The sequence below is a fragment of the Gigantopelta aegis genome, chromosome 4 (assembly GCF_016097555.1).
Source record: "Gigantopelta aegis isolate Gae_Host chromosome 4, Gae_host_genome, whole genome shotgun sequence".
In the NCBI taxonomy this organism is placed as follows: Eukaryota; Metazoa; Mollusca; class Gastropoda; order Neomphalida; family Peltospiridae; genus Gigantopelta; species Gigantopelta aegis.
Genome location: NC_054702.1, coordinates 115,587,699 through 115,650,975, shown reverse-complemented (window position 1 = coordinate 115,650,975; position 63,277 = coordinate 115,587,699). Strand labels below are relative to the sequence as shown.

At 37.6% G+C, this 63,277-nt stretch overlaps 1 protein-coding gene across 1 annotated transcript; it reads right to left on the bottom strand.

Annotated features, from left to right (window-relative positions):
* Positions 1-21,385: 21,385 nt before the first annotated feature.
* Positions 21,386-27,471, bottom strand: LOC121372570 (achaete-scute homolog 1a-like). Its single transcript, XM_041498969.1, has 2 exons — positions 26,746-27,471; positions 21,386-21,793 (listed from the first exon to the last, which is right to left on the bottom strand). The coding sequence occupies exon 1, from the start codon at positions 27,368-27,370 to the stop codon at positions 26,759-26,761; it is 612 nt and encodes a 203-aa protein (XP_041354903.1). The 5' UTR covers positions 27,371-27,471; the 3' UTR covers positions 21,386-21,793; positions 26,746-26,758.
* Between the last annotated feature and the right edge of the window lie 35,806 nt (positions 27,472-63,277).

The following is a 63,277-nucleotide window of genomic DNA, read 5'->3' as shown; positions in this document are numbered from 1 at the left end:
TGTATATCTAATGTGCCACCAATGACACTGCAGGGTTACAGTTATGTCTGTCTCAGTGTTAGATGTAGTTAAAGGTACAGGGTTACAGTTATGTCTGTCTCAGTGTTAGATGTAGTTAAAGGTACAAGTGTATATCTAATGTGCGACCAATGACACTGCAGGGTTACAGTTATGTCTGTCTCAGTGTTAGATGTAGTTAAAGGTACAAGTGTATATCTAATGTGCGACCAATGACACTGCAGGGTTACAGTTATGTCTGTCTCAGTGTTAGATGTAGTTAAAGGTACAAGTGTATATCTAATGTGCGACCAATGACACTGCAGGGTTACAGTTATGTCTGTCTCAGTGTTAGATGTAGTTAAAGGTACAAGTGTATATCTAATGTGCGACCAATGACACTGCAGGGTTACAGTTATGTCTGTCTCAGTGTTAGATGTAGTTAAAGGTACAAGTGTATATCTAATGTGCGACCAATGACACTGCAGGGTTACAGTTATGTCTGTCTCAGTGTTAGATGTAGTTAAAGGTACAAGTGTATATCTAATGTGCGACCAATGACACTGCAGGGTTACAGTTATGTCTGTCTCAGTGTTAGATGTAGTTAAAGGTACAAGTGTATATCTAATGTGCGACCAATGACACTGCAGGGTTACAGTTATGTCTGTCTCAGTGTTAGATGTAGTTAAAGGTACAGGTGTATATCTAATGTGCGACCAATGACACTGCAGGGTTACAGTTATGTCTGTCTCAGTGTTAGATGTAGTTAAAGGTACAGGGTTACAGTTATGTCTGTCTCAGTGTTAGATGTAGTTAAAGGTACAAGTGTATATCTAATTGTGCGACCAATGACACTGCAGGGTTACAGTTATGTCTGTCTCAGTGTTAGATGTAGTTAAAGGTACAAGTTATGTCTGTCTAAGTGTTAGATGTAGTTAAAGGTACAGGGTTACAGTTATGTCTGTCTCAGTGTTAGATGTAGTTAAAGGTACAAGTGTATATCTAATGTGCGACCAATGACACTGCAGGGTTACAGTTATGTCTGTCTCAGTGTTAGATGTAGTTAAAGGTACAAGTGTATATCTAATGTGCGACCAATGACACTGCAGGGTTACAGTTATGTCTGTCTCAGTGTTAGATGTAGTTAAAGGTACAAGTGTATATCTAATGTGCGACCAATGACACTGCAGGGTTACAGTTATGTCTGTCTCAGTGTTAGATGTAGTTAAAGGTACAAGTGTATATCTAATGTGCGACCAATGACACTGCAGGGTTACAGTTATGTCTGTCTCAGTGTTAGATGTAGTTAAAGGTACAAGTGTATATCTAATGTGCGACCAATGACACTGCAGGGTTACAGTTATGTCTGTCTCAGTGTTAGATGTAGTTAAAGGTACAAGTGTATATCTAATGTGCGACCAATGACACTGCAGGGTTACAGTTATGTCTGTCTCAGTGTTAGATGTAGTTAAAGGTACAAGTGTATATCTAATGTGCGACCAATGACACTGCAGGGTTACAGTTATGTCTGTCTCAGTGTTAGATGTAGTTAAAGTCTGTACAGTGTTAGTGTATATACAAGTGTATAATGTGCGACCAATGACACTGCAGGGTTACAGTTATGTCTGTCTCAGTGTTAGATGTAGTTAAAGGTACAAGTGTATATCTAATGTGCGACCAATGACACTGCAGGGTTACAGTTATGTCTGTCTCAGTGTTAGATGTAGTTAAAGGTACAAGTGTATATCTAATGTGCGACCAATGACACTGCAGGGTTACAGTTATGTCTGTCTCAGTGTTAGATGTAGTTAAAGGTACAAGTGTATATCTAATGTGCGACCAATGACACTGCAGGGTTACAGTTATGTCTGTCTCAGTGTTAGATGTAGTTAAAGGTACAAGTGTATATCTAATGTGCGACCAATGACACTGCAGGGTTACAGTTATGTCTGTCTCAGTGTTAGATGTAGTTAAAGGTACAAGTGTATATCTAATGTGCCACCAATGACACTGCAGGGTTACAGTTATGTCTGTCTCAGTGTTAGATGTAGTTAAAGGTACAAGTGTATATCTAATGTGCGACCAATGACACTGCAGGGTTACAGTTATGTCTGTCTCAGTGTTAGATGTAGTTAAAGGTACAAGTGTATATCTAATGTGCGACCAATGACACTGCAGGGTTACAGTTATGTCTGTCTCAGTGTTAGATGTAGTTAAAGGTACAGGGTTATAGTTATGTCTGTCCAATGACACTGCACCAATTACACTGCAGTTACAGTTATGTCTGTCTCAGTGTTAGATGTAGTTAAAGGTACAAGTGTATATCTAATGTGCGACCAATGACACTGCAGGGTTACAGTTATGTCTGTCTCAGTGTTAGATGTAGTTAAAGGTACAAGTGTATATCTAATGTGCGACCAATGACACTGCAGGGTTACAGTTATGTCTGTCTCAGTGTTAGATGTAGTTAAAGGTACAAGTGTATATCTAATGTGCGACCAATGACACTGCAGGGTTACAGTTATGTCTGTCTCAGTGTTAGATGTAGTTAAAGGTACAAGTGTATATCTAATGTGCGACCAATGACACTGCAGGGTTACAGTTATGTCTGTCTCAGTGTTAGATGTAGTTAAAGGTACAAGTGTATATCTAATGTGCGACCAATGACACTGCAGGGTTACAGTTATGTCTGTCTCAGTGTTAGATGTAGTTAAAGGTACAAGTGTATATCTAATGTGCGACCAATGACACTGCAGGGTTACAGTTATGTCTGTCTCAGTGTTAGATGTAGTTAAAGGTACAAGTGTATATCTAATGTGCGACCAATGACACTGCAGGGTTACAGTTATGTCTGTCTCAGTGTTAGATGTAGTTAAAGGTACAAGTGTATATCTAATGTGCGACCAATGACACTGCAGGGTTACAGTTATGTCTGTCTCAGTGTTAGATGTAGTTAAAGGTACAAGTGTATATCTAATGTGCGACCAATGACACTGCAGGGTTACAGTTATGTCTGTCTCAGTGTTAGATGTAGTTAAAGGTACAAGTGTATATCTAATGTGCGACCAATGACACTGCAGGGTTACAGTTATGTCTGTCTCAGTGTTAGATGTAGTTAAAGGTACAAGTGTATATCTAATGTGCGACCAATGACACTGCAGGGTTACAGTTATGTCTGTCTCAGTGTTAGATGTAGTTAAAGGTACAGGTGTTATATCTAATGTGCAAGTGTTGGAGTGTTAGATGTAGTTAAAGTACAGGGTTACAGTTATGTCTGTCTCAGTGTTAGATGTAGTTAAAGGTACAAGTGTATATCTAATGTGCGACCAATGACACTGCAGGGTTACAGTTATGTCTGTCTCAGTGTTAGATGTAGTTAAAGGTACAAGTGTATATCTAATGTGCGACCAATGACATGCACACTGTGTTAGATGTAGTTAAAGGTACAAGTGTATATCTAGTGCGACCAATGACACTGCAGGGTTACAGTTATGTCTGTCTCAGTGTTAGATGTAGTTAAAGGTACAAGTGTATATCTAATGTGCGACCAATGACACTGCAGGGTTACAGTTATGTCTAGTGTATATGTTGAATGTAGTTAAAGGTACAGGGTTACAGTTATGTCTGTCTCAGTGTTAGATGTAGTTAAAGGTACAAGTGTATATCTAATGTGCGACCAATGACACTGCAGGGTTACAGTTATGTCTGTCTCAGTGTTAGATGTAGTTAAAGGTACAAGTGTATATCTAATGTGCGACCAATGACACTGCAGGGTTACAGTTATGTCTCAGTCTCAGTGTTAGATGTACCAATGACACTGCAGGGTTACAGTTAGTCTGTACAAGTGTATATCTAATGTGCGACCAATGACACTGCAGGGTTACAGTTATGTCTGTCTCAGTGTTAGATGTAGTTAAAGGTACAAGTGTATATCTAATGTGCGACCAATGACACTGCAGGGTTACAGTTATGTCTGTCTCAGTGTTAGATGTAGTTAAAGGTACAAGTGTATATCTAATGTGCGACCAATGACACTGCAGGGTTACAGTTATGTCTGTCTCAGTGTTAGATGTAGTTAAAGGTACAAGTGTATATCTAATGTGCGACCAATGACACTGCAGGGTTACAGTTATGTCTGTCTCAGTGTTAGATGTAGTTAAAGGTACAAGTGTATATCTAATGTGCGACCAATGACACTGCAGGGTTACAGTTATGTCTGTCTCAGTGTTAGATGTAGTTAAAGGTACAAGTGTATATCTAATGTGCGACCAATGACACTGCAGGGTTACAGTTATGTCTGTCTCAGTGTTAGATGTAGTTAAAGGTACAAGTGTATATCTAATGTGCGACCAATGACACTGCAGGTTAGATGTTACAGTTATGTCAGTTATGTCTCAGTGTTAGATGTAGTTAAAGGTACAAGTGTATATCTAATGTGCGACCAATGACACTGCAGGGTTACAGTTATGTCTGTCTCAGTGTACAAGTGTATATCTAATGTGATTTAACCTTTTGCTCAACAGTTGCCATGGCAACGGCCATTTTGGGGTAAAAAATACGGTTTTTGGTGACTAAATTTTAAAAATTCATACCTTAGAATTTGAATAAAATAGTTGGGTGCTTTCAACGGCAAACCCATTCTGAGATACCCAGGCAGTTTTTAGGTACATTTGTGTTCGATATACTTAGGCAGAATAGTCGATTTGGGGTAAAAAGATCAGTTTCGAAATTTCACTTTTATGAAAATGGCAGAAAAGAGTGATTTTGAGATTTCCTTATTATTATAAAACACCAAAAACTGTCCAAATGGAGTATATCGGTAAAAATCCATTGCAAAGTGATGTTAATTCATTGATATTCCTAAGGTGTTATTGATGAGTGGTTGCCATGGTAACTGATTTTTTTCTTGTTTCACTTGTTATCATAATTGATTTGAATAATGGCTGCCCAGGTTAAAGACATTTTTTGGCACAGCTTGTAATCTTTTTCGTTTCAACAGGATAAACAGGAAACAAAAGTGTTAAAGTTTGTTTTGTTCAACACCACCACTAGAGCACATTGATTAATTAATCATCGGCTATTGGATGTTAAAATCGCGTTTTAAGATATTTGCCTGGTAAAGAGGGTTTGAACAGCTGGTACAAAATTAAAAAAGTAAACATTATCACCAGTGCATGTTTTGATTTTTTTTAATACCATTTATTCAAACATCAACGATTGCCATGGAAGCGGACATTTTGGGGCACAAATACAATTTGTAGTGACAAAACTTTAAAAATGCATATCTCAGGATATATATGAAATATTTGAATGCTTTGAACGGCAGTCATTCTGAGATACCCAGGCAGTTACATTTGTGTTCAATATAATTAGGCAGAATTTCCGATTTTACTCAAATGGAAGAAAAGAGAGGTTTTGATATTCCCTTGCTATATAAGACACCTAGCTATGTCCTAAAGCTGTCAAGTTGAGTGTGTCGGTAAAAATCCATTGCAAAGTGATTTTCATTTGTTGATATTCCAAAGGTTGCCATGGTAACAGATTTCTTTATTTTTTACTTGTTATTATAGTTGATTTGAATAATGACTGCCGAAGTAATAGACATTTTTGATCATCTTTAATCTTTTACAGTGGAATATTCCATTTATGCCTATTACAAACTTTTCAACATGACAAACAAGAATATCATCATTACCCAGGATCTTTAGGTAAAATATAATTTAAACAATAGTCTGGTACATCACTATTGATCTCGTTTGAAGTTAAACCACCATTTGAAGGTTATCCTGATTTGTATATCAAAATATGATTGCAAATATATACATGTGGATCACTTTGATGGAATAAACGACCAGAAACGAATTTATCGGCGATGATAATTACTAGGTGGCATATTTTAAAACCATTAACACAGGAACAACACACTCAGGCTATGGACATTTTGCAACACAGTAATTTAATAATTGAAACACGCCATCGTCACTTTCTCCAGCAATAGGTGTCGGGTCCTCCCTCATATTCATCTTCGTTCGTTATCTGGTTGGAACAGTTTTGCTTGCAACACATTTAAGACCTTTCATTTGCGACGCACTGGCAGAGTCGTATGACTGGCTAGAGTTGCGTTCCATCAGCTCAAGAACAGTTGTTGCTTCTGGTAGAACGGTCATCCATTGGATATGAAGGTCACCTTCTTCATCGATGATCAATCCAGGACTTGTTGACTGTGGGACTTCTGGGTTTGCTTCAACTTACCAAATTGCAGCCTGATAGTTGATACGTCTAGTTATCTGTTGGAGGCAGTCTTTGCAGGGTGGGAGAGATGATGAGCTAATATGTCCACCACCGCCCCTTGGCTCTCTAATTTACGACAAGGCGCTTCGCTTTCATCAACCTGACTTGTAAAACAACATAAATGACTTGATAGTATAATAAACTGTTTAACTAAATATATTTCTATTTACATCAATAAAAAGAAATGGAGTTATAGTATTTTTCTTTTTAAACAAATCCAAAGAAAAAATGCATATTATTAGGTACGTATTTTCTTTGGTACGACGTAATTGGTCAGTTTTGTGATTTTAGATGGGACAGTCTACTTAATCTACGGTTTTACAGAATTACTTACAGTAATAAAGCAGGACGGCTGATAATGACCATTACGATTTGAGGGGTATCCGTGTGGTTATCATGCAATACCCTGTGATCTTAATAAAAGAGGCACGTCTTTTTAGTGTGTCTAGACACAGTGTCTAGGAACCGTCTAAATATACACCCGCCAATCAGGAACCACAGGTACAGGCCACGGAAAAAAAAGACCAATTAACCAAGGAAACACTCCGATTATTATTTCAGTACATGGGTTAATTTATGTACAAAACATAATACAGTTATTTCAACACTTTGACAATGGTGGTCTATTTTGTATTGAAAAATAATATATACTTGGTGCTGGCTTACTGGGACGGCTATTATTACAGAACATTGCGATGCATCCGCAAAAATCAGGTATCTTTTGTTTCTTCAATTCGAAGACTAATTCCTGACGTGACACATTAGGTATTACGTAACCACCAGCTCGCTAGAGGGCGTATTCACTGGGATGGTACAAAATGGCTGCGCCCGTTATATATAATAGCTGTCACATTTAACCGTTTTAATAATTAACTGTACGATTATACTTGATATTAAGTAATAATGTACATTATGTATCGTTGAATATGCCTACCGTCCCAAAAGCCTTGCTTAATCACCCCTTTAAACCAAATGGCCACATCGGGAATCAATCCAATAGTTTGCGAACGTTAGTGAAACGTTGGCTGGGTGAACTTAGGGCAGCTTTTCTGTTCGAAGCTCATCATCTTGATCACCGATGAAGAAGGTGACCTTCACGTGCAATGGATGACCGTTGTACCAGCACAAACAACTGTTCCCTACTTGGTGAAATGCAACTCTAGCTGACAGCAACGACTGCAGAAGAAGAATAATCGGAGTACCCGACACCTATTGCGTGGAAAGTGACGATGACGTGGTTGAAGTGTTAAATTACTGTGCTGCAAAATGACCATGACCTGAGTGTGTAGTTCCTGTGATATAATTGCTTCAAAATATGCCACCTAGTAATTACCATTGAGGGGTATTCGATTCTGGTCTTTTATGTGACCCATCTTGATATACAAATCAGGTTGACTTTCAAATGAAGCTTGGACTTCAAAGGAGATAAATAGTAATGTACCAAATTATTGTTTAAATGATATTTTACCTAAAGATCACCTTATTCATTATCCTCGAGGGGTCCTGGATAATGATGACATTCTTGTCTGTCTGTGTGTGTGTGTGTGGGGGGGGGGGGGGGGTAGTAAAGCGTTTTTCTAATGCGCAGTCAGTCTGGGATGGATCCCCGTCGGTGGACTATTTCTCGTTCCAGCCAGAGAACTACGACTGGCATATCAAAGGCTGTGGCATGTGCTGTTCTGTCTGTGTGATGGTGCATGTAAAGGATCCCATGCTACTAATGGGGAAATGGTGTGGATTTCCACTCTAAGATTTCTTGTAAAAATTACCAAATGTTTGACTTCCAATAGCCTAATAATAATTAATAAGAAGTTTGTTTTGTTTAACAACATCTCTAGAGCACATTGATTTATTAATCATCGGCTATTGGATGTCAAACATATGGTCATTTCGACACTGTCATAGAGATCGAAACCCGCTACATTTTTCCATTAGTAGCAAGGGATCTTTCATATGCACCATCACACAGACAGGGTAGCACATACTACGGATTTTGATGTACCAGTCGTGGTGCACTGGTTAGAGCGAGAAATAGCCCAATAGGCCCACCGACGGGGATCGATCCTAGACCGACCGCGCACCCACTGGGTTACGTCCCGCCCCGATGACTAATAAATAAATGTGCTCAAGTGGTGTTGTTTAACACTACAGACTTTAACACTTTTTTCCTGTTTATCATGTTAAAATGTTTGTAACTGAGGCATGAATTGAATATTTCACTGTACAAGATTACAAGCTGTGCAAAAAGTGTATGTCACCTCGGCATCCATTATTCAAATCAATTATGATGACAATTTAAAAAAGAAGAAGAAAGAAATCTATTACCACCCATCAATGGCACCTTAGGGACATCAGTGAATGAAAATCACTGTGCAATGGATTTTTATTGATATATTCAACTTTGACGGCTTTTGGTATCTTATATTTATATTTCACTCTTTTCTGCCATTTTCTTAAAAGCGGAATTTCGAAACTGATGTTTTTACCCCCAAATTGACTATTGTTCGTGAATATATTGTACACAGATGTAACTAAAAACTGTCTGGGTATCCCAGAATCGGTTTGCCGTTGAAAGCACGCAAATATCTCATTCGAGTTTTGAGATATGAATTTTTAAAGTTTAGTGACTGAAAACACGTGTTTTTGCCCAAAAATTGACGTTGCCATGGCAACCGTTAAGAAAAATGTTAAATAAATGGTATAAACAAATCAACAATTGAACAAACCACAATTTCCTTTTCTTTCTTTTTTTCAAGGTGTACATTCCCTTTCTTAAACGTAAATTAAAAAGAAAAACGTGATTTTACCCCAAAACACATATTTTACCCCAAAAGGGTATAAAGCTACCACATGGGAATGTCAGTGATAGTGAAAAATGTGCGCAAGACGATGTTCTTTCAAAAACAATTAGTGAGCCTTTGTCTCTCAAAATGGTACCGACATGTGAATTTGGGGGTATTGGCCCATGGGTTATATGCATTGCAGAATGTACGAGACTGTGAATTTATCGAAATTAGCTTAACTGGCACCTGATGTTATTGTCATGATAGCCTATATAAAAATTACCTGTGTTGAATTAGTAATAAATGTGAACAATGTTTTAATTCCAATTTAAATAATGTTTTAAGTACAATGTAAATAATAATTTTTAACTACAATGTAAATAATACGTTTTAACTGCAATGTAAATAATAAGTTTTAGCTGCAATGTAAATAATAAGGATTTTTTTATTGAAACATATTTTATTGCATATAAAGTACAAATGGATTGGGCACAAGTTATCCAACTTACGAGACCCTCTCCTAATAACATACAATAATGACAATATGACAATAACGGCGAGTACAATTATTACGAGAATATACAAAAAAATTAAATATTCAAAGCGAAGTATATACATGAAAGAAAAACAAAACACAGGGGGAAAAAACAAAATAATAAATAAATAACAAATGAATGAAAAAAATTAAGAAGGAAAGCAAACGAAGGTGATTCATTTTCCAATCAGACAACCCAATTTATAAAATATTCTTAGCAGACAGGTTCCTGCGTAACTGATTTAGATTTAATTAGACATTATTATTATTATTATTATTATTATTATTATTATTATTATTACTACTACTACTACTACTATTATTATTCAAAACGCTGTGTTTGATTAATATATGTATGTACAATATAGAATATTTGTTTGTTAATAGTACCATTTACAACAGTACTGCCATACAATACTAATTGCAGATTAACCGGTGCAAACGTTTTCAATGAATCTAAAAGAAATTGTCTCTGTATGGTAAAAAGATTACATTCAAAGAAATAATGGTAGCAGTTTTCAGAGTGGTATCCACAATTACAAGAGGGATCTGGTGTAAGTCCACAACCATATATGTCGGCATTGAAGTACTGCAACCATGTCTTAATCTAGTGTGTGAGATATTTTCCTTTCGATTTCAATATGAATATAATGAAATTATCTTGCAGCTCTGGAGTGCTACTGGATTTTTTTTTTTTAAAGTGGAAATTCCTTCACTGTTTCGAATTTCTAATGGCAAGGCATTCCACAGGTCTGTTGTTGAATGTAAAAATGAAATTTTAAGTAAATTAGTTCTTGCGAAAGGAATTGATATGTCATTTTGATTCCTTAATCTATAATGAACGCACTCTTCAACTCTGGGTGGTTCACAATTTGCTAAGAAGTCAGGAGTCATGCCATTAAATATTTTATACATAGTACATAATTGGTTTGCCTTTCGGTGTTCTAAAAGCGTGGCTAGTCCTGCTTCTGGGTATAGCGCGTATCTTGATGCGAACAGTGGTAGACCCGTTATTATTCTGAGTATATCGCGTATCTTGATGCGAACAGTGGTAGACCCGTTATTATTCTGAGTATAGCGCGTATCTTGATGCGAACAGTGGTAGACCCGTTATTATTCTGAGTATATCGCGTATCTTGATGCGAACAGTGGTAGACCCGTTATTATTCTGAGTATATCGCGTATCTTGATGCGAACAGTGGTAGACCCGTTATTATTCTGAGTATATCGCGTATCTTGATGCGAACAGTGGTAGACCTGTTATTATTCTGAGTATAGCGCGTATCTTGATGCGAACAGTGGTAGACCCGTTATTATTCTGAGTATATCGCGTATCTTGATGCGAACAGTGGTAGACCCGTTATTATTCTGAGTATATCGCGTATCTTGATGCGAACAGTGGTAGACCCGTTATTATTCTGAGTATATCGCGTATCTTGATGCGAACAGTGGTAGACCCGTTATTATTCTGAGTATAGCGCGTATCTTGATGCGAACAGTGGTAGACCCGTTATTATTCTGAGTATAGCGCGTATCTTGATGCGAACAGTGGTAGACCCGTTATTATTCTGAGTATAGCGCGTATCTTGATGCGAACAGTGGTAGACCCGTTATTATTCTGAGTATAGCGCGTATCTTGATGCGAACAGTGGTAGACCCGTTATTATTCTGAGTATATCGTGTATCTTGATGCGAACAGTGGTAGACCCGTTATTATTCTGAGTATAGCGCGTATCTTGATGCGAACAGTGGTAGACCCGTTATTATTCTGAGTATATCGCGTATCTTGATGCGAACAGTGGTAGACCCGTTATTATTCTGAGTATAGCGCGTATCTTGATGCGAACAGTGGTAGACCCGTTATTATTCTGAGTATATCGCGTATCTTGATGCGAACAGTGGTAGACCCGTTATTATTCTGAGTATAGCGCGTATCTTGATGCGAACAGTGGTAGACCCGTTATTATTCTGAGTATATCGCGTATCTTGATGCGAACAGTGGTAGACCCGTTATTATTCTGAGTATATCGCGTATCTTGATGCGAACAGTGGTAGACCCGTTATTATTCTGAGTATATCGCGTATCTTGATGCGAACAGTGGTAGACCCGTTATTATTCTGAGTATAGCGCGTATCTTGATGCGAACAGTGGTAGACCCGTTATTATTCTGAGTATATCGCGTATCTTGATGCGAACAGTGGTAGACCCGTTATTATTCTGAGTATATCGCGTATCTTGATGCGAACAGTGGTAGACCCGTTATTATTCTGAGTATAGCGCGTATCTTGATGCGAACAGTGGTAGACCCGTTATTATTCTGAGTATAGCGCGTATCTTGATGCGAACAGTGGTAGACCCGTTATTATTCTGAGTATAGCGCGTATCTTGATGCGAACAGTGGTAGACCCGTTATTATTCTGAGTATAGCGCGTATCTTGATGCGAACAGTGGTAGACCCGTTATTATTCTGAGTATATCGCGTATCTTGATGCGAACAGTGGTAGACCCGTTATTATTCTGAGTATATCGCGTATCTTGATGCGAACAGTGGTAGACCCGTTATTATTCTGAGTATATCGCGTATCTTGATGCGAACAGTGGTAGACCCGTTATTATTCTGAATATAGCGCGTATCTTGATGCGAACAGTGGTAGACCCGTTATTATTCTGAGTATATCGCGTATCTTGATGCGAACAGTGGTAGACCCGTTATTATTCTGAGTATATCGCGTATCTTGATGCGAACAGTGGTAGACCCGTTATTATTCTGAGTATATCGCGTATCTTGATGCGAACAGTGGTAGACCCGTTATTATTCTGAGTATAGCGCGTATCTTGATGCGAACAGTGGTAGACCCGTTATTATTCTGAGTATATCGCGTATCTTGATGCGAACAGTGGTAGACCCGTTATTATTCTGAGTATATCGCGTATCTTGATGCGAACAGTGGTAGACCCGTTATTATTCTGAGTATATCGCGTATCTTGATGCGAACAGTGGTAGACCCGTTATTATTCTGAGTATAGCGCGTATCTTGATGCGAACAGTGGTAGACCCGTTATTATTCTGAGTATAGCGCGTATCTTGATGCGAACAGTGGTAGACCCGTTATTATTCTGAGTATAGCGCGTATCTTGATGCGAACAGTGGTAGACCCGTTATTATTCTGAGTATATCGCGTATCTTGATGCGAACAGTGGTAGACCCGTTATTATTCTGAGTATATCGCGTATCTTGATGCGAACAGTGGTAGACCCGTTATTATTCTGAGTATAGCGCGTATCTTGATGCGAACAGTGGTAGACCCGTTATTATTCTGAGTATAGCGCGTATCTTGATGCGAACAGTGGTAGACCCGTTATTATTCTGAATATAGCGCGTATCTTGATGCGAACAGTGGTAGACCCGTTATTATTCTGAGTATAGCGCGTATCTTGATGCGAACAGTGGTAGACCCGTTATTATTCTGAGTATATCGCGTATCTTGATGCGAACAGTGGTAGACCCGTTATTATTCTGAGTATAGCGCGTATCTTGATGCGAACAGTGGTAGACACGTTATTATTCTTGCTGCTTCAAGTTTGACTTTTTCTAACTTTTCCTCATCCAGTGCAGAACATCTATCCCAAACTTCAGACGCACATTCTAGTACTGGACGTATACACGTTACATATATTTGCATTAGTATTTGTCGATTTAGAGTATACTTGTATTTAAATAATAAGTTTTAACTATAATGTAAATAATAAGTTTTAACTGCAATGTAAATAATAAGTTTTAACTGAAATGTAAATACATTTTAACCACATAGTAAAAAAATACGATTTAATTGCAATGTTAATAATGAGTTTTAATTGTAATATTAATAACAGTAAATAGGAATTAAAGAGTTATATTCTGTGGGATTTTCTGCCCATTTACTTTAACACAAATAAAACAAAATCAGTTTATACATATTAAAACAAACTGTTTTCGGTTTCCGTGTTGTCGTTGGTGATTTCACTTGTTGCTATAGTAACTCTTCTTGTCTAGGATATACTTTAGTGATCAAATTATCAGAAAGACATGCCATATAAAAATGTATTTCACAGATAGTGGCATTGCTGTGGCAGTTGTAAATTAATAGTATTGCAGAAAATAGTTATATGTTTCTTTGTTCTTTCTATCATTAGCACAGATAATAATTTTCCTTATCCGCAAAATATCTTGGGAAAATGTCAGACGTTTTGGAGAATTTAAAGCGAAATTCTGTACATTCAATTTTGTCGACCATAATTATAATTTCCAAAACATGACGATATATATATATATATATATATATATATATATATATATATATATATATATATATATATATATACGTATACTTTAGTGATATAAATATATATTAATTCTACTAAATTGTGAGTTGTTTTCATTTCTATGTAACTTTTACCTATGTACATATTTAGTTGTGTGAAAACTGCTATCCTCTTGTTTTAATTATACCTGTTCGTCATTTAATTAGACTAAAACCGGCCAAGGATAGTGTCTATGTTAAAGACACTAGTCGGAGCTCCACGAAACCGTTTAAGATGTCCAGGGAGTGTTATGACAAGTTCACCACTGCTGGCCACTTTATATAAACAATATTGAAGCCAGTTCCCTTCTGCAAAGAATATGCAATTTGATATCTGACACAGAACTTTTCTCTGCTTGTTTCATGGCTGTCTAAGTGAAATAATGTTCTTGTTAGATGGATAGAAATAAAAAGTTAAAGATTGTGTGGTTTAACGACACCACTAGATCACATTAATTTATTTAATCATCGGCTATTGGATGTCAAACATTTGTAAAAATTTGTTTACATATAGTCTTAGAGAGGAAACCCGCTACATTTTTCTATTACATGTAGTAGCAAGTGATAACATATACCACAGTCTTTGGTATACCAGTCGGGGTGCACTGGATAGAGTAAGAAATAGCCCAATGGGTCCACCAACGGAGATCGATCCTAAAGCGACCATGGGGTGGTAAAGCGTTCGCTCAATGTGCGGTCGGTCTGGGATCGATCCCAGTCGGTGGGCCCATTAGCCTATTTCTCGTTCCAGCCAGTGCACCACGATTGGCATATCATAGGCCGTGGTATGTACTATCCTGTCAGTGGGATGGTGCATATAAAAGATCCCTTGCTGCTAATCGAAAAGAATAGCCCATGAAGCGGGTTTCCTCTCTCAATATATGTGTGGACGTACGGCATTGGACATAATGCTGGTAGGTACAGGGTTCGCAGCCCGGTACCGGCTCTCACTCAGAGCGAGATTTAACGACTCAGTGGGTAGGTGTAACCGCTACACCCTCTTTTCTCTCACTAACCACTAACAACTAACCTACTGTTCTGGACAGACAGCCCAGATAGCTGAGGTGTGTGTCCCCAGGACAGCGTGCTTGAAAATTAATTGGATATAAACACGAAAATAAGTTGAAATGAATGTAAAAGTATTATAAATAAATAAGTAAATAAATAAATAAATAAATAAATAAATAAATAAGTAAATAAATAAATAAATAAGTAAAATAAATAAATAAATAAATAAATAAATAAATTTCGGAGTAACTTAAAATAGTGTTAACATAATGGTATAAAAAATATATAATTTGTCCTAAAAAATTATCTTAAACAGCATTTCGTTTAAAAACGTTACATTTCTTCTGGGGAATAAAATTTAAAGTAAATTTTAAGTCATTAAGGCTTCAATATTCAAATCGTAGACGGTCATCAATATGTTTAAGCTTACTTCTCCCACTATCTATCCATTTTTACCATCTGACATATATACAGGCACGGCGGAGTAAATCTTAAAGCAAAGATGCATTTTACTTGTAGAATGCAGTCAATTGCATTTCAGGACACTAAGTTTTATAAATTGAACGGGGGAGCATACTTCCGAACCCCCGAGAAACTTTGCCTTGTACCCTCGATATGTCAGACCCCCCCCCCCCCCCCCCCCCCCCACACACACCCCATGTCTACTTGCTTCCACCGTGCCTGATATAGAGTATACTACGTTTGAAAGAGACATGCCAGTGATTAGTTACGCCATAATACATCCCACCTCGTTGTGGGTAAACGAATAGACATTGACGTCCTCCGAGAACCAGTCTAAGTGTTAACGCTGTGTGCTCTAAAAAAACAAAAAACAGTCAGCGGAGAGACGTGTCTTCGACAGGTGCTGACGCAACAAATTAGATTAATTGTTGCAATTTTACGTAATATAATTAACACAAACCATACCCCAGTCCGGTGCTATTGATGAACTCGATCACTAAGTCCCACGCCAAATTTCCAAAATAGAGTTAACAGAAACGCTAAACTACGGTTTGTTGGAAAAGCTAAATTTCATTTCCACAGGTCAAGGGGAACAACTCTTGTAGAGTGTATTAATACCAAATCAAATGCAATAGATGACTATAGTGACATATGTTGCTAAAACTGCTACATGCAGCGTTTCAACCGATATATATATCGTGATTCCTCGTTAATCCCGACATAGACCGAATAGTTTTGTCTATGTAAAGCTTTATTTCATGTGTTATATATATATTTAATGAACGGTAAAAGCCATTTAACATAAATATAAAATAAACAATTCATTAAAAAAAAAAAAAAAAAAACATAGAATAAAGCTTTACATAGACAGAAATATTCGGTCTAATCCAGACAGTACGGTATTCCTAAAAAGTGTCCGGATTAACGAGGGTCTGTAGTACTGAATCATACATACCTCAAGACTTATTTCACCTATAAAAAAGCGACTAGTACATGTTTATATATATTTTTAAAAGAAAGAAATATATTTATATTTTCAAAATATTGATCAGATCTATTCATGAAAAATAATTCTACATGTATATATTTTAAAAAATAATAATAAAGAAATTCCGTCAGTGATTTTTACCATTTCATAATTAACTCAAATTAATGTATTAATGTATACCTACATTTCTCTTTTAATTCCAAAGCTGTTTTCATTTCTTGGGATTGGTGCCCAAATTATATATACTTTCGTTTTACCAGTAACTGATGATGTTACTTTCATTAATTACATTTCAGTGGCGGATCCAGAAAATCCATTGGGGGGGGGGGGGTGTGCAATGGCATGAGGAGGAATGTCAAGGTAACTTTGGGGGAGGTTTGGAGGGGGGGGGTAAAAATTTATATATAATAAAATTATAACTGTCGCAAAATTTAGGGGGGCGAGCCTCTGCATATAACGACAAATAACGAAGGCAAATAACAGTAAACGAGATGAGTGAATCCTGTCGTTCCCACGTTGAAGGAAATATATCTGTAGGTTTGTAATCTGAATACTAGTAGTAGAGAGACAGCATACTATAACTGTAACCTATAAATATATCTGTAGGTTTGTAATCTGAATACTAGTAGTAGAGAGACAGCATACTATAACTGTAACCTATAAATACTCTTCATTCATTCAAGTAATATCATGTGGCGTAAACAAACAACATTGGTAACTGTATAACTCTCCAGTTTGTACTACTTCTGGCAATACCTATACAACAAATGAGATCCTTTCAGCTAGTTTTCTCATTTTACCTGAATAAAATGACTGTTTATACGTTTCGTTAATATTGAACTAGTAAATGCTACTTACTGTTTAAAATTGTTTGTATTAAAGGGACACACCCTAGTTACGGCTATTTGTTAACCATTACGGCGTTGTTTTTCGCTATGAAACCCCATTTTTCACAAATAAAATTGCACTTTACTTACATTTTATTATTTAGAATACACATTTCCATTCACCTGAAGTGCTTTTTGGTAATCCTGATGTTTGTAAAACCACGAAATGCATTTTTTGCATTTTTTCACAAGACGTTCTGTCGAGAAAAAACCGTTAAGCAAGCGAGGTCCAATCTATTTTTAGAGGGGATATTTCCATTTCAATGTCACAGACGTTGGTATATCACGTGACCGTTATCATTTTGGTTCGGTTTGTTTTCTCGTGCACGGTTCGCGCAATCAACATCCGATTTGTTGTTGTTCATTTGTGAGAATTTTCTTTACAGTTCGTGAACATTTTCAGTAACAATAAAATTCAGACAAGTAAGTGTCTCAATACAAAACGTTACAAACCCTTAAAACCAATAATTTTGCTAAGTCTTACGATATCTGGAGAGGGGATACAACCAGGACAGAACAGTTGGAACATGTCCAGGAGAGGTGAAACGAACGCACCCCAAGTCTGTGAAATTTGTCGTGACGTAGGCATTGTTGTGCTTCGAGCGACATCTACCGGTGACATCAGAATACTAACTTTCAAAATTATTTCAAGCAATTGGGACGTTAATGTTGAACTAATAAATGCTACTTACTGTTTAAAATTGTTTGTATTAATGTATAAATGACTGTTTATACGTTTCGTTAATGTTGAACTAGTAAATGCTACTTACTGTTTAAAATTGTTTGTATTGATGTATAAATGACTGTGAGAATTTCCTCATTCGGCTACTGACGGAAAAAGCCGAACCACAGAATGGGGATACTCCTTATTTCGTGTATTAAGAGTTCGATTGTTATTTCATGGTATTTTATATTAATTAAATTTTTATTCACTTGGAATTATCAATATTGAACATGATAATGTTTGACGTTTATGCAGCAGCAAATATGAAGCGCGTTATATAAAGCAGTTGTGTGCTCCATACTTGCATGAACGTAAAACTTTATCACATTTAGTTTATAAGTATCTGTGTATTTAGTGAGGTTGAACAAGCCAAACGTATCATCGGGGCTCGGAGTTGGTTTTGGGTGTTTTGGGGGATTGTTTTTAAACATTTCCCGTCGCAGTATGCCCCTGGCAAACTTACGATATTTGTGATTGTAATTGTAACGAATTATTTGATTGGATTATACAGTTGTTCGTTGCAAGTAATTATTTCATTTGATTCAAAAATTTGGTATACAACTGTGGAGTTTATACATTATATTAGCTAATACACGTGTACAAAAATTATTTGTTTTAGATATACTGCATTTAAAAGGTGATGCGTGGTTAGGCTATCGGTCTACAGGCTGGTAGGTACTGGGTTCGGATCCCAGTCGAGGCATGGGATTTTTATCCAGATACCGATTCCAAACCCTGAGTGAGTGCTCAGCAAGGCTCAATGGGTAGGTGTAAACCACTTGTACCGACCAGTGATTCATAACTGGTTCAACAAAGGCCATGGTTTGTGCTATCCTGCCTGTGGGAAGCGCAAATAAAAGATCCCTTGCTGCCTGTCGTAAAAGAGTAGTCTATGTGGCGATAGCGGGTTTCACCATATGTTTGACGTCCAATAGCCGATGATAAGATAAAAAAATCAATGTGCTCTAGTGGCGTCGTTAAATAAAACAAACCTTTTTTTACTTCTACCAGCATTTGTTATGATGAATTTTACTCATCATTATTTCAGAATGCTGGAAGTTGCATTTGAGGACATCTAGTTTTCACAATTCCCCCAAAAGAGCCTGCCCCCGAACCTCGTAGAACCTGGAGCTGCTCGCGCCCGCCATCTGAGTTACCCCGACTGGGCAGTGTCCTGCACTCTCGCCTGAATACCGTACATAGGTATACGCACTGTGCTAGTCACGCTGAAACACGTCTCCATTTCTTGTAACACATATACGTGTGTGTGTATATATATATGCATAAAACCATGCATGTAACTACACATGTATGTAGGTATGTATTGTATGTAGGATATACATAGGTAAGTCCGTAGGTATGTACGTTGGTATGTCGGTCGGTCGGTAGGTAGGTAGGTAGGTAGGTAGGTAGATCAAGTAAGTAGAAAGGTAGGTAGGCAAGTTGGCAGACAGGTAGACATGTATAAAACTAAGCCAGTGAGTGACTCAATAGGTAGGTATGTACGTTGGTATGTCGGTCGGTCGGTAGGTAGGTAGGTGGGTAGGTAGGTAGGTAGGTAGGTAGGTAGGTGGGTAGGTAGGTAGGTAGATCAAGTAAGTAGAAAGGTAGGTAGGCAAGTTGGCAGACAGGTAGACATGTATAAAACTAAGCCAGTGAGTGACTCAATAGGTAGGTATGTACGTTGGTATGTCGGTCGGTCGGTAGGTAGGTAGGTGGGTAGGTAGGTAGGTAGGTAGGTAGGTGGGTAGGTAGGTAGGTAGATCAAGTAAGTAGAAAGGTAGGTAGGCAAGTTGGCAGACAGGTAGACATGTATAAAACTAAGCCATTGAGTGACTCAATAGGTAGGTATGTACGTTGGTATGTCGGTCGGTCGGTCGGTCGGTCGGTCGGTCGGTCGGTAGGTAGGTAGATAGATAGATCAAGTAAGTAGAAAGGTAGGTAGGCAAGTTGGTAGACATGTATAAAACTAAGCCAGTGAGTGACTCAATAGGTAGGTATGCACGTTGGTATGTCGGTCGGTCGGTCGGTCGGTCGGTCGGTAGGTAGGTAGGTAGATCAAGTAAGTAGAAAGGTAGGTAGGCAAGTTGGCAGACAGGTAGACATGTATAAAACTAAGCCAGTGAGTGACTCAATAGGTAGGTATGTACGTTGGTATGTCGGTCGGTCGGTAGGTAGGTAGGTGGGTAGGTAGGTAGGTAGGTAGGTAGGTAGGTGGGTAGGTAGGTAGGTAGATCAAGTAAGTAGAAAGGTAGGTAGGCAAGTTGGAAGACAGGTAGACATGTATAAAACTAAGCCATTGAGTGACTCAATAGGTAGGTATGTACGTTGGTATGTCGGTCGGTCGGTCGGTCGGTCGGTCGGTCGGTAGGTAGGTAGATAGATAGATCAAGTAAGTAGAAAGGTAGGTAGGCAAGTTGGTAGACATGTATAAAACTAAGCCAGTGAGTGACTCAATAGGTAGGTATGCACGTTGGTATGTCGGTCGGTCGGTCGGTCGGTCGGTCGGTAGGTAGGTAGGTAGATCAAGTAAGTAGAAAGGTAGGTAGGCAAGTTGGCAGACAGGTAGACATGTATAAAACTAAGCCAGTGAGTGACTCAATAGGTAGGTATGTATGTTGGTATGTCGGTCGGTCGGTCGGTCGGTCGGTCGGTAGGTAGGTAGGTAGGTAGATCAAGTAAGTAGAAAGGTAGGTAGGCAAGTTGGCAGACAGGTAGACATGTATAAAACTATACCTCGTATCAGCGTTCAGTTTAAAGTTCTCGTTATGTTTTTGTTTTATTTGTTTGTTTGTTTTGTTTGGGGTTTTTTGTTTTGTTTGGATTTTTTTTTTTTTTTTGAGGGGGAGTAGTGTATTTGTTTTTAGTTGTTTCAAGCAACTAAAACAAACAGACCCACCACCCCCAAAAAAACCCACACCTTGCAGACATGCCACGATATGTTCTGGGCTATCGAGTCATCGAACCATATGCATGGGGCCTACAATCTATCGGTCTATCCCGCTTACGTACATGAAACAGCGGACAAACCTGGCGCTGGCTAGTATGCATTGATGTATGAATATCTATATATTGTACGTACGTTAGGGTTTGACTATTGCATACATAACTATTAAGGCACTGACGTCCTTTCTGCCCTCCCACGTTGTCATTTCCGCCAAGTGTCAACATATTGCAGGTTTCATATTCACGAGTTAATTACGCAAAGATTGTGTAGGATTCATTTATTTATCACAAGTAAATGTAAATGTCATCGTTAAGCGAATCAGTATCAATACCTTGTTCTGTTATTTTATCCAAGGGATTTTAACAAGAACAAACAACATCGAAACGCATGCATTTTTTAAAATTCTTTAATTCAGATTTGCGTAAAAAATAATTTAATTTGAGCTTTAATGATGATGATAATAAATTAACAATGAATATGTACAATGAAATAATTATGAAAATAGAATTCTTTGAAACAAACATACATCAATTATGGCCACATTTAAAGGCAGCGTAACAACAATGGCTGCCGTGTCTTTAAACAACTCCATCAACGTAACACGGTGTAATAACTGTCGACGTCTTCCATAATACTGCCAACGAAACACAAAAAGTCTTCCAGCTACGACGGCCCCTTCTTTGTGCCCAGTCAGGGTGACGCGGTGGAAACAAGGGCCTGGAACGAGCCCTTGTTCATACAGCGACATCACGCGGATATCTTCCGCTATCTTAAGGGAAGAGATCTCCGACTAATCCGATTGGGCGTTCACGTCACGTGGTATCTGACACCTGGAAAATGACAATTGGAGACAGGTGATAGTCTGAAGTCGGTAATGATCGGTAATGAGAGGTATAAAACTCAATATTAATATGTCAGACCTGCCGTCACGTAATGAACGAGCCTAACTGAAACTCCAAGTGGATTTTCACGACACACACGATCACCCGCTGGGGACTTAGTCTGTTGTGTCGATATATATCACTTTTACTTTACAAGAGTTCGTCATTTCGTTTAAAATGATGTAATATCTGCTGTGTCACATTGTGCCGCGGTGCTTCTTAATATCATTATAGCTATAGACGTGCTGTAAATACATGTAATGTCCTTTATAATTTGATCAATACAGTATTGCAAACAGTACAGCACAATGCCATGGGGCTCATTTGAATAGCAGATGTGGAGAATATAATAATCTTATTAAACAGCGGTATGCTGACCTACTGGTTGATGAAATAAACAAATATAACCGATGAAAACAGAAAGCGTATTAAATGTACGAGTTAGCGACGTTATACAGCTATGTTGTTATTACGAACTGGTTATGTTGTAATTACGAAATAGCTACGGTATGTTGTAATTACGAGATAGTTGTGTTGTTATTACGAGATAGCTGTGTTGTAATTACGAGATAGCTGTGTTGTTATTACGAGATAATTACGCGGTATTAAAATCATGCGTTAGCTAAGCTGTACTTACGAGATAGATATTTTGTACGGTTTATAACTTACAAGTTAGCTATGATATACTTACGAAAGAGCTATGTTAAATATGAAATGTTAAATATGAAATATTTATACTGTAATATCGAGATAGCTATGTTGTAATTATGATATAGCTATGCTGTAAGTATGAGATAGCTATGTTGTTATTACGAGATAGCTATGTTGTAATTACGAGATAGCTATGCTGTAATTATGAGATAGCTATGTTGTTATTACGAGATAGCTATGTTGTAATTATGATATAGCTATGCTGTAATTATGAGATAGCTATGTTGTTATTACGAGATAGCTATGTTGTAATTACGAGATAGCTATGTTGTAATTATGATATAGCTATGTTGTAATTATGAAATGGCTATGTTGTAATTTGATATGGCTATGTTGTAATTACGAGATAGCTATGTTGTAATTACGAGATAGATATGTAATTATGAGATAGCTGTGTTGTAATAATTACGAGATAGCTATGTTGTAATTACGAGATAGCAATGTTGTAATAATTACGAGATAGCTATGTTGTAATTACGAGATAGCTATGTTGTAATTATGAGATAGCTATGTTGTAATTACAAGATAGCTATGCTGTAATTACGAGATAGCTATGTTGTAATTATGATATAGCTATGCTGTAATTATGAGATAGCTATGTTGTAATTACGAGATAGCTATGCTGTAATTATGAGATAGCTATGTTGTAATAACGAGATAGCTATGTTGTAATTATGATATGACTATGCTGTAATTATGATATAGCTATGTTGTAATTATGATATAGCTATGTTGTAATTATGAGATAGCTATGTTGTAATTATGATATGGCTATGTTGTAATTACGAGATAGCTATGTTGTAATTATGAGATAGCTATGTTGTAATTACGAGATAGCTATGCTGTAATTACGAGATAGCTATGTTGTAATTATGATATAGCTATGCTGTAATTATGATATAGCTATGTTGTAATTACGAGATAGCTATGCTGTAATTATGAGATAACTATGTTGTAATAACGAGATAGCTATATCATAATTACAGCATAGCCATATCATAATTACAACATAGATATGGCTATGCTGTAATTATGATATAGCTATGTTGTAATTACGAGATAGCTATGTTGTAATTATGAGATAGCTATGTTGTAATTACGAGATAGCTATGCTGTAATTACGAGATAGCTATGTTGTAATTATGATATAGCTATGCTGTAATTATGATATAGCTATGTTGTAATTACGAGATAGCTATGCTGTAATTATGAGATAGCTATGTTGTAATAACGAGATAGCTATATCATAATTACAGCATAGCCATATCATAATTACAACATAGATATGGCTATGCTGTAATTATGATATAGCTATGTTGTAATTATGATATAGCTATGTTGTAATTATGAGATAGCTATGTTGTAATTATGATATGGCTATGCTGTAATTATGAGATAGCTATGTTGTAATTACGAGATAGCTATGCTGTAATTATGAGATAGCTATGTTGTAATAACGAGATAGCTATGTTGTAATTATGATATGACTATGCTGTAATTATGATATAGCTATGTTGTAATTATGATATAGCTATGTTGTAATTATGAGATAGCTATGTTGTAATTATGATATGGCTATGTTGTAATTACGAGATAGCTATGTTGTAATTACGAGATAGCTATGCTGTAATTACGAGATAGCTATGTTGTAATTATGATATAGCTATGCTGTAATTATGATATAGCTATGTTGTAATTACGAGATAGCTATGCTGTAATTATGAGATAGCTATGTTGTAATAACGAGATAGCTATATCATAATTACAGCATAGCCATATCATAATTACAACATAGATATGGCTATGCTGTAATTATGATATAGCTATGTTGTAATTACGAGATAGCTATGTTGTAATTATGAGATAGCTATGTTGTAATTACGAGATAGCTATGCTGTAATTACGAGATAGCTATGTTGTAATTATGATATAGCTATGCTGTAATTATGATATAGCTATGTTGTAATTACGAGATAGCTATGCTGTAATTATGAGATAGCTATGTTGTAATAACGAGATAGCTATATCATAATTACAGCATAGCCATATCATAATTACAACATAGATATGGCTATGCTGTAATTATGATATAGCTATGTTGTAATTATGATATAGCTATGTTGTAATTATGAGATAGCTATGTTGTAATTATGATATGGCTATGTTGTAATTACGAGATAGCTAAGTTGTAATTATGATATAGCTATGTTGTAATTATGATATAGCTATGTTGTAATTACGAGATAGCTATGTTGTAATTGTCAGATAGCTGTGCTATAATTATGAGATAGCTATGTTGTAATTACGATATAGTTGGGTTGTAATATTGATGTAGCTATGTTGTTACCATGAGTTAAATTGTGTTATGATGAGAAAACTGTCGTAGTTTTGAGAAGGTTCGTCGTTCGTAAGAGCCAAACGTCTTCCTGAGTATATTGTGTGGTATATTAACACCTTTACGGTGACTGGGGTGATTGACAAGTCTTGATAACCGGAAACACGGGCTCCACACGATATCGATAAACACTTAGTTGGGCTTTGGCTTTTTCGTTAGTTTCAAACGTACACAAGATGTATTCCATATGTATGATTTCCCCAAATGTTTGATTACAGAGGCTGGGTATCTCAGAGATATATCCTGATTACCGAGACTGGGTATCTCAGAGATAGATCCTGGTTACTGAGGCTGGGTATCTCAGAGATAGAGCTTGGTTACTGAGGCTGGATATCTCAGAGATAGAGCTTGGTTACTGAGGCTGGGTATCTCAGAGATAGAGCTTGGTTACTGAGGCTGGGTATCTCAGAGATAGAGCTTGGTTACTGAGGCTGGGTATCTCAGAGATCCTGGTTACCGAGGCTGGGTATCTCAGAGACAGAGCTTGGTTACAGAGGTTGGGTATCTCAGAGATAGAGCCTGGTGACATAGGATAGGTATCTCAAAGATACAGCCTGGTTACTGAGGCTGGGTATCTCAGAGATAGATCCTGGTTACTGAGGCTGGGTATCTCGAAGATAGAGCCTGGTTACATAGGATAGATATCTCAGAGATATAGCCTGGTTACATAGAATAGGTATCTCAGAGATAGAGCCTGGTTACTGAGGCTGGGTATCTCAGAGATAGATCATGGTTACATAGGATAGGTATCTCAGAGATAGAGCCTGGTTATAGACGCTGGGTATCTCAGATAGAGCCTGGTTATAGACGCTGGGTATCTCAGATAGAGCCTGGTTATAGACGCTGGGTATTTCAGATAGAGCCTGGTTACCGATACTGGGTATCTCAGAGATAGAGCCTGGGTACATAGGCTGTGTATGCACCACCAGCATATTCCATATATTTGATATACCTGTCATAAGAAACACTGATTGGAACAGAAAACAAGAAAATGGGGGCTATACGTAGGTCAAAATAAGTAATGTGGTCAGCATTAATAAAATTACAGGCCCTTTTCCAACTATGGGTGGGGTTAGGGGTTGGTAAGGGGGATTATTGAAAAACATTTGACAAAAAACCCCACCTATGAAAGCATTAAATATCAAGTTTTCGGATAAAAATTGAAACGTTTTAACGTAGGTATTTTATATGACGCTTTGCAGCGTTTACGTGCAGTAACTGACACTAACCTGAATATTATAACATTGACACAAACTGAACATTAGTACTGACACTAACCTGAATGTTATAACATTGACACAAACCTGACCATTAGTACTGACACTAACCTGAATGTTACAGTATTGACACTGACCTGAAAGTTACAGTATTGGCACTAACCTGAAAGTTACAGTATTGACACTGACCTGAAAGTTACAGTACTGGCACTAACCTGAATGTTACAGTATTGACACTAACCTGAATGTTACAGTACTGGCACTAACCTGAATGTTACAGTATTGACACTAACCTGAATGTTACAGTACTGGCACTAACCTGAATGTTACAATATTGACACTAACCTTCACATTACGGTATTGACGCTAACCTGAACGTTACGGTTTGACACTAACCTGTATTCTACAGTATTGGCACTAACCTGAACGTTACGGTATTGACAATAATGTGAACATTACGGTATTGACAATAATCTGAACATTACGGTATTGACACTAACCTGAATGCTACAGTATTGACATTAATCTGATTGTTAGAGTATTGACATTAACATGAACGTTACGGTATTGACACTAACCTGAATGCTGGCTCTAAAACCAGTTGACGAAGTCGATCAGCTGATCGTCCTCGGCTGCGAGCACGTCGTAGGAGGAGTCGGAAGATTTCGGCGAGGGTGACATGGAGCTGACTGACGTGGAGGGTGACGTCACGTCCTGGGAGATGGTCCCGCAGGCCTGCTCCAGGGCCATCTTAATCTTGGAGTGTTCGTCAAACAGTGAGCTGTCCGCGTCCCCGATCATCGACTGCAGGTCCCGGATGTAGTCGATGGCCGCCCTCAGAGTCTCCACCTTGCTCATCTTCTTCGCCTTGCTCCCTTTGGAAGCGTGGGGGAGGTGGTCCCTCAGGGAGGCGAACGTCGTGTTGATGAGCTTTACTCGATTCCGCTCCCTCTCGTTCCGCCTCGCCACGGCGATAGTCGGGGGTCTCTGGAAGTCCAAGTACGACTGCTGGGGAGAAAAGTCGAGTCGCCGCTTGCAGTGAACCAACTCCCGGCAATTTTCTTTCGATGCCATTTCGTAAGCCTTTTTGGACGACATTTTTGGTGATGGTGTTGAAAACATGCACGAAGGACGGTCCGGTAGGGATGTAAACGCATTTGGTCCGTCGCAGAAAACCTCCAGTGACAGCATGTCAGCTTCCATAGCTGGTCTGGGTTCTGTCGTCTGCTCGAATGTACCGCGGATTTAATTAACGCTAGCCTCGCTTTTGGAATCTCTTCCCGCAAAGACGCATTGAGCAACTGTTGTGGTGCTAATCACCGACTCTCTTTATACGGCGGCTCCTTCATCACCGAGGCCCCGCCTCCCCACTGTCGTTTATTATATACCTGTCACACGCCGCGTCACCGACACGCGCTCAGCCCTTGTCGCTGACGTCGTGAATATATTGGTTCCACTCAAATCTAAGGCTGTTGTTGGAATATTTCTCAAATCATTTCATTGGAAACAAAAGATAATGAAAAGGTTATGAGAGTCCCCCTAAGGGGTACACGTCTTTTGTGCCGCACAATTTGCACGAAAGAAATGGTTGAGACGGTGAAAGAAATGCGTGCACCTCTCTGGGTAATAAACAACGTTATGCATAACGGTTAACACACAGCCAGTGCACCGTGCCGCCGATACCTGAAAGCGAAAAGACTTCCTAATTATTCAACGCAGAGTTTGTCAAGAGTGCGCACCTCTCCCCCCAAACAAAGAGGGTGGAAGGCCCGAGTCGGGCTCCCACTGGCGACTACGTTTAGGGGTGTTTGTTATTCTAGCGTCGTTCCGAGTAACGCTGATTACCCAATCGAACAAGAGCACTGGAGGCTGACATTAAAATACATGGCCTTCTTTGCTTTATCTTAAACAAAGCACGCGGAGTCGCTTTCTTGCACAATACATCTCAAATAACAGCTTTAATCTTTATTCGTGTCCTACTAAACAGAATCGGTGTTGAGAATGATAGCGGCATCAGGATACGTGATATAATGTTTTTGTGGCTGTGTTTTTAACAACAAAAGTACTCTAATGCAAAAATATCCTTGCGTTATTTTAAAAAATAAAAACGTATACATGTAGATGCGTTGAGAACAAAATTATTTTGTCCTGTTAAATAAAATAAATAATATAACAAAGACCAAACTTTGAATGTGCAATATTTGAATTTGTGATTTCAAGACACAAAAAAATCACTAAGAAGTATTACGAAAACTCAAAAATTTGAAAAATATTATCAACATAATATTGTTTTAAAGTATACTCTAGCAATTAGACTAAAAATAAAAATAAAAGTTGAATGGGTTTATTAAAATTGATGTAATACAGTCAGAAACAAAAAAGAGCTGTCAAAGTCTTATTTATGTTAGCGAATGTTCCAGTGTTTTATAAAGCATGAAAAACGGTACAAGTCCCGGATTAGGCCGTTTAACAGTGAAGCATTTTGGAAACACAAATTGGTAGTTTTGTTTGACGCTCTATTAACCACCCTTTTGTTTTTAACAAATTATCTGATTTCCAAACCAGGTATTATAACTTGCATTCCTGTGGTGGGTGGAGATAAACGGCAAGTTCAAAAATAGGACTTATTACTCTACTAAATGTTGACTGGAATGAAACAAAATCCTGTATAAACCGGGGTTTTTTCACGAGACTATTTATAAGGAAAATACTAGCATTGTATAGGATAATATGCACTTTTGTGAACTATATAAAATTCCTGGTTTGAGACTAAAAGTTGATTTTGAAAAGGAATTCGACACTGTTGAATGGGAATTTATTGATGAAACGCCAGAAACCATTAATGTTTGGTGGTCATATCGAAAATGGGCAGATTGTTTTTTAGAAACAGCAGTGGGACAAATATAAATTTCAGTTTTCTTTCAGAATTGTTTAATGAATGCGGCTGTAGATGGGGCGACCCTCTTTCAGCATATTTATGTATCATTTGTGTTGAGTTTCTGTCATAAATATTAATGATACAATTTGAAATATAACATAATAAAATATAACATTATTTCAATATGCTGACGACACTAACCTTAACCCTGTAAATAGGGCGACCCTCTTTCAGCATATTTATGTATCATTTGTGTGGAGATTCTGTCATAAATATTAACAATTTGAAATATAACATAATATTATTTCAGTATGCTGACCACACTAATTGTCCTTTAGAGGGAGCAAAAGACATTTGTTATCAGCAGTATTCTAAAATTTTAAAACGTTTGCATTGTGTTTTGGGTTGAAGATTAACTAAGGTTCCATGTGGGATCAGAATGGCCAAATTCACAAATTTGTTTCTTCGTGTTCCAAATTTGGTTGGAATTAGTCAAGTAGCCTAGTTTTGATGAAGTCGTGGTTATAACAGTTTAAATGTATTTCTCTTTGTAACTATAATACACTTCGCCTCTATCCTGGGGACAAAGGGGGGACCCAACAGTAATGACACTGACAAATCAAATAAAAGATCTATTGAAGACTATCTGCTCACAGCTTTTCTGAAAGTAGAACAGATTTTTGATTTTTTAATGATTTCCTCCATTTTGGTCCCATCATCAGGATCCTTGGGTGGTGGTGGTGGGGAGAGTGATAGTTAAAAAAAATTTAAAAAAATTGTTTCTCCATATGCCATGGAAGCTTCATACAAACATTTAGTTGGAATTGGTCAGGTAGTTTTGGAGAAGTTGAAAATTAAAAACCTTTATGCAGGGCAACGAACAAAATGGATCGCCATAGGTCACTATTAGAGCCTTCCGGTCGGGTGACCTAAAAATCCAAAAAGAAAGCCATTTTATCAGTTTCGCTTCAAAGTACTGTATATAGTATTGCATCAGCTATTAAATTATGTCCATCCACACATCCCAAATACCCCCAAAACAAAACAAAACCCCGACAAAAACCTACATAAAATAAGTGGGGAAAGCGAAATAGTGACAAAATGGAGAATATCATTAGGAGAGTTGGATGTGCCCAGTCGTTTTGTGTATACACATTATATGCAGTAACATATGTAATGCAGATATCGGTCCCATAGTGTGAGCAATAGTTGCTGACATTCTAATAATGTTCATCTGTGTGTATACACATTATATGCAGTAACATATGTAATCAAATATCGGTCCCATAGTGTGAGCAATAGTTGCTGACATTCTAATAATGTTCATCTGTGTCTATACACATTATATGCAGTAACATATGTAATGCAAATATCGGTCCCATAGTGTGAGCAATAGTTGCTGACATTCTAATAATGTTCATCTGTGTCTATACACATTATATGCAGTAACATATGTAATGCAAATATCGGTCCCATAGTGTGAGCAATAGTTGCTGACATTCTAATAATGTTCATCTGTGTCTATACACATTATATGCAGTAACATATGTAATGCAAATATCGGTCCCATAGTGTGAGCAATAGTTGCTGACATTCTAATAATGTTCATCTGTGTCTATACACATTATATGCAGTAACATATGTAATCAAATATCGGTCCCATAGTGTGAGCAATAGTTGCTGACATTCTAATAATGTTCATCTGTGTCTATACACATTATATGCAGTAACATATGTAATGCAAATATCGGTCCCATAGTGTGAGCAATAGTTGCTGACATTCTAATAATGTTCATCTGTGTCTATACACATTATATGCAGTAACATATGTAATGCAAATATCGGTCCCATAGTGTGAGCAATAGTTGCTGACATTCTAATAATGTTCGTCTGTGTGTTATGTGGCAAAATATAATTATTCAAAAGTTGTATTGATACGTTCAGAAAATCTAATTTGTCATTGTTGCCTTTTGAATACCCTGATATATATAGTTAATGTAATGGGGATTAAAATCATGCCATTATATAGGATATGTCAGAACCAGTTAACCAAGTCTGTTGTATTTCTCTTCCATGTACACAGAAGTATACAAAAATAGGTTAAAAGATTTGATAAACCATGTTTTAAGCACATGTCCAAAATGGTGACCTTTTGACCTCTGCTGACCTAATTAAAATATTTACATTCTTTTACATTTCATGAATAGATAGTAGAGACAAGTAGCGTTAATATAACAGGTCATTTTTTATTATATCTTGTATATTGACTGAACTACATACATTTTAGTTATCCCTACCCCTAATTTCTTCATGGCGCAGATTTCAACACTGTTATTAAAAACATCAACATTTTTAAAAATCGGAATAGATTTGGCAACTAAGAAACCACATTTCATTAACTATATATATATATATATATATATATATATATATATATATATATATATATATATATATATCAGGGTATTCAAAAATACCCTCAGATCTTTTGGACCTTTTCGGTTAAATACCTCCCCCCCCCCCACCCCCATCCCCCACCCCACCCCCCTGCTCTTGGACTAAAAGTGGTTGATGAAGCAGGTTTTAAGTTTTAGTTTGTGTTTTGCTTGTAACTGTTGCTGTGTGGGTTTTTGTTCTTTATCTCTGGGCAAAGTCCTTTCCTGATCGTGTTTTTGTTTTTCTATGCTAGTAATGCCCATGACAACCGTACTGTAACCAGGCTGCCGCACTTTTAATACTTCTTCGAGTCACTCACCCGAGATGCCATGGTTTCTACAGTTTGTGATCCGCAAGTAATTTACTTGGAGCAAGGTGATCTAGCCTGTCAGCGCATAATATTATTTTACATTTCGTAAATTGTATAAATATGGTCAAGTGTCATTTGCTTTTATATTGTGATGGATTGTATGATTTAATATCAATCTTTCATCAAAGTTGTATTGTAATATTTCAGAAAACTAATTTTTTTTCTTTACAGCAGTTACAAATATTATTACTATTTGGCTGTTATGTTAGAATAGAATAGAATAGAATAGAATAGAATAGATGTTTGACGATACCCCATCTCGAAAAATACATCAGGTGTCAAACTTTGGTAAATATTATTACTATTTGGCTGTTATGTTAGAATAGAATAGAATAGAATAGAATAGAATAGATGTTTGACGATACCCCATCTCTAAAAATACATCAGGTGTCAAACTTTGGTAAATATTATTACTATTTGGCTGTTATATTAGAATAGAATAGAATAGAATAGAATAGAATAGAATAGATCTTTGACGACACCCCATCTCGAAAAATACATCAGGTGTCAAACTTTGGTAAATGCAACCACAAACCACACCAATGTAAAAATTCAAAAGTTAAATTAAAACAGTGTAAAGAACTATGCAAAAACTACAAATATCATAGTTAAATAAAATTTAGAATAAAAGTCAGTATCACTGTTATGTTAGAAGACAAAATTTTCCAAAAGATTTTTTAAAACATTATATTGTCAATCTGTAGAATATCAGTGTTTAAAGGTCGTGTAGAGTTAAACCAAGAGGGTCAAATATCTGGTTAGCTTTTTTATTTTGTCTTCACGCGCCAGTTCTTCGGACTACTTCTGAGCCAATATCGTTTCCAAAATAAACTTTCTGTTTTTATTAATAAATATATTAAAGATATCTTCCTTGACTTGAACGATGATGTATTATTCTTTAAATATAATTTTGAAAATTATTATTAGCTGTCAATATTCCTCAGACTTTATATAAGGTTTTTAGTAAAGTTTAAACAATTGCGCAGATTTGTTTGGTGTGAGTCAGTGAGTGATTGTTTGTGTGTTGTTGTTGTTTGTTTGTTGTTGGGTTGTTGTTGTTGTTTTTTTGTGTTTTTTTTAATTATATACATGTTTTATTTATTTATGTATTATGCTGATATTGTTTATTTGGGGTTTTTTAAGTGTTCGCCTGAGGTGTTTGCGTCGCAGGATCGAATTACCTCAGTAGAAGCATTAGCTGATCGGATTTGTTTCCTTTCCAGCAATGCGCTACGACTGTCGTGTCTGTGGCAAAGTTCATTTTAAAGATCCCTTGCTACTAATACAAACATGTAGCGGGTTTCCTCTTAAACTGTGTCACAATTACCAAATGTTAGACATCCTAGAAGCGGATACAGGGGATGTTCGGGGTGGGGGGGGGGGTCCATCCCCACCCCCGTTTCAGACAAGATGCCCTTTGGATTTTCACTCGAGATAGGCGAACAGGTTTGAAAATTTGACAAACAGTAGTCTTGGTGCCCGCTTAGGCGTACGAGCTACAATCTTTCTTTTTTGTTCTCTTTTTTTTTTTTTTTTTTGGGGGGGGGGGGGGGGGGGGGGGGGGGGGGGGGCAAGCTGGATTTTTCCAGAATCTGGATAATAACATTTATTCATATTAGCATCAGGTCAGGTCAGGTCATAGGGCTTTACGTGCACATTCAGAGCAAGCTGTTGTAGCGCACTCCTGTCCTGGGCACAAGAGCCGGCCTTGGCTGGCCCCTCCGTCCAGGACAGGATAATCTTTAGTAAAAGGCGAAAGATTTATTCTGTGAAGAGAGACCAGAGTTTGTTAGCATGACTACCAAACAGCTATATAGGGGTGTAAACTAATCACTATGCATTTTTACATGGATTACAACTAAGTTTGCTGATAGAATGATGGAAATACATGTTATAAAGGTCTAGGGTTAGCACATTTCCCCGAATGTTTCTATAGTTTTAGCCCGAATTTGTCACCACCCTCTTCTTCTGCCCTGCCCTTGAAAGAAATGTTGTATTTCAAGTATTTGTTTAATTTTTTATTGTCCCCCCAGAACATTTTGACAGTGTCAGGGTTGAGGTACCCTGATTAATCGCAGTACAAAATATTAATTGGAATAGAAGTTAAATACTAGAATGAATGAATGAATGAATGAATGAATGAATGGATGTTTAACGACACCCCAGCACAAAAATACACATCGGCTATTGGGTGTCACAAATAGTAAGTATATGAAAATATTATTTATATATATTAATGTGGGTGAAAAGTATAATACAATACATAAAATCAAGGTAAGTACATTTTAAAACTTTGTATAGAAGTCAAAGTGTTTTAAAAACTTTACAATTAATTCTGGATGGAATTTAAAAGATTCCAAAACATTTCTGTTGCCAAATATATCATTTCTCGTCGGCTTGATATGATCACACTCCACCAAAATATGGCGCACAGTCAGTGTACACTGACAATGTTCACACTGAGGGGGAGGGTCCTTCTTTAAAATAAATGAATGCGTCAAATATGTATGGCCGATGCGGGCACGGCACAAGACTACTTCATCCTTCCTGCACCGCCTGTAAGATGACTGCCACTCTCCCAGGACTGGCTTGACAGAATGAAGCTTGTTCGCAACCGCACCGTCCCAATTGTCTTGCCAAGTCGAAAAGATATATTGGTTAATATGAAATTTAAAATGACTGTAGGGGACACCAACATGGACACGGGGCAAGTTCAAAGCAGACTTAGCAGCAACATCTGTCTTTTCGTTACCCTTAATGTCAACATGTCTGGGTACCCAACAAAATATAACATCTTTATTGGCAATTGATAAAAAGACACACTTTCGTATCACCATCCCAACTAAGGGATGCTCCAATTTCATGTACTGTAAAGCTTGGAGACACGAAAGTGAGTGTGTAAAAATAATATATTTGGATACACATGGGCTTTAATGATTGCCCAGGTTTCAGCAGTAAAGATTGATGCTGAATCGGGCAATCTCATGGAAATTATTGCGTCTGTGTAAACTGAATGAATGAATGTTTAACGACACCCCAGCACGAAAAATACATCGGCTATTGGGTGTCAAACTATGGTAAAATGCAAGAAAAGTGTGATGATCATCATCAATATAAAAATTCAACAATTAAATAAAAACACAGTGTAAAGGACTGTGTAAAAGTACAAATATCACAGATAGATATAATTAAAATTTAGAATAAAATTCAGTATCTCGTAAAAACTGCAATAAAAGTTCTGGATGGAATCGAAATGATTCCATCACATTTCTTTGTCCAAATATATCTTTTCGAGTTTCTGACAACTGCTTACACTCCACCAAAATGTGTCGCACAGTCAGAAGACACTGGCAGTGCTCACACTGAGGTGGAGGATCTTTCTTCAAGATAAATGAATGGGTTAAGTAAGTGTGACCGATGCGGGCACGACACAAGACTATTTCATCCTTCCTGCACCGTCTATAGGAGGACTGCCACTCTCCCAAGACTGGCTTGATAGCATGAAGCTTGTTCGCAACCTCACCGTCCCAATCACGTTGCCAAATCGAAAAGATAAATTTGTTAATACCATGTGTAAACAGGAATGTAATCAAATACTAGAAGTGCATGACTTGTACATTTAGTAGTATGGTAAGAAAAATGCTAATAATAGTAGTAGTAGTAATAATACTAATAATGTAGATGATCATAACATTCATAATACTACAAAGGCCAAGTAAAAAAAGTTTGATTCCTGCTACAAGCCCCCGCCACCCCCCCCCCCCCCCCCAAAAAAAAAAGAGAAAAAAAAAGAAGTAAAAAGTAAGGTACTGTAGGTAGGAAGAAAAACGTTTTAGTTTTTAAAATCTTTTCCCTCCATTTTCGAGCTAATTATTAGTTTAAAAGATATTTCTTTGTGTTACAATGCATAATCATAATTTTCTAGACTAAAAACGTCCAAATTTTGTTCATCCACAATGTGTAATTTAAACACCACCAAAGTCTAATACTATACTGTAATTTAAACACCACCAAAGTCTAATACTATACTGTAATTTAAACACCACCAAAGTCTAATACTATACTGTAATTTAAACACCACCCAAGTCTAATACTATACTGTAATTTAAACACCACCAAAGTCTAATACTATACTGTAATTTAAACACCACCAAAGTCTAATACTATACTGTAATTTAAACACCACCCAAGTCTAATACTATACTGTAATATTATTAACTATGACGACACTAAAAGAACATTATAATTTGTTCATTGAGGTTAATATCAAATCTTGCAAAGGCAGGGTTTGAAATAAGGAAGTAAAATATGACCCTTTTTAAATTGCAGGGCAAAACAAAAATATGTGTTGCAACACAATTAAATATGGCCTACTAGAAATAGGAATGTTGGTGTGTGAAACGTTAGGACCTCTAAGATGCCGGCATGTTTCTGTTTTTTTAATTTTGATCATTAACCACGTATGATCAACGGTAGAAATGTTGAAAAAAATATTGGCTTTGGGTGTGCTATCCAATTGTCTTGGTGCCCCCAAACATTTCTTCAAAGCTAAGGTCAAAATCACCTTGCCCTGCATCTTGTTTTTTAATTCTACCACTGTTTATCAGGTTAGGGTTGCAAAACGTTTTTCTTCTTGTTTATAACTGCAAATGTGACCACACCGTCCCCAATCTCACCGTTCGCTACGCCAGCGGCGGTGTCACAACCAATTAAAGTGAGTTTTCTAACTTGTTGCGTTTAACTTCCCATTATATCATATTATATCATTGGTAAAATTGACAAATTATCACACAAACTGTTGGAAAGCGAACAGAATCACACTATACTGCCTCGAAAACGGAACAGACTCACAATAACACTATACTGCCTCGAAAACGGAACAGAATCACAATAACACTATACTGCCTCGAAAACGGAACAGAATCACAATAACACTATACTGCCTCGAAAACGGAACAGACTCACAATAACACTATACTGCCTCGAAAACGGAACAGAATCACAATAACACTATACTGCCTCGAAAACGGAACAGACTCTCAATAACACTATACTGCCTCGAAAACGGAACAGAATCAAAATAACACTATACTGCCTCGAAAACGCGTCTCTAGGCATCTATATTTCAACGGGGCGGGACGTAGCCCAGTGGTAAAGCGGTGGCGCGGTCGGTCCAGGATCGATCCCCGTCGATGGACCCATTGGGCTATTTCTCGTTCCAGCCAGTGCTCCACAACTGGTGTAACAAAGGCCGTTGTATGTACTATCCTGTCTGTGGGATGGTGCATATAAAAGATCCCTTGCTGCTGATCGAAAAGAGTAGCCCATGAAGTGACGACAGCGGGTTTCTTAACCATATGTCTCACGCCATATAAACGTAAATAAAATGTGTTGAGTGCGTCGTTAAATAAAACATTTCCTTCCTATATTTCAAAATTTTCCTGAGGGGGAATGCCCCCAGACCTCGCTGGACACCTCGCTCCCTTTCAGGAACTCGATTCGTGTGCCAAAGGCAAACTCAAAGTTGCCCTTTTTATAATTTTGGAACCCCACCCTTTAATCCATCGATGTGCTGTAGTGGTGTAGTTAAGCAAAACAAACTTTAAATTTTACCTTCGACTTGGAGCTAGCGCAAACAGTAAAGGGACGAGAAACAAGAAACCGATACCGTGAATCATCCAAATCATATTAGCGACATAAAACGGTAGTGAGGTCGCCAGGTTGGAAAACGAAAAACAAATATCAAGCTTAAGTTGTCGGATAAGCTGCAATAATAGTTTTGATAAATGATGAAGTTATGTAGTTTACAGACAATTTACATTTAGTCGAAAACTGTAGTAATGTGCATGCTAAATAACTAGTGTTGTTTATATGCTTTTGCTTTAATCAATAGCATGTAGCCATTGCTCTATGTTCAATTAATCACCGAAAATAAATAATCGCCTTTTTTTCTCTCTTTTTGAATTATTATTATTTCTGAACAGTCTATTGTGATTTGTACGTATTTTTAAATTTAGCGTCATGCAATATTAGCGTGTTGTATGCCTTCGCTAAATTCGCTAACATTTTATGCTCGCTAACATTTTTCTGATTTAGAATATATTAAACTACCAAATAAATAAGGTCATTGCCTTCAACTACGAATAAAGATGTTTTTATGCAATAATACGTTTTCATGGCCGTAGAAACTGGTGGCCGACAAGCATGTATGCCCCCCCCCCCCCCCAACCCCCCCCCATACCACACATTACACAATCCAACACTGATTTGGTGCAGTCATAAGGCCCAAACTATTTTATCATTATTTTTTGATTTACCATACAGGTATATCGTTCCTACAGCCTGGCGTTTGAGTGTAAGGGATCGCCATGACTGAGTACAACATGATTTCGTTTTCACGCCGTCCACAGCAACTAACGATCAATGACCGTGCTTCCACTCGGTTGGTGTAAACACTTAAGTGTGCTAAACTGAATTTTCTCACTCAAAAACTCTCAAAAACATCCTCTATCCTCTCTCTCTCTCTCTCTCTCTCTCTCTAGATCTCCTCCTCTATCCTATATCTCTACAGTAGCATGTTCTGACGGTCTGTCTCTCTCTCTTTAAATCTCTCCTCTCTCTGCCTTTCCCTCCCTCCCTCTCCCCGCTCTCTCTCTCTCTCTCTCCCCTCTCTATCATATCTATCTCTATCTATCTAGAAATCTCGTATGTTTTTTGGTGTATGGTTATGTGTCTCTTTCTCTGTCTTTTTCTATTTATATCGGTATGTCTCTGTCTGTCATGTCTCTGTGTCTGTCTGTCTCTGTTACGTCTCTCTGTAGGTCTGTAATGTGTCTGTCTCGCTCTCATCTCGCCTTACTCAGCTTCTACTAGATATCCTACTATATCTATCATCTATCTCTTCCTCTCTCTCCTCCTACTTTTCTGTTTAAGTCTCCTGGTCACTCTAAGATCCTGCCTCTACTCTATCTCTGTACTCTCTCTCTCTATGGCTCTCCCTATATTCACATCTCCTCTCTCTCTCTCTCTAATCTCTCTCTCTCTCTACTCCTCTTTCTCTCTTTCAGTCTCTCTCTCTCTCCTCTGCCTCTCTCTATCTCTCTGTTTCTTGCCTGTTTTCTGTCCCTCTCCCCCCCCCCTTTCTCTCTTCCCCCCCCCCCCCCTCTCTCTTTCTCCTCTCTCTTCTTTGTTTCTGTCTGTCTTCTGTTCCTGTCTGTCTGTCTCTCTCTCTCTCTCCTCTCTCTTTCTTCTTCTCTACTCTCTCCTCTCTCTCTTCAGTCTCTCTTTCTTTCGCCCCTCCTTCTGGCTTATACTCTCTCTTCTCTCTTTCTTCATCTCCTTCTCTCTATCCTCCCCTCTCTCTCTTTGTCTCTTCTCCTCCTCTCTCTTCTTCAATCTCTCTCTCTTTTCCTTTGGCCTCTCTCTCTCTCTCTCTGTCTCTCTCTCCCTCCCCCCTCTGTCCGTCTTTCTGTCTCTCTTTCTCTCTCTTCTCTCTCTCTCTCCTCATCTCTCTTTCTCTCTTCTCATCTTGTTCTCTCTCTCTTCTATCCTCCTCTTTCTCTCTTTCCAGTTTCTCTTTCTTCCTCTCTCCCTCTGCTCGTTCTCCTCTCTCTCTGTTTCTCTGTTTCCTTCTGTCCCTCTTCCCCTCCCCCCTTCTTTTCCTCTCCTCTCTCTCTCGGTTTCTGTCTGTCTGTCTGTCTCTCTCTCTCTCTCCTCTCCTCCTTTTTCCTCTTCTCTCTCTCTCTTCTCTCTCTTATTTCTCTACTCTCTCTTCTCTTTTCTTTCATTTCCTATCTTCCTCTCTGTTTGTCTCTTTCCTACGTCTCTCTCTCTTCAAATCTTCTCCTCCCTCTTTCCTCTTTATCTTCTCTTTTTTTTTCTCTGTCTTTCTCTCCTTCCCCCCCCTCTTTTCCTCTTCGTCCTGTCTGTCTGTCTCTTTCTCTCTCTCTTCCTCCTCTCTTCTCTTTCTCTTTCCTTTATCTCTTTCTTTATCTCCTCTGTGTCTTTTCTCTCTCTCTCTCTCCTTCTCCATTCTCTTTCTTCTCTCTATCTCTCCTCCTCTTTCTCTCTTTCAGTTTCTCTCTCTCTCTCTTTTCCTCTGCTTCTCTTTTATCTTTTTGTTTGTCTTTTTTTCTCCTTCCCTCTTCCTTCCTCCCCTTTCTCTTTCCCTTTCTCTCCTCTGTTTCTCTTCTGTCTTTCTGTTCTGTTCTGTCTCTCTCTCTCTCTCTCTCTCTCTCTCTCTCTCTCTTTCTCTTTCAGTCTCTCTCCCTCTTTCTCCCCTTCCTTCTGCCTCTGCTCTCTCTCTCTCTCTCTCTCTCTCTCTTCTCTCTCTCTCGTTTGTTCCTTCTTTTCTCTCTTCTCTCTTTCAATTTAACTCTCTCTCTCTCTCCTTCCTCTCTCTTTCTCTCTCTCTCTTTTATCTCTCTCTTCCTTTCTCTCTTCCTCCTCTCTTCTCTCTCTCTCTGTTTGTCCCTCTCCTCCTCTTTTTCTTTTTCAATCTTTTAACATGGTGAAGCCAATTAGAAACTATTCTGGCCATTTCTAGCATATCATCCTATAGTGATTTCCCTCTTACAGTTATTAGTTCCTCTTTCAAAGTTTCAACCAGTACTTACCCTTTATCTCTGATTTCTATTTTTTTTCTCTTTTCCACAATATACAAACGAATTCTTTCAAGTTCTGTTTGTTCTACCTACATTCGTTTAACCTTTCTTCAACCTTTCCTTCCTTCTGGAAATAGATAGAACTTTTTTTTTCTTCTTCGTTTAATATCCTGTAAGTGGACGTTATTAACGAGCACTATAGTTCCAAACGCCAAATTCTTTCATGTTACAGATTTTATCCCTTCCTTTTTCATCTTCCTTAAATATATCAATGTAATGTACGTTCATAGCTAAAAATTACTATCGAACTAGCTGTTATATATAATGTTTAGAATAACAGCTTTTAATTCTTTTTTAAAATAACATCATATTCCATAGATTAACCGATTTTACACATTGCCTGTGAATTATTGCATAAACAGGCTGACATACGAAACTTTGCTACGGTTCAAACGAAACGCTGGCGTGGGGTGAGGGTGGGGGTGACATTGATGCCAGCGTGAGTTATTTAACAAGTGGATGCTACTATAATAATCATTGGTAAACATTGACAGTAAAGATAAACTCACACTACTATCAATTCATAAATATGAATTTCTGTGTCACCATGGCTGTATATAAAACATTTGCATTTGTACAATGTAGGAAGAGACCTAAATACAGACTTGATGGTCTATCGCAAAACCGCATACAGAACGGTTAAATAAATAATGTTTTAACCCAGCCCTTAGAACGTAAAATAACTAATGTTAACCGCATTCACAGAACGGTAAATAAATAATGTTAAACCCATACAGAACGGTAAAATAAATTAATTTCCCCCGCATACAGAACAGAACGGTAAATAAATAATGTTAAACCCTTTCATATAGAACGGTAAATAAATAATGTTAAACCGCATCTAGAACGGTAAATAAATTCCTCCCTTTTCCTGCTTATAGAACCTTAAATAAATAATGTTCAACCGCATCTAGAACGGTAAATAAATAATGTTAAACTGCATATAGAACGGTAAATAAATAAAGTTAAACTGCATATAGAACGGTAAATAAATAATGTTAAACTGCATATAGAACGGTAAATAAATAATGTTAAACCGCATATAGAACGGTACATAAATAATGTTTTCAACCAAAACAGTATTTCACTTTTACGTTTTCTTTTACATTCCAGGAAATAACCCTTTGTATTGATTCATTTACCACAGAAAACCCCCCAAAAAACAAAAACAAAAAACATTTTGTCATTTTGTTTTTTGAAGATCAACCAATTAGTTATTTTATTTTGGATGTAGAATATATTCTACCGGTCCATGGTAGTGGGACGTTCTGTGACCCTCCTTTTTATCCTTTCTTATTTTTCTATCCACAATAATTTCTTGTGAAAAAAACACTACAACCCCGCCAAAACAAACAAACCAAACTTTCCAAAACCAAAAATATCAAATAATATTCGTAAAAAAACACCTTGATCGTTATGCATTATACAAGAACCTAAAATGGTTATTAAACCATATTGAAACACCTGACAGCAAAACAAAGCTAATCAGATTTAAATTAGTCAGTTATGTTAATTATTTAGCTGGTAAAAAGACAACTAGAATTGTGTACAATAGAGATGTATATCAATTTGCTTTATCGTTTATGGGGAAGTATTATAATTTCTATAATAAATGTGACTTTTGTTCCCAATTATTCTCCATTCTGCTCTTTTTTCCTCCGTTATTTATTAATAATGCAACCATGCGGGTAGTAGCGGTTTCGGAATGACCAACATATGTACTAATGTGGAAGATGCTGAACATTTCTTGTTTCATTGCCCTTTGTTCAGACTCTTTTCGAAATACCCCATTACCTCGAAATATCTACTTCCCTTTTATTTTATTTCCCCTGGCTTTTTATATTCAAATCTATTCAGGGAAAATATAGACCTTCTTTTTAAATCCGGTTCATGCCTTTATTGTTAGCACGAAACATTTTCCCCTCTCTCTCCCTAATTAGCACGGTTTCATTTCTCTACCGGTCTTATTTCTACTAAACGTTTTGAAACTGAATAGCACTGTTTCATTTCTCTACCGGTCTTATTTCTACTAAACGTTTTGAAACTGAATAGCACTGTTTCATTTCTCTACCTGTCTTATTTCTACTAAACGTTTTGAAACTGAATAGCACTGTTTCATTTCTCTACCGGTCTTATTTCTACTAAACGTTTTGAAACTGAATAGCACTGTTTCATTTCTCTGCCTGTCTATTTCTCTGTACGTACTTTTCCTTTCTGTAGCTCACTTTTATGTTTATTATCTATTATTATGTTTTATTATTGTTAGTTATTATATGGACTTAGTCTGACATCTTGTCACAGCTTGTTTGTAAAGAATGTAGGGAAAGGTCCTAAATATAGGACCAATCCCACTAGAAAACAAATGGAATAAATATTGTTTAAACTAACATGTATTAATGCTATCGCCTCGAAACTCCTCCCACTGGTTAGCTGACGAGGATCGGGTAGTAGGACTAATCTGGCATCCCCTGCAGCACGAGCGACGGGGCGCGTGCCTGGAGCGAGACACGACCCGCAAATCCCCCCATTCACCTCCCTATCTCTTTCCCCTCACATCACCATTCCCTACCCCCTCCTTCCAGCGCCCAACAACTCTCTTCAAATTGTTACCTGTGACCCGGTATTTCGATATGAATTACGCCATATTTACATCACAGTCGAGCGCAACGAGCGACGCGACCACCAGTCAATTATCCTTGCTTGCTATTACCATACAGGTGTGTGGCGACTTACATTATATGATGCAAGAGGGACGCCGTAACAGTAAAAAACCCACTTATTTCATACGATGCCGGCGTCTCGTTTGCTTAACTTTAATTTAGAGGTTTTTTTAATCTTTAGATTTTCATAGATCTCGACTCTGAATCGACACTGTTGTTGCGAGAAGAAAGAAGCGCTAAATTGGAGATATTCATTGCTTTGTAGCTTTTCAAAGAAAACAGAAAAACGCTAAACATTGTGTACTTGTCGTTCTTTGAGCTGCAACAACGATATCAATATTGATGTAAATCTTATGATTTCTCCTATAGATGATGATTTGTCGGTGACAGTTTGAGATTCAGACTGATTCACACTGACACAATGAAGGTTTGCGCACCGCTGACTCGGCTGTGCTTTGTAAATCTAGCTTTTCACTATTCCGGCCGCTGTTTGTCGTGGTCGAATAATAACGAGGTGAAATGGTCGGGTGGTCTCGTGCCTTTAGCCACTAACTGGTGTGAAAACGCATTTAAATTATACTTAACTTAATTAACAGCTTTCTAGCAAAACCATGCTCATTTTACAAATAAAACATGCCCCCCCACTTATCCCTCTGCACATAGACCCACAATTTTAATCATCTTAATTGGGTTCCATTTGATAAAACCTATTTAGAGATCCTTTATCTTCAAGTCTATTGCAGCCAATTTAGGGTCCATTTGAAAATCAGAGTTGCCCCTTTTCGAATTCTTTATTCGGTTTCCTAAGCATTCCCCCCTGATTTGACATTCAAAATCCATAATACAAAGTTACGGGTGGGGACAACTTTCATATTCTGTTTTGTAAGAAATGAAATTCATTTGACGGGCAGGTTATACAAAGTTAGGGTGCTGCACCTTTCATAATTAGGCTTAATAAGGTTGATATCTTAGTCTAGGATTGAATGCCATATGTAGTATAATGCTTGCTGAGGTTTGTGAGAGTTGATTCCTTTTTCAGACCCCTAGAAGTTTATTTGTTACATATTGTTTGGTTATATTGAAATTCCATGTTCGGTATCGGTATTTGTTGGGGTGATTTACCTCGGTATCGGTACTGTATTCGGTATTGATACAATAACAATACGGATACCGATATCGAGCGTATGTATGGGGGTGATTTACCTCGGTATCGGTACTGTATTCGGTATTGATACAATAACAATACGGATACCGATATCGAGCGTATGTTTGGGGGTGATTTACCTCGGTATCGGTACTGTATTCGGTATTGATACAATACCAATACGGATACCGATATCGAGCGTATGTTTGGGGGTGATTTACCTCGGTATCGGTACTGTATTCGGTATTGATACAATAACAATACGGATACCGATATCGAGCGTATGTTTGGGGGTGATTTACCTCGGTATCGGTACTGTATTCGGTATTGATACAATACCAATACGGATACCGATATCGAGCTTGATTTTGGGGGTGATTGATTTCCTCCTGTATCGGTACTGTATTCGGTATTGATACAATACCAATAAGGATAACGATATCGAGCGTATGTTTGGGGGTGATTTACCTCGGTATCGGTACTGTATTCGGTATTGATACAATAACAATACGGATACCGATATCGAGCGTATTTGTGGTATTTAAATGCATGCCCCAGTTAGATCTTACCTGCTAATTTCATCTGAATAAAATTAAATTCCATACACAAGTCCCTCATCTCTCTCTCTCTCTCTCTCTCTCTCTCTCTCTCTCTCTCTCTCTCTCTTCTCTCTATCTGCTCTCTCTCCCCCCCCCCCCCCTTTCTCTTCTCTATCCCCTCCTCTCTCTATCTACTCTCTCTCCCCTCTCTCTCTCTCTATCCCTCTCCCCCCCTCTCTCTCTCTCTCTCTCTCTCTCTCTCTCTCTCTCTCTCTCTCTCTCTCTCTCTCTCTCGCTCTCTCTCTCTTTTCAGCTATTTTGCGTTCGTCAGATATATTGTTAGATTTTTACTAAATGGAGGATCATATTTTTCAATACCGAAATTTCTGTATTTTGAAATTTGCTCGGCACGGTAATTCGGTATTGACATAATACCGATACCGAACGGTATATACGATATACCGCTCAGCTCTAATGTTTGGCTATGTAAAAGCAAGAGTGGTAAGTTAGCGTTACACTAATACATACGACTTAGGCTAGTGGCTATTAAATACATCCGGCAAGCTTTTATATAATTAACACGTCCGAATCAGGGCTTGACGACTGGTACATCAAAGCGTATGATGTGTGCTGCCCTGTGTATAAGAAAACAGATAAAAGATCCCTTGCTGCTTTGTCGTTATCAATAGCGTAGTTGGCGGCAGCGGATTTCCTCATTTTAGGGACCATATGTCGAAATAACCAAATATTACAAACCAAATAGCCGAAGTTTAAAATGTGCTGAGGTGTCGTTAAACAAAATTTAATATTCACTTCTTTGTTTTGTGTGTGTGTGTGTGTGTGTATATATATATATATATATATATATATATATATATATATATATATATATATATATATATGTATGTATGTATGTATGTATGTATGTATGTATATGCATATGTGTATATGTATATATAGTATTAGCCTTGAGCTGTATTATCAGGATTCATGAATTTTATCGATTAATTTTGCACTGTTAATCGTCGACAACGTGAAATTCAATTGCACATGCATGTATGGTTCGACATGTCCCGTGTAGTATTCGGTCAATTTGTTTTACTTGTCTTACTGACATTGTTGTCAAGTGAACGAAAACGCTTCAAAAGTTGTAAACAAATTAACGTTTTTTACATTGTAGCATTTTTAGTATGCCAAGAATACCCAATAATTTACAAGAACGGGCGATTGGCATGCTTGATGCTGGCATGTCGACAGAAGACGTTGCAAGGCATGTTGGGAGTTCTACTCGAGCGATACGAAATCTTCGCGTAAGATTTCGAACGACAGGAAGCACCAACGACTTGCCACCTCGTGGACGTCCGCGTTACAACACGTGGTCAAGACCGCTATATCATGAACACGCATTTGCACAATCGATTCCAAACTGCCACTGCTACTGCTGCTAACACACCTGGGCTTCACAATAACCGAATCAGTCATTCCTCTGTTCCATAACAACGCCAACATCTCGATTTTTCAGCATGATAATGCCACCTCTCATACAGCTAGAGACACTGTAAATTTTCTTAGGACAAATAACATTGATTTCATTGATGACTGGCCCACTAAAAGTCCTGATCTCAACCCCATCGAGCATGCCTGGGATAGTCTGGACAGACGATTGAGGCGTCGTCCCAACCCACCCGCTAACGTCAACGAACTTCGTCAAGCACTCATTCAGGAATGGAACAATATTCCACAGGCAGAAATCAACACTTTAGTCAATTCTATGCGCCTGCGATGCACTGCAGTGGTCAATTCAAGAGGTGGTCATACCAGTTATTAAGTGGGTGGTTTTATTTTTCAACCCCTACCACACTTGGTCAAAATTTCTCCCAGTTTCTGTTAACCTATGGCCATGATTTTTGCACCAAACGATGCATCATGGAACACTCTTTAAACGCATATATAACAATTATTCCACCGGTTTGTTTTCATCAAGTTATGTTTAAGCAAAGTTAGCGGAAGTTTCTTATTTTGTTCAGTATATATATATATATATATATATATAATATATATATATATATTATATCTGCTGTGTGTGTGTGTGTGTGTGTGTGTGTGTGTGTGTGTGTGTGTGTGTGTGTGTGTGTATGATATAGATATATAACCCTGAATCTAACACTAATTACTTTTGACGACACAAACTACTGTAAAAATGGTATACCATCAAAGAAAAAATATTTTTTTAATGTAAAAAGTGAATTATTTATGTTTAACCAGTTTTCTCCATGTCAAGCATTACCAAAAGCTACATAGAGAGAGAGAGAGAGAGAGAGAGAGAGAGAGAGAGAGAGAGAGAGAGAGAGAGAGAGAGAGAGAGAGAGAGAGAGAGACAGAGAGAGAGACAGACAGACAGACAGACAGACAGACAGACGGTCAGAGACTAATTTATACACAAAGAAAATATATGACGTTGCATTCCGAACCTGTATAGTATATTTCTCTGTGTATATCCCTGTGTGTGCGTGCGTGTTTGACGCGTGCAATACAAGGTGTGATTGAACCCTGTAGGGTACACCATGTCGGTGATATCTCTCCACTGCCCATCATCTGCCCATCTCCTGCGGGGAGGTTCACGTCTGTAATTTACCAGACGTCCAAATGACAATCGAGTTGGCTCATTCGTGAAGAGCCATCAGCACTTACCACATGAGTTTCGCGAGCGTTGCGTGAAACCGCTGATTTGTTTGCCATCGAAATAACAACAACACCAATTATCGGCTGAAAGTGGAGACAATTGGCCAACAAGGAACGCGGGGAAGCGCTAACCCGGATGACGATCGTTGGGCACGTCATGGAGGGACTATGATTAGACAATTGTCACCAGATAATTGTCCCTGGACCTGACACGAACATACCGATATGCTGGCTACCTGGCTGTAGACACGAAAACATGTCAAACTACAGTAGCAGTAGTAGTCGTAGTCGTAGTCGTCGTCGTCGTAGTCGTAGTAGTAGTTGTTGTTGTTGTAGCATTCATAGTAGTGGTTGTGGAAGTAGTAGTAATAATAGTAGTAGTGATAATAAACGTAGTAGTCGTAGTACTAATAGTAGTCGTAGTGGTTGTTGTGGTGGTGGTAGTAGTAGTAGTAGTAGGTAGTAGTAGTAGGTAGTAGTAGTAGTATTAATAATAGTAGTAGTAATAGTAGTTGTAGTGATAATGATAGTAGAAATGGCAATAGTAGTCTTAGTATAGTAGTAAGTGTAGATAGTGGTAGTAGTTGTAGTAATAGTAGGAATACCAGTAGTCGTAGTAGTAGCAGCAATATAAAAATAACTATCATGTTAAAAGTAACATTGAGTAAGAATTATACAGATATTGGTATAATATTATTGGGTAGAATTATACAGAGTTATTGGTATATACTGAGTAGAATTACACAGTTATTGGTATTTATTACCCCAGCGGTCACTCATAACGGAAAATAGTTTACATATTTTCTCAGTGAGAAATATGCTGCATTGGTCTAAGAAACAATACTATTGGACAATTTGACGCTTACAAACCAATGACGGTTGTCGGTACTAAATATGACGTCATCACGATTTGGCAAACACACAAAATGACGTCATGTAGTTTAAAGAGTTTGCGTTTATGGCTCTCTGTTTTTGGTGTTAAATTTTTAACAAAATATCATTTTAATGCAGTTCATTATAGATTTTGTAGCAGAATAAAAAGAATTTTTGTTTTTGAAAATTATCTATGAACGTGGTTAAATTACAGAACAGTGCGTAAAGTGGTTTAGGGCCTACATCGTTTCTATACAGGTTGGCCTTCGTGCATGTGCATCAGAAATAAAGGCTTTTAGAGAAAAAATAGCTGAGGTAATAAATAGAACAACACACTCGGTACCAGTTATTATCAAATGTATGTCCCTCGTGAAATAATTTTCATTTGTCACTCACTAAAGCTGAAAATTATTTCACTCGGGACATAAATTTGATAATAACTGGTAACTCGTTTATTATCCTCTATATACTGGGTACAATTATACAGTTATTGGTATATATTGGGTAGAATCATACAGAGTTATTGGTATATATTGGGTAGAATTACACACAGTTATTGGTATATATTGGGTATAATTATACAGTTATTGGTATATATTGGGTATAATTATACAGTTATTGGTATATACTGGGTATAATTATACAGTTATTGGTATATATTGGGTAGAATTATACAGTTATTGGTATATATTGGGTAGAATTATACAGAGTTATTGGTATATATTGGGTAGAAGTATACAGTTATTGGTATATATTGGGTAGAATTATACAGTTATTGGTATATATTGGGAAGAATTACACAGAGTTATTGGTATATATTGGGTAGAATTATACAGTTATTGGTATATACTGGGTAGAATTATACAGTTATTGGTATATATTGGGTAGAATCATACAGAGTTATTGGTATATATTGGGTAGAATCATACAGAGTTATTGGTATATATATAGGATAGAATCATACGGATATTGCTCTATATTGGGTAGGTTGTCGGCCTGTCAGTGACCTTCATACTGGTGTCACATAATGCTAATGTAGCATAAGCGCTCCTTTACTTAGTTGTAAGTGATACACTGGCGAATCCACGAGAGTTTCTTGGAGGGTGCACACTACCCAAGCATCTAACAAAATCCAAGGATGCACCAAATTTAAATACATTCTTTATTGACTTAGAGATGAAAAGGAGACAAAAGATTAAGACAAGGATGTATAAAATATAAAAGCTACTCCTATGAAAGTGTAAACCTTTTTCAAACGAAACTATCAAAATATCTTAAAATATTTTAAAATTATCAACAAGATATAATTGAAAGGGGAAACTGTAAAATTGATAACAGTTCCATTACACGTACAAAAATCTTTGACGAAGTAATAAAGTACGTTGACAACGAGTAGCAGTAATTATTTAAATTTTTATCTAAAATGTAATATTTAAACGTTTACTACAGACATGGTCCTTATTCACAAAGCCCCTTAAACGAAAGCCGCATCGTCGTTGCATGTCTTTCTGCATTGGTAAAGTTGTGAGAGTTTAGAGAATGAGATTCCTGGTCCATGTGTGTTAGATTCTACACAACATAGGTAAAAGAGTGTTGTACGGAAACAACGACAGAGCACCTCGGTAACCTACGATTCAGGCAAACGGTTTTAACATACAACTGTCTTATAAACGTACAGGTTTGAAAGTTCTGTAAGTACGGAGATCATTCGTTCCATTTCTTCTTCTTATCGCAGAAAAGTGTCTAGAATACTTATCCATTTGATTTTGAAACACTCTAAAGCCTTTAGTTCCGTTTCTGTCGTCGAAATTATACTTATAAACAAAGATCACTTGTATTACAGCATTGAATTTTCGGTGAAATCTGAAGTGCTAGTTTTTACATCGTAAAGTTTTATTATTAGTTTTCAGAAAAGGAATAACATGATTGTAACAAAAAGAAAGTTATTTTACGTTTTGTTATTAGTTGGCAGAAATTTAAAAAACATGATTGCAATCAAAAGAAGATATTTTACATGTTTTGTTGGGGAGCTGATAAAGGTGAATTAGATAACAGATATCTTTGTAAGTCAACACTGAAATAATTTTCTTAAAATCGGTTTTAAACAAAAGGCAATAAGGGCAACGTTAATACACTGATGGAAGTGAATAACTTTTGAAAAATAAACTTTACAAATTGACAACCGAATAATAAATGCGCTGATGTTTTTAGTTAATATTTTCTGAATTAAACAATGCGAAAAATCATAACATGTTAAACTGGGGAAGGTTTGTTTGATTTGGTTTGTTTGTTTGTTTGTTTGTTTCTTTCTTTCTTTCTTTTAAATAAAGCATTACAGTGAAGGTTTTTGAAAGGACGGAAAATATCGTTGATTATAATACAGATTCTAACAGACGCTATTTACAGAAAGAATAAACAGACTGACTTCCATTACTTCGAATAACGATATCATTTTTTTTTTTTTAATCTGCTACTGAATATTCAAAACTCTGTCAAGCATTGTATAGATGTTGGGGGGGGGGAGGGGGGGGAGGGGGGTCCCCTACTATAACAAGTCCCTTTGGGATAGTTACGTTATAACTGAATTTTGAAAAAATCTTTCCACAGTGATCTTTCATTACTGTCAAGTGTGTGTGAGATTATCCGGGTTGTGTAACAGAGGTATTTTCATTCAGTCTATATTATCACCAACAGGCCACGTCTCCACCAACACGTTAGCATCCTGGAATAATTTGCATCTAAAAGGTATCAGTGTAGAATGGGTCCCCCGCCGGGGTCAATGGCAGCGTCAGCACCCCGGGCGCGCGTGCGCTGATCTAACGGCGTCGGTAACCAATCAACGGCGTCTTGACCTCGGGCACGAGTAATACCTCGCCACGGCGCCGACAACCAATCAGCGTCGTGTTACGAGTGAGAGCGCGTCATCTTAGTAAACGGCACGTTCCAAGGCGTGGCGTAACAGCCATCAAAAGTCAGGTATCAACTGGGCCATTTTACTCGGATTGTTTTTCTTTTTTTTTTAATCTTCTTTTTTAAAACTGTTTTTCTTCTTCGAGAAAGCGTCACTAAATGCATCATCTCTGTTACACAAAGACATCTATTCCGTGTAGGGGCGGGATGTAGCCCAGTGGTAAAGCGTTCGTTTGATGCGCGGTCGGTCTGGGATCGATCCTCGTCGGTGGGTTATTTCTCGCTCCAGTCAGTGCACCACGACTGGTATATCAAAGGCCATGGTATGTCTTATCCTGTCTGTGGGATGGTGCATATAAAAGATCCCTTGCTGCTAATCGAAAAGAGTAGCCCATGAAGTGGCGATAGCGGGTTTTCTCTCTATATATGTGTGGTCCTTAACCATATGTCTGACGCCATATAACCGTAAATAAAATGTGTTGAGTGCGTCGTTAAATAAAAATTTCTTTCTTTCTATTCCGTGTAGGGAGGGGGCGAGACGTAGCCCAGTGGTAAAGCGCTCACTTGATGCGCGGTCGGTTTGGGATCGATCCCCGTTTGTGGGTTCATTGGGCTATTTCTCGTTCCAGCCAGTGCACCACGACTGGTACATCAAAGGCTGTGGTATTTGCTATCCTGTCTATGGGATGGTGCATATAAAAGATCCCTTGCTTCATTAGAAAAAATGTAGCGGGTTTCCTCTGATGACTATATGTCAAAATTACCAAACGTTTCACATCCAATAGCCGATGATTATTGAATCAATGTGCTCTAGTGGTGTCGTTAAACAAACCAAAATTAACCATATGTCTGACGCCATATAACCGTAAATAAAATGTGCTGAGTGCGTCGTTAACTAAAACATTTCCTTCCTTCTATTCCCTGTGACATATAACGCTAGGAATGATTACGATCACAATGTGCTCTAGTGGCGTCGTTAAATAAAACAATTTGTTTTTGATTACGATCTAACAGCAACATGTTCATCACATATCTCTTACAACAATAAGAGAAATAAAAGAAAGCACCTAGATAACAACAATTTTGTAAATAGAAAAATAAAACAAGATGAAAATGAAAATCAACAAAAGGAAATTTGAAAACACATCAGTTTTATTTGAACTACATTGAACCCAAAATCGTGCATCTTGAAATATTTATTAATTAAAATAATTTAACATAATTATTTTCTCTGTGGGAAGGGGCTGAATATTGAACGGGCTTTGTCGTGTTTTATTAATTGTTAGCTTAATTGTTCGTGTTTTTATATCCGATTAAAATCAAAGCACACTGATCTAGGCACGCACTTCGTAGTTATCTACGTCACCACTGAGCCTTTAAAATCGAGCCTGTAAAATTGACTATTTAAAATCGAGCCTGTAAAATTGAACCTTTATAATCGAGCCAGTAAAATTGAACCTTTAACATCGAGCCTGTAAAATTGAGCCTGTAAAATTGAACCTTTAAAAGTGAGCCAGTAAAATTGATGGAGTAAAACTGATCCTGCATGGAAGGCACTCCTGGGATGCTAGCCCAGTATCTACCAGCTTTACGGCTGGTGACATAACCACAGTAACCATTAGGTGTACCACACGGGGTAGTCCCGGGAAGTAGAACATTTTCCAATAATAGCAAGGGATATTTTATATGCATCATCCCACAGACAGGATAGCACATACCACGGTCTTTGATATACCAGTCGTGATGCACTGGCTGGAACGAGAAAAAGTCCAAATGACCCACCGATGAGGATCGATCCCAAACTAACAGCGCATCAAGCGAGCACTTTACCACTGGACTACGGAGTATATCAATTATGTAGAGATAGAAAATGGAAATGATAAAACTAGAAACATCTGTCACTTGTGATTTGAGTGCATATGCCCATTTATTAAAACAACGTTGATATTGTGAACTACTTTGGCCCATGTCAGGCAATTTTATATGTATATAGGGGTGGGGGGGTTTCAGAATTTCTTTTTTTTTTACTGTTAAATCTTAGCAGTTGGTTTCAAAATGATTGTTTTAGGTGATGCTAAACATATACAGTGGCCATTTCCTTGTTTTTGCAGCCATTTTAGAATCTTATTAGAGCCTCAGCCGGCTCCCCTGTCCATGACACGGTAGCAGGCGGAGGGTATGGTGGTGCTATGGAATTTGGAATTTGGATGTTGGCCTAAAAAAATACCAAAGGGAATGAGTGCGCATTTTATATGAAGGAAATTTGGCGCATTTTTGAACGGTCGTTCTAAATATGAAAGACGGGAGCTACGTATAGATTTGGAATTAGTGAGTCGAGAGTAGCTCGTTACTTAGACCTCGATGATGCTGGAGTGTCTCCCTAGGTTGCCCATAGGGCCCTTAGAAAGGGCCTGATCTCAGAGAGAATACGAAAGAGGAGAAAGAAGTAGAAGACGAGACAATGTTACACGCCAGATGTATGTTTCTTTTTCTTGTTTTCCGCTATCTGCAAACAACCATAACAACAACGAAATTAAGCTAGCATATATATATATTTCGATTACTCGTTATCATTTTAATAGATTAGCCCATGGAGCTCTTTGAATTTTTAATAAAAGTTTAAGTTTAAATGAAAAAATGGGATTACTAACCATTTTAAAGCTGTCATCTTTCAAATTATCTAAACCATATAATGTAGGGGCCTACGTTTTTAGTGCATTTGTTAACGAAGTATAGCTAATAAAGTTGGTGAATATATTGGGGGGTTTATAAACTGATCATATGTTAAAATATCACCTTTTTCGTCAATAAGGTCGTTTATAAAAATAATTCCTTTTTAAAAAGTTTTTATATAGAAATGGCTTACGATCAATGAGTAACGAAAGAGGGTTGCATGGTACCAAAGACGAAAGTTCCATGTTGAAATATTTACTGAGTGAAAACAGCTGCGGCTTTAATTGGTAATAATATGTGACATTGACAATTTGTGCAAATACTAATCTCCATTACCAAGTAGGGCGTGATGTAGCACAGTGGTAAAGCGCTCGCTTGATGCGCGGTCGGTTTGGGATCGATCCCCGTCAGTGGGCTGTTTCTCGCTCCAGCCAGTGCACCACAACTGTTACATCAAAGGTCGTGGTATGTGTTACTCTGTCTATGAGATTGTGCATATAAAAAATCCCTTGCTGCTAATCGAAAAGAGTATGCCATGAAGTGGCGACAGCGGGTTCCCTCCCTCAATATCTGTGTGGTCCTTTACCATATGTCCGACGCCATATAACCGTAAATAAAATGTTTTGAGTGCGTCGTTAAATAAACCATTTCCTTCCATTACCAAGTAATAAATACATTTTAATTTGTTATAGTTACGATTCAGCAAAAAATGTGGGTTGATAATAAAAACTTTCATCACAACCCTTAAATAGTATTTGGACCCCCCCCCCCCCCCCCCCCCAACTCCCAAATTAAATGTGAGGTGTCACACGTTTTATTTACCGGCCTCGGTGATGTCGTGGTTAAGCCATCGGTCATAAGGCTGGTAGGTACTGGGTTTCAATCTCGGTACCGGCTCCCACCCAGAGCGAGTTTTAACGACTCAATGGGTAGATGTAAGACCGCTACACCCTCTTTTCTCTCACTAACCACTAACAACTGACAACTAACCCACTGTGTCCTGGACAGACAGTTCAGATAGCTGAGGTGTGTACCCAGGACAGCGTGCTTGAACAATAATTGGATATAAGCACTAAAATAAAGTTGAAGGTTTTATTGGTGTACTGTCTGAGTGTGTTGATACGCCGCAAATATCAGTTCTATTAATAAACGTTAACATTATATGCAACTGGAATTGATTTGGTACATTGGAACCGAGAGGGGACGGAGACTCCTGCTGCTTTAGATTATTTGCGCAGAATAGCTTTGTGTCGGTGCGGTTATAACAGGGGACGTAATACAGATCATACAGCCTCACAGACCATGTAAAACAAACAAGGTCAACCTGATCCGGCTTCGTTAAAAAAAACACTAAAGAAAGAAAGAAAAAACCCACACATCGCACGCACACACACGCACACAAAACACACACACACACACACACACAAAACACTCGCAAATGCACACACGCACGTGCATGTGCAGAAACACACAAATACACACTAGACAACTGTGTGAAAAGTTAACAAAATTATTCATATATACAATAGGCCTAATATGTCAAAATTACCAAATGTATGACATTCAATAGCCGATGATTAATAAATCAATGTGCTCTAGTCGTATGGTAAAACAAAACCAACTTTGACGTTTATAATATTATACAATACGTTGTATAACATCTGTACGTAGATGGATAATGACATGGATTATCTTAATGATTTAGATTCTTTTAAAACAGTTTACAAGTTCACACAGATAGTTCAGTCACATAACATTGATGGTACAAAACATAGCGTCATGTTAACTGTTTGGTCTTTTAAAACAGTTTACAAGTTCACACAGATAGTTCAGTCACATAACATTGATGGTACAAAACATAGCGTCATGTTAACTGTTTGGTCTTTTAAAACAGTTTACAAGTTCACACAGATAGTTCAGTCACATAACATTGATGGTACAAAACATAGCGTCATGTTAACTGTTTGGTCTTTTAAAACAGTTTACAAGTTCACACAGATAGTTCAGTCACATAACATTGATGGTACAAAACATAGCGTCATATTAACTGTTTGGTCTTGTAAAATATTACTTTGGTCAATGCATAATTCTGGCATTTCGTAAAAAATGTTTATACTGAAACATACATTGATATTCATCACCAAAGACATCATTACTATATAATTCCCATCTGTAAATACTCTTTGTTATAAATGTTTGGATTGAGCCAAATAATATCATGTGTCTCAGAAACCGACCGACAATGTTTAAAAAACAAAATATATCGCTTCAGCTGTTTTATTTATTGTTTAAAATTAATGAAATATCTGTACATGTTGAATCAGTAAAATTAAAATGTTAATATTTATTGTAAAACCAAGATCCTGCAGACATATTTGAAAAATATTTTTTTATTACATTTATCTTATTCGGCTACTTGAAAAAAAGGCCTAACCGTAGTATGAAGTGCCCGGAGAAAGTGTTCGATTGTTATTGAATAATACTTTATATTGATGTAATAGTTATTTACTTGGAATTATAAAAAGTGAAGGTGATAATGTCTGACGTTCATGGAGGTATGCACTTTACACACTAATGTTACAAACTAATGTTTGAACGGATTCGCATTAATGCGATCGTTAATAAAGTTAGATGTGCTGTATTTATTTAAAAGTAACAATTAATATTTCGCTCTAAAACTTTCTTTTCAAATGCTTCAATCAGTGTCTTTACTGGAGGCCATGACGGGATATGGGGTGTTCAACGTTCAGCTGAAAGTTGTCAGGCACGTCGACGTTTTCACTCGATGGGAGGCCGTTTTCTATGCAGATACCTGTGGAAGTTACACATATAAATTTAAAACTTTGTCTACTAACATTCAGTATATTTTGACGGCTCACTTTGTTATTAAAGTATATATATATTTATTTATTTATTTATACATTGTTTGTTTGTTTTGTTTAACAACACCACTAGAGCACAGTGATTTATTAATTATCGGCTATTGGAGGTCAAGCATTTGGTAATGTTCCTTGATATATAGATACAAACACATCAATCAGATCAACAACTCACTTTTTTCTATTAGTTTTAATACTTTAATACACACAATCTGACTAATTGAAAATTTGTCACCAGTAATATGCCATCCATCTCTGACATTTAAAAGCATTCTGAGTACTGCTAAAGCAATAGATGTACTCTTCCGGACCCCACATATTTTAATATCTCCAAACTTCAAGAACCATAACTCTGTCAAAAAGGGTAAATCCTCATGAAAATCAAACGTGGTCTGTAATTCTACATCATACAGCTACATACAAATTTTGAGGCATTGTGAAAAATGGTCCGGAAAGATATATGTGGACAAATGGGCAGACGGGCAGACGGGCAGACGGACGGATACAAAACCTATAGAGCTCTCCGGTTGTAGCAGTAGTGGACTAATAAACCTAGTACTAATCTAATTTCATTCAAGTCTAAGTTAAATTGTTAGTAAACATTGTAAGCACAAAGTGTTCCCACTTATTTTGCCACTATTTATTTCTCTTTTTACACTGACACCCAAAGAGGTGTTACTCTAATACAGTGTAGGCCAAAGAGGTGTTACTCTAATACAGTGTAGGCCATAGAGGTGTTACTCTAATACAGTGTAGGCCATAGAGGTGTTACTCTAATACAGTGTAGGCCAAAGAGGTGTTACTCTAATACAGTGTAGGCCAAAGAGGTGTTACTCTAATACAGTGTAGGCCAAAACGGCCACTCTAATACAGTGTAGGCCAAAACGGTCACTCTAATACAATGTAGGCCAAAGAGGTGTTACTCTAATACAGTGTAGGCCAAAACGGTCACTCTAATACAGTGTAGGCCAAAGAGGTGTTACTCTAATACAGTGTAGGCCAAAACGGTCACTCTAATACAGTGTAGGCCATAGAGGTGTTACTCTAATACAGTGTAGGCCAAAGAGGTGTTACTCTAATACAGTGTAGGCCATAGAGGTGTTACTCTAATACAGTGTAGGCCATAGAGGTGTTACTCTAATACAGTGTAGGCCAAAGAGGTGTTACTCTAATACAGTGTAGGCCAAAGAGGTGTTACTCTAATACAGTGTAGGCCAAAACGGCCACTCTAATACAGTGTAGGCCAAAACGGTCACTCTAATACAGTGTAGGCCAAAACGGTCACTCTAATACAATGTAGGCCAAAGAGGTGTTACTCTAATACAGTGTAGGCCAAAACGGTCACTCTAATACAGTGTAGGCCAAAGAGGTGTTACTCTAATACAGTGTAGGCCAAAACGGTCACTCTAATACAGTGTAGGCCATAGAGGTGTTACTCTAATACAGTGTAGGCCAAAGAGGTGTTACTCTAATACAGTGTAGGCCATAGAGGTGTTACTCTAATACAGTGTAGGCCATAGAGGTGTTACTCTAATACAGTGTAGGCCAAAGAGGTGTTACTCTAATACAGTGTAGGCCAAAGAGGTGTTACTCTAATACAGTGTAGGCCAAAACGGCCACTCTAATACAGTGTAGGCCAAAACGGTCACTCTAATACAGTGTAGGCCAAAACGGTCACTCTAATACAATGTAGGCCAAAGAGGTGTTACTCTAATACAGTGTAGGCCAAAACGGTCACTCTAATACAGTGTAGGCCAAAGAGGTGTTACTCTAATACAGTGTAGGCCAAAACGGTCACTCTAATACAGTGTAGGCCATAGAGGTGTTACTCTAATACAGTGTAGGCCAAAGAGGTGTTACTCTAATACAGTGTAGGCCATAGAGGTGTTACTCTAATACAGTGTAGGCCATAGAGGTGTTACTCTAATACAGTGTAGGCCAAAGAGGTGTTACTCTAATACAGTGTAGGCCAAAGAGGTGTTACTCTAATACAGTGTAGGCCAAAACGGCCACTCTAATACAGTGTAGGCCAAAACGGTCACTCTAATACAGTGTAGGCCAAAACGGTCACTCTAATACAATGTAGGCCAAAGAGGTGTTACTCTAATACAGTGTAGGCCAAAACGGTCACTCTAATACAGTGTAGGCCAAAGAGGTGTTACTCTAATACAGTGTAGGCCAAAACGGTCACTCTAATACAGTGTAGGCCATAGAGGTGTTACTCTAATACAGTGTAGGCCAAAGAGGTGTTACTCTAATACAGTGTAGGCCATAGAGGTGTTACTCTAATACAGTGTAGGCCATAGAGGTGTTACTCTAATACAGTGTAGGCCAAAGAGGTGTTACTCTAATACAGTGTAGGCCAAAGAGGTGTTACTCTAATACAGTGTAGGCCAAAACGGCCACTCTAATACAGTGTAGGCCAAAACGGTCACTCTAATACAGTGTAGGCCAAAACGGTCACTCTAATACAATGTAGGCCAAAACGGTCACCCTAATACAGTGTAGGCCAAAACGGTCACCCTAATACAGTGTAGGCCAAAACTGTCACTCTAATACAGTGTAGGCCAAAGAGGTGTGACTCTAATACAGTGTAGGCCAAAACGGTCACTCTAATACAGTGTAGGCCAAAACGGTCACCCTAATACAGTGTAGGCCAAAACTGTCACCCTAATACAGTGTAGGCCAAAACGGTCACCCTAATACAGTGTAGGCCAAAACGGTCACCCTAATACAGTGTAGGCCAAAACGGTCACTCTAATACAGTGTAGGCCAAAACGGTCACCCTAATACAGTGTAGGCCAAAACGGTCACCCTAATACAGTGTAGGCCAAAACGGTCACCCTAATACAGTGTAGGCCAAAACGGTCACCCTAATACAGTGTAGGCCAAAACGGTCACCCTAATACAGTGTAGGCCAAAACGGTCACTCTAATACAGTGTAGGCCAAAGAGGGTGTTACTCTAATACGGTGTAGGCCAAAACGGTCACTCTAATACAGTGTAGGCCAGAACGGTCACCCTAATACAGTGTAGGCCAAAACGGTCACCCTAATACAGTGTAGGCCAAAACGGTCACCCTAATACAGTGTAGGCCAAAACGGTCACCCTAATACAGTGTAGGCCAAAACGGTCACTCTAATACAGTGTAGGCCAAAACGGTCACCCTAATACAGTGTAGGCCAAAACGGTCACCCTAATACAGTGTAGGCCAAAACGGTCACCCTAATACAGTGTAGGCCAAAATGGTCACCCGTCTTTTAACATTCATTATTGTATGACATCATTTAGTTTTGCGAAACTTTAAATGTGTCAATTATTCTACTTTTAAAATTTACAAAAAACAATATTGATTTCACTGCTAAATGTGCCCCCCCCCCCCAATCCCCCCACCCCTTGTGGTTCTACATATGGCAAACTGTATATAACCTATGTTGCGGAACGACCTAAAAACAACAACACACACACGCACACACGCACACACCACCGCCACCCTACTGTCTTTCCTCCAAATGTCGAAATAACCATAATATGTTACAAAATAACCATAATATGTTACAAAATAATCATAAAAAAATAGCCGTAGTTTAAAATGTGTTCAGTTGTCGTAAACCAAACATTCCTTTCTTTTCGGTACCTGGCTAACTGGCTAAAATTCCTATCGGACATTCAAACTATACATTCTGTCGGCCCGAATGAAAACCGGTCCAAACATGATTATATATTATAATTTTAAAAATGTTTAAACAGAAATAAAATGTATAATAAAAGCGTAATGTAACTATCTTTCGAACATATATTTTACTCAAACTACTGTGTGAATATAAACGGTCGGACAAGACATCAGGCAAACGAAATCTGCCAGTCCGTGGTGATATTAACCGGTCAGGACGGCAGTGTTAAATTGTTAAATACCTGCTCGACTTCCTCGACGCAGTTTACGCGATAAGTAATAAAACTTACTGAAATGACAAACAGCAATAAAACACAAGACTGCCGCTGGCGATACGTTTGCTCTCGTTTAATATTAGTGACACACATAGGCACGCGACTCGTTATCTGTGGGCAGTGTACAGTATAGGTTGTACTATACCAAATAAAATCCCATAGGCGACCAGTTTAACGTTTGTGTTTAAAAACCATTATGATATTATACAAAATATCAACCAAACCATGATTCATAAATATCAGTACTACAACCCTTACCTTAAAGTATTAACTGAAGAAAATGGTACGTTTCGTGGCTCATTTACGATATAACCAGATGTTTTAACAACACCCCTGGTTTCGCACAAAATTTGAGTACTGTTTTTTACAGGCACCCCATACATGTTTCAAGCACAAGGCTACTTGACACAGTGGTACTAGATGAAATAGCCCCGATGAAACTAATGTTTATACAACAAACATGACAGGACTTGTGGTATTAACTGCTCTATCAAAAGTTAGGTGCACACACACACCCACCACCACCACCACCACCCACCCACCCATCTCTACCTTCACAAAATCATGGATCCACCAGGCCCGGATAGAAAAACAGGTGTCGTAAATTAAATATGACCAATTAAGTTTAAATTCTGTAGCCATATCCACTCGATTAAAAAAAGATTTAGGGTTAACAAAACCTTGTTTTTATTTTATTTTGTATTCTTGTATTTATTTATTTTATTTTATTTTTTCTGTTTGGGGGTGGGGGGGCGGGTATTTTTTTTTTTTACAAATTCCACATCAATTTGCGATGCGTTTGCAGTTCTGTATACGTGTGCGGTGCGTTTTGATTAAATCAGACGACAGCACGTGAGAGTGATTCCATTAGTGCGGTACGTGGTGAACCGCAGGTGCTTATTTTCAATTTGTCCTATAGCGTACTGCTAGCTGTGGTTACACTTGGCAATGTTTTGTCTGTAGAAGGTACTGACGCACGTATAGAATCAGTGAGAGAGAACGGTGGTGGTACAGGTAGAGGTTTTAAAGGGACAGACCCTAGTTTTAAACACTAAGGCATGTTTTTCACTATTTCACGTTTATGATCGATCAAATCAAACGTTACTTATGTTTTATTGTTTAGATTATCCATTTCCGTACAGCCGAAGTCTTTCTGGCCATCTTGGTATTTCTAATACCACAAAATGCATTTGTTCTGTCCCTTTAACTGTAAAAGTAATGGTGGTTTTGACTGTCGTGGTATAGGCATGTAATAATAATAATAATAATTATTATTATTATTATTATTATTATTGCTGCTGTTCTTCTTCTTATTATTATTATTATTATTGCTGCTGTTCTTATTATTATTATTATTGCTGCTGTTCTTATTATTATTATTATTATTATTATTATTATTGCTGCTGTTATTATTATTATTATTATTATTATTATTATTATTGCTGCTGTTCTTATTATTATTATTATTATTATTATTATTGCTGCTGTTCTTCTTATTATTATTATTATTATTATTATTATTATTGCTGCTGTTCTTATTATTATTATTATTATTATTATTATTATTATTATTATTGCTGCTGTTATTATTATTATTATTATTGCTGCTGTTCTTATTATTATTATTATTGCTGCTGTTCTTATTATTATTATTATTATTGCTGTTCTTCTTATTATTATTATTATTTCCATCAATCCGTGGATCATAATGTCAGCTATATGATAACCAATTCACATAAAATTAAGTTACGAGATTATGGGTGGAGCCAATGAAGTGCCGCCTATGCAATCAAACTCTTCATTTCAATAGGTCGTTATTGTTACGACAGAGGGCTCGTTAGCATTATGTTCTTTTGGTATTTAAAAACGATCCACTCGTATTTTTGTTGGTAGAGCTATGTGGAGTGAGGCACTCGCTCTGTTGTGATGTTGGAAGAACAAGAAGCGTGCACGTCTGACGTCACTCATCAGCTGTATGCAAATGAGATCACGTTGTACCGGAAAGAAGGGCGTTTCCCAACACACAGAGACATTTTATAACTAGTGATCTCCCATTGGCCGACAAATTGCTTCACACACTCTTGTATTGGCAGACGTGATTTTAAACATTCTTCGAGGGGTATTAAATTTGTATTTTTCATAGACGTGTCCATATATTTAAACAACTGTTATCACGTTTCAACATAGTAAATGATGTTTGATTGAAAACATATTTTATTGAATAACAAAAAAAGGATTACTGATGTAAAAGCGTAATGTGAAAAACCTAGCCAAGTTGTAGTGCACGATTTGAATGTGCAGAAACACAGTCTGTCAAAAAATATACAGTACCCCTTTGATGTCACCACCTTTGTTAACTTTATACCATTTTCAAACTTTATGATTGGTTTTATTTGGCGCACAGGAACGTTTTTCACACTAAAGAGATGTCCATTTCAATGGTACTAAATTCGTCA

Coding starts and splice junctions, on each gene's coding strand:
- LOC121372570 (XM_041498969.1), bottom strand. CDS start 27,370: ATGGAAGCTGACATGCTGTCACTGGAGGTTTTCTGCGACGGACCAAAT.